The sequence below is a fragment of the Coptis chinensis genome, chromosome 2 (assembly GCF_015680905.1).
Source record: "Coptis chinensis isolate HL-2020 chromosome 2, ASM1568090v1, whole genome shotgun sequence".
In the NCBI taxonomy this organism is placed as follows: Eukaryota; Viridiplantae; Streptophyta; class Magnoliopsida; order Ranunculales; family Ranunculaceae; genus Coptis; species Coptis chinensis.
The window spans coordinates 62,500,612-62,572,700 of NC_141457.1; the positions used below are offsets into that span (position 1 = coordinate 62,500,612).

Below are 72,089 nucleotides of genomic sequence, written 5' to 3' on the forward strand. Positions count from 1 at the left end.
GCCTCCAATTGATCCAATCACCACTATTCCAATCATTGTTAATGATTTTCAATAGGCTTTTATTAGGCACTTTGGTATTCATTATCAAGTTCTCCAATCCCTCCTATAGAAATAAAATAGTTCAATTAGAATACGAGAAAAATTTATTTGTCTATGTAGATTATACTGAATGCATCTAGTAAGGCTTGGTTCCACATCTTCAAACCTCCCCGTAAGTGTAAACGCTAATGGATCTCTAGTTGGTGATGTGGTTGGGGCTTTCGACACCGACAGTAGTGGTGTAACCCACTAGCCGTAAGTCTACTTACATCCCTTCTATTGGGTTATTGGGACATGACATGGTAGAACATGCAAAAAAAACAATATTGATCAAGCAAAAGATGTTTCTTTGAACTAATCATCTACTTTAAGTAAAAAAACTAAGCATATGATTAAAAAAGGTGGAAAAAAGTTCTATTAGCCTCAGCTCCCAGTCTTAAAAGAAGTGCAATACCCAACAATTATGAGGGTAGATGTCTTATAAGATTATGAATGTCATAACTGTAATTCTGTTTGTGTCAAGCTACCATAATCAAGTAAGTAAGTCCCAGCAGACCATATTTTTAACTCGAAGCAGTGCTATGAGTGTACCCGTAAATCCTAATGACACGGTTGCTATTGATCAATGAACCCTCTGATATTCTCTTTTCAGATTTCACATATTCTCGATAGCATATTCTAAGGAGAATGAGAACATAACAAAGATGAATCCCAAGAGAAGCATGCTTGAGTAGAACATAAAACGTGATAGCTTATATAAAAGAGAATTTGATTTTAAAAAGGATGGTGCTCGAAGTGTTAATGTTACAAGTACATGCTACTTGGGTCGAAAATTAGATGGGCATAAATCATAGATGAACTTCAACAGATTTTCACTAAATAAAGTACATAAATAACTTTAATCTTAAAAAAGAAATCAAAGAACAAAATAAAAAGAAATCGAAAGTAAAGCTCCTGGATATGTCTAAAAAAAGACTTACCTTTGTAGAAAGTTGTTAAAAGTTCAAAGATTCCAAAACGAGCACCGACACCAGAAATCCTTCCAAATGTTGACGACATAAAACCACTATATAATCCTACAAAAATAATAATGAGTGAAAATTTTAGAACACAAAATCACTAAACTATCCAACGGTTTATACTTAGGATGTTGTTGCAGTTAAAATCCAATAAATTGTTTTCCTAAGACCCTTGTCTTAACACAAATGACAACACCACCAAAGAACAAAATTTAAAGGGCATGGCTACCTAAGCTTTTTTCCCCATATTTGCAGAATCATACCAACCTTTTCCAAATTCCAATTCTTTAAATTTATTGCACAATCTAATTTCCTAGCCACCACGTCACGCAGAGTCTAATGTGCCTCATGATCAAGCACAGCATAATAGTCGGTTATTCCTTTATAATCATAGGCTCATAGCTAACTAGCGTGGTTTTTCCATCAAACGCTTACCCTCTAGCTGTTATCTTTCATGAAACTCCATTTGAATCTAGATTAAATTGTTTGGGCAAGTCACATGAGTTCACAACAACAGTCTCGGAGGGACCCTGCCCGTGTCATTCTTGATCAGTCAATCCTCTTTAACATATCTTGATGTGTCGAACAATAAGTTCCTATATGTGCCTTGCGAAATCAGTAGCATGCTCGGCCTAACCTTTGTTACCTTTCCTGGCAATCCATGTTCAGTGAACGACTCTTCCCCTGTTGTGCAAAATATCTCTCGATCTCCAGTTGATCGAGCCTATATCTGGGGCATTGCATTTGGTGCAACATTCAGCTTTCTGTTTTTACTCTTTGGTATCCTCAAGTGGAGAATAGTACTAAAAGAAGCTAAAGCTCTTGCTCTATGCAAGTCTAAACCTGCAACCACAGTTGAATTATCTTCCAAAGATGATGAAATGCTGATTAAGAAGCCAAAGGAGCCACTGAGCATCAATATTGCAACATTTGAGCACTCTCTGCTACGATTGTGCCCTGCTGATGTGTTTGTGGCAACTGAAAATTTCAGCAAGACTCACATTATTGGCGAAGGTGGATTCGGCACTTTCTACAAGGGGTTGTTGCCTGAGGGCCGGATGATTGCTGTAAAACGACTTAACAGTGGGCACTTCCAGGGGGACCGGGATTTTTTGGCCGAAATGGAGACTATTGGAAAGGTCAAGCATTTGAACCTTGTTCAATTGCTTGGTTATTGTGTCTATGGGGATGAGAGATTTTTGGTATACGAATACAAGGAGAATGGGAGCCTTGACATGTGGTTGAGGAGCCGGGCAGATCTGATTGAAGCTCTAGACCGGCGGTCGCTTCAAGATATGTCTAGGATCAGCCCGGGGCTTGCTTTTCTGCATCATGGATTTGTACCACACATCATTCACGGGGACATCAAGTCTAACAATATCTTGTTGGATGGCAGCTTGAGCCCAAGTGTCGACTTTGGCCTTGCACGCATTATCGGTGCATGTGAGAGTCACGTTAGCACCGTTCTTCTTTGGAACTTTCGGTATATACCTCCCGAAATGAGGACGCACTATGATTGCCAAGGGTGATGTTTAAAGCTTTGGTATAAATAGGACTGAACCAAAACAAAATAAGCAACACAAAGACAATAATAACAATTTCCACGGTTATATAAGACAGATGTGCTCCCATGAGAGAATTCACTGAAAGTTATATAACAGTGCATGAGAGAATTCATTGAAAGTAGCCTCTCTCGAGCAAAGGAAATTAAATCCTGCTTTCAGACAGGGAGATATTCAGGTACGATGCTTGATACCCCATCAACTTTGAGAAGAGGTTAAGAGCTACTTTAATCGATATATTATGCTTGATGTAGGTTTCGTTCTCGAGGAGATAATTACGAGGGATGAAGGTAAAACAAATCTGGCGTGTCTTGATCTTTTTAATGAGTTAGAGTAGGGCACCCTCGAACGCCAACTAAGCCATGTCATGTGACTTTTCTTTTTTTCATTGAGCTTACTTGTCATACATTTTCATGGCCTCCCCTTGATGAAACCACAGGCAAATTAAATATAACGCAACAAGTGTATATATCAGAGTGTTTTTCTTTTAAGTTTTTACAAAGTACACGTCAAATGGCTGCAAATCGTCATAAGTTCTGTACGGGTCTAAGTGGAGAACCACTCATCCATTCAAGCAATGGAGTTAATAAACATATCAGATGGCATGATTTGGTTGTGTATTGTGGGTGCCCTGTTGAAGTAAATAATATGTTTATCTTGTTCGAATTGAATATACAAGTGAAGAACCTGACTAAACGTAATTGCGGGAGTTCCACATCAAAGTGGGGCGATGTTGTTTTCATCCCTCCCGGTTTTGATGTTTCGGTGATCTAGCCCAAAGGAGAAGCTTACTTGCTAGTGGATAGGCATTGACATTCTTGTACTAATCTACCGTAGTATTGTAGGCATTGGTGAACTCTCTCCCTCGTCAAGCTTTTCGGTTATCATGAAGCGGACATTTGTTTTTTATTTTCCTCATACCGGTGAAACGTAAATGATAATCGATTAGTAGTAAAGAGTGGATTTTTTTTATACTAGCTATGTCTTATATATCTAATCGTCGATGTTTTGTGTTATTTTGCTTTTCAAGAGCATGCAATTTTATATTTCGGAAGGCATCACAATGATTAAGTGAAAGATTAATTAAACAAATGGTTGAATTCTAAAAAACAAAGAATGGTAGTTATAAGTTGAGCATTTATGTGCGACACGGATTCAAATGCTCTCCACTAGTCCACTAGAGTTGCGAGATAATTGTTTTGCCACCTCCTCCGTCTCACTTTGTTTAGGTTTAGGGATAATTGATTTTCGACCTTGATTCAAGAAACCTGCTCCAATTCTTTTTATAGAAAATCAACTCATCTTAAGTCACTTTTTGTGTACTAGTCATCCTTAAAAGTTAAAAACAACCCGACAAATCAAGTTAAACTAGTTTTTCGACTTTGAAGTAAATCATCTGCAAGATCTCCGACCATGTATTTATATTATAAGACAGTAGCAGAAAGCTTGGCACGTCTTCCAAAGATAGAAGAATGAAGAAAAGCATTGCATAATCTCAAATTACATGAAGCCAGATATTATGAAAAAGGACACCCCATTTGTAAGCAAATAAGTGTTTCAGATAGCCCAGGAGAAAAATATGTCAAGCACTATGATACAGAAAACAAGAGAAAGTATACAACACACGAAATCATTAAGCACAAGAAAAGTTTTTGAGTAAGAAAAATATACCGCGATCGGACATGTCACAATGCGACTTTGTAATCTGAATCACCTCTGCCAAGCTCTTACGGAAACCCATACACTATATATTTTTCGCCCCAAGTTTGGCTTCAACAAATTTTCAGGAACTTTTGTAGCAAGATATCTGAGAATACCGGACTTGGACAAGAGTTTTGAGAGTGTCGAGTGGATGAGTGAGAGCAGAGCCAAGTGCAAATGAAACCTGCAGCGGCGATGGCATGGGTTCGCGAACTATGTTAAAATCAGCATGATACTTCAGTAGGTTTGTCTTTTTGAAGTTTACGCCTCTCACTTTCACTGGATGGTTGGTTAAAAAGTTTTTATTTGGGGAAGATAGAGGAGAGATTCTTTGGAGAGATTGGAGGCGAAGATAGAGGAAGATGAGAAAAGAGGGGGTGTTATTTGGGGAAGATAGAGGAGAGATTGGCCGGAGGAGAGATTGGAGGCGAAGATAGAGGAAGATGAGAAAATAGGGGGGGGGGGGGGGGGGTAAGACAAAAATGAAGTGTTATTTGGGGGTACGGTCAGACACAGGAGAGAGTGACACGTAGCAAGTTGTTTTTTGGATGATTTTAGAAAAGCGACCTCAAGAATTCGCTACGCTCACGGATTATGGATAATATGAAAATCCAAACAGATTGAAACAATTTGACATTGGTCAACTCGGTTAATTAACGGTCAACTAATAGAAGTGGTATTATTTCCTAATTTTTTTGAAATTTAGTACTATTTTCTAATATCTGTCTAAAAAGTGGTACTAAAATCTAAAAAACTTTTTTTTTTCCTTCCTATTATGCCTTCTCCTTCTCTTTTTGCCACTACAATCAACAATTCATTTGTTCATACTTTATACTACCACCCATTTTACCTCTCTTATTCACCAATCATCAATGCCAAACACCCATGTGGCCATATGTAACATACCTCCATCTAAACATATATTGAAAGAAGCACAAAAGTTTTACCAGCATGCATTAGTATGTGAGTGATGATGGAAACATGAAAACCGTAGAAAACATACAAATATTTAATTATATTTCACAATGAAACCATGCCCATACACTATCATCACCTAATCACTTAATTAATAATATATTTTCAAATACCACAAAAAAGAGTAACAACCAAAGTAAATAAAATATAAATATAGATACAATATTACTTAAGAAAACTAGAAATTCACAGGTTTAACTTTGCTTTCCACAATGACAATAAACATCGAAGCGGGATTCTCTCAAGGGTGCTTTATCCTACAATTTCCCAGCTTCTACATAATTTTGTCCATCTTACGTTATCTCTCCTAACGCAATTGCACTTAAAACTTCTTATAACATTTAGAACTAATAACAATAAATCTGCATCTAACTGTCCATGTGTGTGTAGGTGGCATACAAGATAAGATGATTTCATTTCTATCAATTTGCAAACGATACCATGTAACACAATTGAATGGCTGGTCAGACATCAGCTAAAGAAAATTAGAGCTTCATTTAATAAGAAAAATGAAGCATGAAAAAAGTTTTGCTCTAAAGAAGCTAAGGGGCTTCAACTAGTGTTAGTAGCGAGAAAAATGGGGTTTCAGTAGGTGTAAAAGTGCATGCTTGAGACTTGCAAGTGTCTTTCGTCATACTTATACTTATACCATCTGATAAAAACAATAATACCAACGACATAATAACATAAAATAACAAGAGAAACACAACAAATGACAAACAAAGGATAAGTAAAGTTAAACCATTTTATACCTTGTCTTGGAGAAGCAGTGAGAAAGATTCAGCCTTTCCTTGAAGAAAATTCTAACGGAAGAAAAACCTATTAAATCAAAACAACACAAACTTGTTAAACTGAAAACTAAAAATAAAAGTTTCAAGCTTTGAAAACTCAAATAAGAAAAACAAGCAAACCCCATAACAAAATCGATCACCTCAGTTTAACTGAGAGTGTAGCTTAAATTTCGTAGAACTCTTCGAATACAAAACCCCACAGCATAAATTCCTGACAAAACAAATTTTAAGTAACAATCTCAGTGATAGAAACTTAATTTCATTGAAAAAAATAAAAAACCTACGAGAAAGAGAAATAAGAGAGGGTACCTTTTTTTTGGCAGAAACAAATTAGTGAGAGAAAGAAGGAACCGTATTTGGGTAAAGCTAAAAATTTGAGGGGGAAACTCAAAATTGGTTTTTTTTTTGTGCGAAATTGTTTCTAGGTGTTGAAAGCAGTTGGCCTCGACGGCGCGAAATAGACTGATGAAGACTGACGAAGTTTTATCGACTGATTCTTGTCTAGTAATAGGAATTAGCCGTGGTTTTTTTTATATACAGTTAAAAGCTGTCCTATTCTAGGTCGTCATGTCTGTCTTAAACCCACCATTTTGACGTAGTGAAGACTTTTTATAAAAAACAAAATAAGCCTTCTTATTCTTGAACTTGATCAAGCCTCCAAGAATCTTGAACTTGATTAACTCTTTGCATCGTTACATTAACTTGCCATATTACTAGTTTTAACCTTCTTATTCTTCAATTGGTCATTTGAATTGGTTATTAAGTGATTTTTTTTATTAGTGAAATGAGAATTGTAGAAATGGGGGTGGTGGAGTAGGTATTCTTTTACCACAAATTTGCTAGAAATGTTCTTATTTTTTCTTCGGTAAATGGTCCTATATTACAGTAAGTTTTTTAGCTCCCTTTATTACGCTCGATAGTTCAATTGATTGAGTGACAAAGAAGAAGAAGAAGTGGTGGCAGACTGGTGGGTTGAGGTGGAAGATGAGGACATAATAGGAAGAGAAATAATTGAGGACAGTACCAATCTTTTAACTATTTTTGGTTTTGTTGGATGGACATGTGTCATGCCTCTATTGGGCTGGAAGCCAACTAAGCATTACCAAAATTGCAGCAAAAATAAACTCAAGCCACAAGGTTCTTTGTTTCCACACTCTCAACCACGTGTACCATCATTTTTTGGTGGAGAGGGTGTTTTAGTTATTTTTAAGGTGGAGTTATGTCCAAAAAGATTAAAAAAATATAACTCCACGACTCCACGTGTCCAATCTAGACAAAGCAGACGAAAAAATAACTTTCAAGATCACTGTTTTTATAGGACTAGGTAGATTTTAGGACAGGTATACCCTTATGCGGAATAAAAAGGGTGGTAAAAAGTCATGCATGTTTACATGTTTACGACGTGACACTAATTAAAAATATAGCCTGACCCTACCAAAACGACTCAGCTTATGTAGTGTGAACAATCACTATTCATACCTTATAAAACAGGTTTAGCTTATTAGGAAAAACACCTCCATGAGGTTGCAGATTCCCTACCACATAGCAATTAGAAACACAGAGCAACCACGAGCATTCTCAGTATTTAGAAAGATAGAGCAAAAATCTATTTGATAGAAAGTCGGATATGTTTGATAGTATGAAACCTTTAACCATACAGGGCACCAAGCTAGCTTCCACTTGTATCTCCTGGCCAGTATAGGACAAATTCTGACTAAAAGGCAAATGGGGTGTATCTATAGTCGGCTTTGCCGCTTCACAGCTCCACAAATTTTTTTTTTTTTTTTTTAATCTAAAAGAAGTTTTGCAAAGTGCACTCTCAGTCCTTTGTACGATAGTGCCCCTTCTCCTAGTGAAAACGCATATTGGAGTATTTGCTCATATCTCAATATGAGCTATGAACAATTATCAATATAATATATGATCAGTAAGAAAATTTATTGGAGTATGAATAATTTGTATCTCAACATGAGCTATGAACAAATATTGTTCATACTTCAACATAATGTACGATTAGTGAGAACACATATTGGGGTATGAATAATCACTATTCATACATCAACATAGTGTATGGGGTATGTTAATCTATTTAGAGTATGAACAATAACTGTTAATACCAAAACGATATAAATAGTACTAAAATTGGAAAACATTTATTTAAATCTTGAGCATTTGTCCTTACATGTTATTTTCACTCAAAAATTGTCTTTGTGACTGATTTGGAAAAAGGGCTTTCCTTGACAGTAATTTCCTGTGTTGCAGTGACCACTCTTTGTGTTAATAATAAACAGTCCCATCCAAATTTCGGGACTGGAACATTTTATTTACCGCCCCAAATGGTTGGAAAAATCAACGTCTTATTCTTCATGCAAAAACCATCTTCTCATCAGCTACGTCCTATTTTCTCCAAAAACATACAAAAAACACTCTCAACAATCAACAAAACAGAACCAACCCAAGCAATCTTAAACTTAATAGAAAAGGGAAACTTCACACCCACGTTTCACACATATTCAAAACTCTTAACACAATGCACTGCCACTAAGTCACTAAACCAAGGCATGCAAGTCCATGCCCACGTTATAAAATCAGGTTACTTAAACGACACTAGTTTGCGTAATCATTTGATAACTTTTTATGGGAAGTGTCAGGCTTTTTCTTATGCTCATTACTTGTTTGATGATATTACTGAACTAGATTCTGTTTCTTGGTCTTCTATTATATCTGGGTATGTTTCGAATGGGTATGGTGAAGAAGGGGTTTTGGAGTTTGTTGAAATGCATAGGTTGGGTGTTGAGTGTAATCAGTTTGCGTTTTCTAGTGTTCTTAAAGCGTGTTCTATTGTTAAGGATTTGAGGACAGGGAGACAGATTCATGGGGTTGTGGTGAATAGTGGGTATATTTCAGATGTGTTTGTTGCGAATACTTTGGTTGTTATGTATGCCAAATGTGGTGAGTTATTGGATTCGCGGAGATTTTTTGATGAGATTGTTGAGAGGAATGTTGTTTCGTGGAATGCATTGTTTTCTAGTTATGTGCAGAATGAGTGTTGTGGAGAAGCTGTGTGTTTGTTTGGTGAAATGGTTTTGAGTGGAATTAAGCCTAATGAGTTTAGTTTATCGAGTATATTGAATGCCTGTACGGGTGCTAAGGATTATGGACAAGGGAGAAGAGTACATGCATTTTTGATAAGACTTGGGTATGATTCGGATCCGTTCTCGGCCAATGCACTTGTTGACATGTATGCTAAATTAGGTGATCTTGAATCGGCAATTTCAGTTTTTGAGAAGATTGCTCACCCTGATAACGTTTCTTGGAATGCCATAATTGCTGGATGTGTCTCTCATGAGTACCACGACTTGGCATTGGAACTGTTGGTTGACATGAGAGGGTCGGGACTCATTCCAAATATGTTCACTTTATCAAGCATTCTTAAAGCTTGCGCTGCTCTGGAGGTGAAAGACTTGGGTAGACAGATACACTCCAGTTTGCTCAAAATGAACAATAAGTTTGACTTGTTTGTGAGCGTTGGGCTCATTGATATGTATGCCAAATGCAATCTCATAGAAGATGCCAAACTTGTTTTCAATTCAATTCCAAAGCCGGATTTAATTGCGTGGAATGCTATGATCTCAGGATATTGCCAAAAAGGGGATGATAAAGAAACTGTATCCCTCTTTTTTGAGATGCATAAGGAAGGACCTGGTTTCAACCAAACCACTTTATCGACAGTTCTTAAATCCATTGCTTGCTTACAGATCAAGGACATGGGTAAACAAATTCATGCCCTATCCGTGAAGTCGGGTTTTGAATTCGATAGTTATGTTGTAAACAGCCTCATTGATGCCTATGGGAAATGTAGCCTTGTAGAGGACGCGACAAGGATTTTCAAAGAATGCCCCTATGGGGATGTTGTGTCTTTCACATCTTTGGTTACAGCTTATGTTCAGTGTGGGAAGGGCGATGAAGCCCTGAAGCTATTTCCGCTTTTTTTGAGTGCCGGCCTCAAGCTAGATCAGTTTGCTTGTAGTAGCCTTGTGAATGCTTGTGCTAATATATCTGCCTACGAACAAGGGAAGCAAATTCACGTTCATGTCTTAAAGTTAGGTTTTATGTTTGACGTATTTGCCGGGAATGCACTTGTAAACATGTATGCGAAATGCGGAAGTATAGAGGATGCAGACCGTGCCTTCTCTAAGATACCAGAGAAAGGAATTGTGTCATGGTCTGCAATGATTGGAGGATTTGCTCAGCATGGATATGGGAAGGAAGCCCTACGTTTGTTCAGTCAGATGGTAAAAGATGGTGTGCCTCCAAACCATATTACATTAGTTAGTGTTCTTTGTGCATGTAATCATGCTGGTATGGTAACCGAGGCCAAAGAATATTTTGAATCAATGGAAGAACTTTACGGTATCAAACCAACTGAAGAACATTATGCCTGCATGATCGATATCCTTGGGCGTTCAGGGAGACTGGAGGAGGCAGTGAAGCTATTAGACGAGATGCCATTTAAAGCAAATGCTGCAGTCTGGGGAGCCCTTCTTGGTGCCTCTAAAATCCATAAGAATGTCGAGCTTGGTAGACGTGCTGCAGAGATGCTTTTTGTTCTCGAACCAGAGAAATCAGGAACTCATGTTCTTCTTGCAAACACATATGCAGCTGTGGGGCAGTGGGGAGATGTTGCTGAGGTGAGAAAGCTAATGAGAAGCAGTAAAGTGAAGAAGGAGCCTGGAATGAGTTGGGTCGAGGTTAAAGACAAAGTACACACCTTTATAGTAGGGGATAAGAACCATTCTAGAACAGAGGAGATATATGCAAAGCTCGATGAGCTGAGTGATCCATTGGATAAGGCTGGATATGTGCCAATGGTAGAGACTGACCTCCATGATGTGGAAGAAAGTGAAAAGCAGATGCTTCTGTACCAGCATAGTGAGAAGCTTGCAGTGGCCTTTGGGTTGATTGCTACACCAGCAGGGACTCCCATTAGGGTGAAAAAGAATCTTCGAGTATGTGTGGATTGCCATACATTTTTCAAATTTGTTTGTAAGATTGTTTCAAGGGAAATCATTGTCAGAGACATCAACCGGTTCCATCATTTCAGAGATGGGGCGTGTTCTTGTGGGGATTATTGGTAATATATCTGGAGGATGATTTCATTTCTTGGATGCTTCAAACCTCAGCCACTACAGTACCCTGTTGATATCATTATAGAAAGCTTTTGTAAGGGCTATTTACAAGAGCTATCAATTGGGTTGCTTCATGTCAGAGATGGATCAATGCAGTAATATTAACTTGTAATATTTAAGTAACACCAGAATCACACAACATAAGGATGAAGAAAGAGAGAAAGAGCAAAGGTGGTAGCCATTCACCTCAAAAGCAGTTTCCTGCAATCAACTGTAGCAATTCTTCTTGTTTCCTAGTAAATGTTATTGGCACCACTACTTTGAATGCTCTCAGTTTCTCAAGAAATCTCTCATCAGAAACTAGTTTCTCAAATTGTAAGCAACCTAAATTCACAACACCTTATTCCTTATTTCTTAGTTATGTATTTTCTCTTCTTTAAGTCAGTTCACTTTCTTTCCGTCTGTACATCGTTTTTGTTGTTGTTGTTGTTGTTGTTTTAATGTTCTATATGTTGAAGAAAAGGTAAAATTAAATGATTTTTTTTGGTTTTTTTAGGTGGTTTATCAATGAAGTGGTTCAGAATTAGTAGGTCTGTTGTTTGTGAAGTCACTCCAAACGAAAATACTGATGCAGCTGCTAGGAGAGCTAGACAAGCTGGGAAGACGCAACTTCACGACAAAACAAAAAAATCCGAGCTGAAAACCAGAGTGAAGAAGGTACCGGGTACCCCTTGAATTCATATTCATGGTTTTAATTTGACATTGGCTCTTTTCTTCCTGCCTAGCTAAATCACGTTATTATTAGTAAGAAAGCGACCTTAGAAAATTTTACATCCATCAGATTGATCTGAGTTGCTTTATTTGGGTTAAAACTCTCAATTGTTTGAATGTAACATTCGATAATGGGTCTTGGACCAAGTTATTGTTCTTTAACTGATGTAAGTTACACACCCAAAAAAAAAACCAATATTCTTTATGTTTACATCAATGTGGTCCCACATATCAAATGTTGTTTCCTGGCCTAAGACCTCAAAAACACCTTCCCCATGATCGAAATGAAGATTTGGAACAACTTTGAGCGGGATGACGACTGATATGGTGTCCATGCTCGCTCTTAACTTCAACTTGATTGGAAAGATGCTGCAACTAGACGACTGATATGCTGCAACATTGTTTGAAGCATATTTACTCTGTTATCGTTCACTTGTATGCATGCCAATTCTTCTGTCTTAAAAATCAGCACCAATAACTTCTCTGACAGTTTTTTTAAAAAGTTATGTCTCGTACGTACTTGACTCCAACTTCAATGCAGCCATAATCCGAAGGTCTATTGCCTTAGTCAACTCCTATCAGTAGTCCTCTTTATAGCTGCATTGAAGTTGGAGTCAAGTACGCACGAGACATACAATTTGAAAAACTTGTCAACCAAACCGAAGTTCTTGGTGTTGATATGGATAATCAAATGAAAGTAAGACAAAAGAATTGGCTAGCATAAAATTTCAGTGATGAACTGATAAAAAAAGCTAGTATTGATGCTGCAACATCTTTCTATATCAGGTTGAAGTTAAGAACGAGCATGGGCAACAGATCCACTGCCATCCCATTAGAGGTTGTTCCAATCTTCATTCCATTAATTAACGAGGTGTTTCTATCATAAACAAAAGATTGAGGTGTTAGGCTAGGAGAAAAAATATTTATATATGAGACTACGTTGAAGTAAACATTAAGAATATTGGCTTTCTTGTGTTACTTATCCGTAGAGCCTCATGTAAAAATTTAGTGTTTTTCTATTACTATGAACAAAATAATTCCAGTTTGAGGTTAGCGTTTGGAATTTTCTATTTCCTAGTATACGTTTTGTTGATGACCAGTGGCATAGTAGGTGCTCAGGCACCCGGCCTATAGAATGCCTCAGTGCACCTTTGAGGCGCCATCAAATATCATGCGTCCATGCCTTCAGAACAATGTCTGAGTATCCTCACAAAGACCACGGCTTGGACATAAATCTACTTACCTATGAAACATCAGAAAAACAATTTCTTATAAGAATAATAAGAGATCAATGGATCGATCTCCTGATATGTGTGTTAGGGTGGAGGTTAACCAAGTTTTTGTGAGTTGGCAGGAGTGCAGGACTGAATCAAGGCAGTTAAACACAAAAAGGAAAAATCAGGCTTTAGGGTAGTACCTTATTTCTTTCCAATTCCCTTGCTCCCCCCACCCCACCCCTGCAGAAAAGTATTTGGTGCATGGAAAGTTCCTTTCTATCCGTTTGTTTTATATATGTTTACTTCATTAATCTCTCTTTTAGTTTGGCTTCATTATAAGAACAATAATAGCTATTACTTCTTCAAAATATTCTAACAGTTTGACTCACTCTGACACCAACATAACTTGTTCAAATGTATATTAGTTGATGAAAGGAGGTGATGCTGATTGGAGTAAGGATGCCCTAGCTCCTTAAGATATTACAGCATTTCCACAGGTCCTCCAACTAGGATTGTATGATGTGGTCCAGTAGTCTTGCTTCTGTTTCATTTGCCTGCCTAAATTGGTATTGATAGTTATGAAGTGACTAATGGTCTGTGTAACTCTGGTTACTTATTTCAGGTGCTGGAGGCACTAGATGTAGACTAATGATGCACAAACTGAAGAAGTCCTTTGAATTGCAAAATTGATTGCTGAGGCATACTTGGCCATCGACAAGGCAGTGGAAGAGGGAGCAGTACACAGGAATAATGGAGTTAACATAAAGTCCACGTTGCCTGGAGAAAGAAGGTTTTGGAGATTCACCATAGCTGGTAGAGTGGACCTCTGCATCCTCTTGAAGTGCCTACATAACCATATTTTGAATGGGCGTTTGTTTTCAATTTTAACTTTTGCTCTGCAAGTTCGTTGTGATATATTCTGCTGCTGTTGTGGATAAAGTGTTGGTTCGAAATGTATCCACAAACAGGTATATATGGACATTAGGTAACCAGAGAATTGACCACATCCGTCTAAAGATAACTCAATTTGTAAGCAATCTTAAGGGCTTAAACTAGGAAAACAATAGCCTGCTTAATCTACCTCTAAGCAACATGCAATTTCTTGATAACTTGTTTATTTCAACTGGATCACAAAAGCAGGCGAAGTAGTTTGAGGAGGTGGTTCATTCAAATCAATGGTTAAACCACGTTTCACATTTCCAAAAACAAACTCGCCTGCAGGTACCTCTGGATCATTAGGCTTCTTCACGCCCTCGCATCTTTTATGTAAAAAACTAAACCGTTTAAAGAAGAACCATTCCATCTATCTTGGAATAAGAGGATTATGATCTAAAGGGAGATTAGTTGGTGGTGGTGGTAGGAGTGGGAGTGGAAAATTAAGTTTCGATATTGGAACTCTAAATGATCTCGCGGCTCTATCATAAGTTAGAGCAGCTTGTTCAGGTGTACCAAATGTTCCCAAGTAAACTCTACATTTCTTCCGTGGATCACCTATTTCAGTTGTATGTTTGTCACTCCTCTAGTCTATACTTCCTTTCTGTTGAAGACGCCATAATAACTGAGAAAGACCAAATAATAATCGAAGAGAATGTGTATGAATCATTTTTTTTAAAATGGGTCCTCAGCACAGCAGTGAGATTTCGCCTGGGGAAACTTTTTGAAGATTGCCAGCCTTGAAGAAGATGTTCTGTATCCTCAGTCGTCAGGAGTTATCATGTGTTATTTTGGGGCGAGTGAACGTTCTTGTGAAAGCTTTTGAAGGTGGAGAAAGTTGAGTTTCGTTTGAAGACTTCAAGTATCATACTATCATGAGATTTGGTACTAGAAAGTTGGTTTCTCATTGGAGAAGTTTTCATTTGCAATCGAACACTATTATTAGGGGAAGAGTTCCATGGTGTAGAGGCATCACTCGGAAGTCGGATAATTTATCATAGTGCCCTCTTGAATATGTACAGAGAATAAAGAAAAAGGAAAGCTCTAAACCTCGCTCTCTCTCCCTCTCTTTTCGGGGATGCTCGGTTTAAAGTTCTGACCTTTCTCCCGGTTCTAGTCTAGTTTTTACAAGTGAATGGCAGGAGAAACAATCCTTTCTTACTTACTATCATGGAACATGATCTAACTCTTTCTATCTCTTCTCCCGGCGGTTAAAATAACCATTGGGAATCTTGTAGCTTTTGGGAAGGTGTTTACCCCCAACTGGATAGACCGAGAAGAGATTATGCGACGTCAATGGGGTTTGGGGTATGAAACAAGATTTGGCTAAAGGGATACTGAAAATTGCTTTCGAGAATGAGGCAGATCTACAGTTTGTACTTGAACATGGTCCTTGGGCAGTTGAGGGGTTTATTTTAGCCATCATGGCCTGGAAACCAAATACGCCTATCGAAGGTTACGATTTTTCGTCAGTAAATATGTGGATCCAGATCCATGGCTTACCACCGGAAAGATGCACCTTAGAAGATATACATGCTATTGGTAAAAATTTTGGTGGTGCAAAAAAAGTTGAGGCCTTTGGAGGACTGAATATCTTTCGCTAGGATTCAAGTAGATCTCAAGCTGCACTGTGCTCTATTAGACAAAGCAGATTTGGAGTTTGAGGAAGGAGGTAGGTGCTGTATTCTCTTTAAGTATGAGCACCTCCCTCTTTTCTGCTATTTCTGCGGATTCATCGGCCATGATTCAAAAGTTTGCAAAGCTCTAAATCAACAACTGGGTCTGAAATTCCAAGGCAGTGGTAAGGGGTCAAAACCTTTGTTCAAGTTCACCAATGGACTTAGGGAAAATGTGGTGGACGAATCATACGCTAGTCCTATTAAGCAGTTTTCTGGGGGATTCAGGCATGAATCCATAACGGATGGTCATCGGCGTCGGAATTCTCTGAATATGGGAACACAAGTAAGAACCAACAGTCTAAAATGGATGAGTACAAAAATTTGAACCTGGTGTACATTGATGGTGGGGTCAAGCATCAGGCTCCAACAGATATCTTGGCTGGGTGTAGTGGTTATAATTTGGTCCTAATGCCCTCAACCCGCCCCGACCTGGCCCAAAATTGCATGTTGGAACAAACGCTCAAAAGTTGACCCTCACAGATTTGAGAGGCGGCCTAGGTGGATTTGAGAGGCGGCCTAGGTTGTGAAGCATGAGCCTGGCTTTCATTAAGCCCTCACCTATTATTTCTCATACGTTTTCTTGTTATTTTACATTATATATTTATGTATTATATTCTAATTATCTAAGTTGTATAAAAAAAAAAATCGGTAAATTAGTTTGCATTATAGGATAGATTAGAACATAACATAACATAACATATGCGTTTTTTGTAATTGATTGAGTGATAAGAATATAAGTCATACATAAAAGCAAATCCCAAAATGTAAAGGTTTTAAGAATATTATCTCTTCCACCATCTCTATAAAATGTAAAGGTTTTAAGAATATTATCTCTTCCACCATCTCTATATCTTTTTATTATTTTTTATATATTTAGTTAAAATTGATATACATAATCAAAGTATGATAAAAATAAATAAAAAATCACCAAAAAAAAAGTCAACTAGTAAAGTATAATTAGATCAGGCCTGACCCTGCTCTCATTTGGCCTAAAAAATGAGGGTCGAGGGGCAGGTTAAGGGCTTGAGTTTTCATGCTTGACCCTATTCGACTCGGCCCTCAATACAAAATAGGGGCGGGCTGACCCGACCCTCAATCATGAAGACTTTTATAGTTTAAGGGTCAGGCTAGCCCGACCCGACCCTTTTATCACCCCTAGCTGGGTGGGGTTAGTGGGTGTGAAAATTCTCCACAACAGCCAATAGGGATCCAGCCCACGATATGTCCAACGGATGCAGATCACATGATGTTGGATTTGGGACAGGCTAGTAAGGAAACTAATCCATGAAATGAGCTAGTTATTACATCCCAGGCCAGACCAAGTTATGTGGATCTTGGGCTTTTGAGACCTAGCATCACGAACCTATTTTTTAACATGGCAATCCACCAGGGCCCATCACAGAAATATAAGAGTCATACGACGCATACCTCTTTCCGAAGCATGTTCAACTCCTGGATTAATAATCAAACTAGCTATGGGCAGAATAGTCTTTTTGGAGTGCAAAATATGGCATTGGTGGATGTGAACGGCTCCTCTGTCCCGAGGCAACAACTCTGTTTTCAAAACTTTACTCCCTCAAGTCATTTCCCTACGTTGGTTGTTCCAACTGAGGCTTCAATACCATCGATAGAAAAAAGGAAGTTTGTAACGTTTTTCAATCTAGATAACGAAATTCTGAGCATCATGGTTAAAAGAAATGAGGTGATCGAAAGACCTCCAATGTCCATACCCGCTAGGAGATGGTGTACCAGTTGAGGAGAATAAGAGGTGGAAGAGAAGGAACAATAAGATTAGGAATGAACCACTTGTACGAAAAACTTTGCTTGAAGGTTGGGTAAGAAAGAAAAACCAAACTGAATAGGAAAAAGTGACGGTGATAGATTATGGAAAATCTGATAAGGATTTCAAAAGTCTGGCCTTTACAGGGAAGATAAGTACTATAAATGAAACCAGAGTCCAAAATTTTATAGTGTACAACTTGCTTACTAGTGATGAAGAGAGTGAACCAGATAAAGATCTTGGGGACAGTAAAGCATGGGAAGAGGATAATACTAGGGAAGCACATAGTTCTCTTTTGCATCAGGAGGAGGAAGAAGAGGACCTGGAGATATGTGAAGATTGTGCATTAGATAACTTTATGTGTGAAGCGGTCCAAACAACAAAAGTAGTGGAGATATAGACTGGTGAAGGTACAAGTCAAGGCAGACAAAAAGGAAGCTTCAAGATGGCTATATATGACTGGGAGGATGACATGGACTCCCCCAGTAGTGGGCAAAAGGATGAGCGACATGTTACACAGTCGAGCTTCATTATGCATATTTCAGAAGCAGAAGAAGATGCATGGAATGACAGTGGAAAAAAAAGAAAGGTCTCTGTGATTGGACAAGACAAGGGTAGGATGGAGCTTGTGGATGAAGAGGTTGGACCAAACAAGAAGAGCAAGACAGGGTTCTGGTGGCTGTCCCAATACAACCACCTCCTCATCAATGATGTCATGGAATTGTCGTGGATTAGGAACCACCGTGACAATTCGGAATCTAACGGACCTCATCCGGCAACATGAAGCAGATGTGATTTGCATTTCTGAAACTTAAGTACAGGAGAGTAGTATTAGGACTATTAGTAAGAGACTAAAGTTTGATGGCTGTTTTTTAGTCCCTGCAGTGGGTCTTTGTGGAAGCTTGGCTATACTCTGGAAGGAAGGAGTTTACCTATAAATAATTGGAGCAACATCAAATCAAATCATAGGTAAATTAAATAATTTTCATTCAGAAACGCCTTGGTTTTTCTCTTTTGTGTATGAGGAACCTTGTGCCCATCTTAGGCATAGAGTTTGGACTGAAGTGCGTGAGACTACCCCCTTTATTCATGGCCCCTGGTTGTTGCTGGGGGATTTCAATGCTATTACCTCTTTAGATGAGAAAATTGGGGGAAGATCTCTTTTTAGTAAGAGCATGATAGAGTTTAATACTTTGATCAATGATCTTGCGCTTGTGGACCTTGGTTACAAAGGTCCCAAATTCACATCGAACAATAATAGGAAGCTGCATGATAATATCTTGGAGAGACTAGATAGAGCCTTAGCTTCTCCAGACTGGTTAACTATGTTTCCTAACATCTATGTAAATAACTTAGTTAATGCTACTTCTGATCACCTTTCTTTATTCATTAATTTCAAAGTTAATCATGAGCATGTTGTCAGACCTTTCCGGTTCTTTAATATGTGGCTCAAGGACCCCTCTTGTAAGCCTATTATAGATGATGCTTGGAATGTTGTTTGTCATGATCTTCCTGACCAGAATGTCATCAATAAACAACATAATATTGTGGCTGCTTTGAAAAAATGGAATAAAATGTATTTGCCAATGTTTTTTTTATAAGATTAAGAGCACCCAAAAAGCTCTGGACAAGATGCTTAAACATCTTACCCCCAATAATTTGATCAAGGCTACTGCCTTGAAAGCTGAACTGTTGGGCTGGTATGAAAAGGAACATGATCTTTGGAAACAGAAGTCCAGTATCCACTACATTAAAGAAGATAGTAGAAATACCAAGTTCTTTCATATGTCTACCTTATATAAGAGAAGGAAGAATACTATTGATAAGATTAAGGATAACCATGGAGGTTGGAAATCTGGTAGGAAAGATGTGGGGCTAGCCATAAATGAATATTTTGGAGAGATTTTCACTTCTGAGGATCCTGAGGAGAACTTGGAGATACTAAACCTCTTTGAACCTTGTATCACTGACAGAGAAAATGATCTCCTTACAACCATTCCATCAAGAACTGACATATGGAAGGTGGTTAGGAAGATGGCTGCTTTAAAAGCCCTGGGCCTGATGGGTTCCAGGGATGTTTTTATCATGACTGCTGGGATGTGGTAGGTCCTAATATCTCACACTTTGTGGAAGCTTTCTTCAGAGATGGTTCCTTGCACTCTAGTATGAATGAAACTTTCATAGCCCTGATTCCCAAAATATCCAATCCTGATCACATGTCTAAGTTCAGGCCTATTAGCTTATGCAACTTCAGTTACAAGATAATATCTAAAATCTTAGCCAACATACTCAAGCAACACATAAACAAGATAGTGTCTCCTTTTCAAGGAGCCTTTATCAAAGGCAGAAGCATTGGGGATAATATTGGTCTTACTGCTGAGATTTTCCATCATATGAAGCATATGAAAACCAAATATGGGTTCATTGCTCTTAAAATGGACATGGCTAAGGCTTATGACAGGGTGGAATGGTCCTTAGTGGACCATAGTTTTGAAAGGTTGGGTTTTAGTAACAAGTGGAGAGGGCTAATCTTACAATGTCTATCCACTGTTACTTTTAGAGTGTTGTTGAATGGATCCCCCTTGGAAAGTATCACTCCTCAGAGAGGTCTCAGACAAAAAGACCCTCTCCCCCCTACCTGTTCATTCTTGCCTCTGAATGCCTTTCTAGAATGATAGGCAAAGCAGAATAGGGGGGGAGAGGTATATGGAATGAAGCTGAGGAGGAACTCACCATCTATCTCTCATCTCTTGTATGCTGATAATCTCATCATCTTTGCCAAGGCTAGCTTGATAGAGAGTAGTAAGCTGAAACACATCTTGGAAGACTATTGCAATATCTCTGGTCAAAAGATTAACTTTGACAAGTCTAGCTTGTTCTGCAGCAAAAATGTCAATCACAGACATAAGATGATCCTCAAAAGATTCTGGAAGATGAAACTTTTTAAGTCTAATGAGAAATACCTAGGTGTCCCTATTATGATATCCAAAAGGAAATCTGAGAACTTTGATTACTTGATGAACAGTGTGCATGAGAAAATTAAGGGCTGGAGAGCTAAGCTCCTATCCCAAGCTGGGAGAACTACTTTGGTGAAGTCAGTATTACAAGCCACCCCCATTTATGCTATGTCATATTACAAGTTGCCCATCTCAACTTGTGAGAAGATGGACAAAGTTTGTAGGTACTTTTAGTGGCATGGTACAACTGAAAGCAAAAGCTTCCACACCATTGGGTGGGAAAACATATGCAAACCTAAATCTATTGGAGGCCTTGGATTCAGGTAGGCTGAGGATATAAATGTAGCTATGTTGGCTAAGTTGGCATGGAAAGCTATTGTTGATACAAACTCTCTTTATGGACCCCCTCCCCCCCCCAAATTGGGCTTCTTTCTTTTGGAAAGGAGTACATAAGGCTTACTCAACCATGTCCAAGTGGCTTATCTAGATTGTTGGGAATGGAGAGAACACATCTGTTTTATATCACCCATGGATTATGCTTAATAACAAGCTTGCTACTCTTCTAGATTATGTTCATTTCTCTATGGAACTAGATACCTTGAGGGTGTCTGATCTCTTTTTAGAGGACAAATCTGGGTGGAATAACAATAAGATTGATAGTTTGTTCTCTACCATTATTAGCAGAACTATTAAACAGCTACCTATTAGACCTGATGGGGTTAGCCATGACCTTATCACTTGGAGCCCAAATAAGACTGGAAAGTTCACTGTCAGATCAACCTACAACATGCTGCATATTGATGAGTGGCAAGTCCATGCTTCCTCTTACAATGCTAAAACTGTGAAAAGCATCTGGCAAGCTCATGTTAGTGCCAGAACTCAGCTGTTTCTGTGGAAACTTTATATGGGAATCCTACCTACATGGGACTTGATTAGGCAAATAATAGGTGGGAGAGATTATCTTTGTCCTCTGTGCTATGAGGTAAGAGAATCCTCTACACCTTTTTTTCAAATGCCATTGGATGAGAATGACTTGGCTGATCTCCTCTCTGGGCATCAGAACAGATCATAATCATATGTATGATGTAAGAAATTGGCTTGATGAATTTATGATGGACAACAAAAGCCCTGACCAGGGGCTAGCAGAGAAGTGCCTCTATGCATGCATTCTTCTTTACAGGGAGTGGGATCTAAGGAATAACATCAAATTTGATGGGAAAAGAGCTGACAGAGGAAGTCTGCTAAGGGGAACTAACATGATTTGGCAGAGAGATGTCTCCAAGCATACAATTCAGGGGTGGGGGAAAGGGAGTTGCAACCCAATTCCTCTCCCCCCACTAGGTATCTTTTCTCTCCCAGTTTCCTGTCATTTATAATGATTGTATAATAATGAGATGTGATGCTGCTTTTCACAGGGAGGAAAGGTCACCTAGAGCTGTAGTGATTGTTTGGGACAATAATAGAAATCCAGTAGAAGCTGCCTATTGAAGATTCAAGGCAAGGGATTATGAAGAACCAGAACTAGTTGCAGTTGAAGTGGCAGTTGGGCTGGCACAGAGCAAGGCCTATGACCACATTTTGGTAGAAGGTGACTGCCAGGAATGTGATCAAGACATTACAATCCCCAGACGAGGAATTTTGTGTAAATTGGAGTCTGAAACCTATCATTGATAACATTTTGAGGATAGGTAGAAGTCCGATTTCTTGTAATTTTAACTGGGTAAGTAGGGTGAACAATGTGGAAACCCATGAATTGGCACAATGGGCTCTCCATAACCAAAACATGGGCTCTCTACCTACTTGTGTTGTAAATATGAACCTTGTACCTGCTCCTAGTTGATCTAATATATCATATGTTTGCAGGAAAAGAAAAGAAAATAAGTAAGTAAGACATCTTACGACAGTTTAATAATCATCAGTGTACTATGCCAGCATCCCAGGATCAAGACGAGTAAAAATAAGCAAGTACAGCGCTCATACGCTACAATTAAATACTCGAAGCTAAATGAATGAAGAATATAATAAAACACAGTAACTCGTAAAAAAAGCCTAGACACTGTTCTCTCTTAACATATTCAATGATTTCTCCCTGAAGATGAAGACAATTACCCAACCTTCAAATGATTGCTAAGTGGTTACAGAAAGTCCAATGCAGTTTGAATCACAATGCACCAACCAAAAATACTAGAAGGTGGCAAGGCATAGTTTCTAATGCTCAGCAGTAGAATAATGATTACACATATCCATCCAGATTGATTGCTTGCAATGAGGTATAATGGCTTAGTGATCCAAAGATGATGTTGTAAGAAATGAGAAAAGGTTAATACTATAGAGCTGTTGCAGAAGGATTAAAGGCAATAAGTAACCTCGGCTGCAGATTCGCTGGTCAGGAAATAGATCCATGTGATGAATTTTAGGATTGGACGACAACTTCATTGGTCTTGCACTTCTCTCCTTCACATTACAATGTGCGGTGGAACAGATGGAGAATATACAATGGTAGCAGCACGAGAGATACACGTACCACAAGTAGTCAATCGACAGCATAAACACAAATCAAGAAGATGCTCTGCATCCACATTAGGTCGGAGAACAAAATTTGTACACCAGCTCTGATGCTGAACAAAATTGAAAGACTTGCAGGAGCCAAGCCTTGGTGAGGATAATTTTCTGGAATGTGTTATCCTAGGTTGCTTCCCTGCATTGTGCAAAAGCATTCAGATCTTCAATAGCAAGACATACATTATCTACTGAAAGCTTGTGCTGTGAAATTAAGATTGAAGCAAATTTCAAAAGATCACACTGCAGCAATAATCTATTTCAAAACTAGACTATGGCTGTTATGGCACAAAAATTGCTTCAGTTGGACATGCAAGGCAGAAATTCTGACAGAAATCTCCCCATTAAAACTGCATATCGTACCGGGGTTTCTCCTGGGTGCACATGCTAGACTTTTGCCATGTGTGACTCTGCTAGCGAAGAATTAAGGTCTTCTCTGGATTGTGATCTCCTGCTTTGAAGTGTCATCTGACCTCTATTGGGAGCCCAGAAGGAACCCTTACCATTGTTTTCAATATGCATCTGTCCTAAGCTATCTGAGGAAGAACTATGTGAAACACTTCCAAACGGCAGGTGTAAGGAAGACTCCATGAGCTGGATGCTGCTGCCTCCGAACTCATGTCCCATGAATGATCTGTGCTGGGAGGCACCAATTGTAGGACTCAGTGGCATCTTCTCTCCTAAAATGAGAGAGATAAAGAGTAGTGTTAGTACAACAAATTGTACAACAAATTAACTATGCTTTAAACAAGAGAACCTTAAGGGCATGACCAAGAACAAATATTTGACAAAAACAATGGAAAGTATACGCAACATTCTGGATTAGCTTATCAAAAAGAAAAAGGGAAAACAGATATTTGACAAAAAGCAGACCTGCATTCTGGATTAGCTGACCTGCACTTAAGTTCCCAACCTGGGATTTGATCTAACAATATCTATAGAAACTACTACGTAAACTCCCCCGGCTATAGGGAACCTTTGTTCCCTTCTTTGCCTTTTCTGCTGGATTACAGCTTTCCACAAAACCAGAACCATAGATTCATTAAGCAGCATAAATAGTCTCACACTCTCAGTCAACGTCTATATGCCATGGAGAAAGGAAACAGTAAACCTGTTTCTTCAAGGGGCCCACCTCGTCGAGCTTTAGGACAGATTCTTGGGCTCACTTATATTTACAAGTCTATGTAACAAGAGCGGTTTATGACACTTATATACCAAGTACAGTCAGATAAACTTGAGAGTAGTCCAAATTATTTTATATACAAATCAAGAAGAAAAAAAGAATTATTGAATGTCACCAATCACATAACATACCGGAATTGATAGGGCTCCAACGTCTTAAATTAAAAGGAGATGGAATGTTAAGAACCGAAGTAGCGGTAGCACTGTTACTCCTAAAAACGGGAAGATAAGGTCTACGGAAAAATCTTGGCATCCATTTGCCAACCCATGATAAGGCACAAAATAGAAAGGTCAGTGACATGAACACAGTAATAAAGAGAACTGTTGGATTCATCTTCAGTTGGAATATTCTATAGCTGTGGATATCCATCCCAATTGACAATGCACCCCCAGCTTCCAATAGTGCAACCCCAAGTGTCCAAGTAATACTACCAGAACCTATAACCACCTGACCATCTGTAACGTGCAAGCCCTCTCTCAATAATGACACAATATATGGAGCCCTAAAGCAATACTGTTCGATATAAGGCTGGGGGGAAACGCTGTTCTTCGCACTCTCCCATTGTTTTTCACAGAATTCCTGACCCTTTTGCAACACATCTTCAAGTGTGGCTTCAGAGCTCAAATTGAAGAACTGGAACACCACAAAGAAACCAGACATAGCATAGAATTGTCCACGAGGGCGTGGCAAAGTAGCACTAAGAGCACAAGGTTGAACCTCACAGTCGATTCCTGCACTCGAGTTTGACCATTCAGACAAGTTTACAGTTACTTTTGCAAGTGCACTACATTCTTCCCAGTGTGGAGTCCCAAGTAACTCGATGGTTATTCCAGGTTTTGCGCTTTTACCCATATTTACCAAAGGGCTCCCTACTTCTTGTTTCAGGGAGGCACAATGAGAACAACTGTATTTTTCTCTGTATCCTGACTGCAAGCAAGGATGCTTAAGCTTTACTTTGCCATTAATTAGATCTGCACTAGTTATTCTCGGAAGCCTCTTAAGAAGATGAACCACAGACTTGTCAAATGCATCATTCAAACCATAGCCTGACAATGAATAGGCACTGAGATGATGATTTACGGATCCAATACTCAAATTTAAACTTGTTTCATCCTGCAAGAGTTCCTTGGTTTCAAAAGTAACTTGCAATGATGAACCACCCAAGTCAAGTGCACCAAATGTTGCTTTTTCTGGTGTAGACCCAAGCATCCTCAGTTGATAATTAAGCGCTACCCATCCATAATAAGCTTCCTCCATCCCAGTGATGATTTTAACCCATTCTCGCCTGCACACAAATGATGAATTCTTCAACACAGACCATGCATTGTCTAGAAGCCATTCTGAATGAGAAGGTTGAAGCCGGCGAACTCCAGCGGTGGCATAAAGGAAGAGAGAAGTCTTCTTATGAGCTTTCTTAGGAATTTTCTCCTCTGCCCACTGAAGAAGTGGTCTAATAACTGTCCTCAATCCAGATACATTGTGCACCAGTTTATCAAACCCAGGTTCCATTTCCATCCGATGGTAAGCACGGCCAGTCTGTGAGCTAGATGGTCCTTCAATTCCCTTGGGCAATGATGTCAATACAATGGGTAGTGTTCCAACTTTCTTGTGATCGATCGATGACTCGTATACATAAACCCGAGTGCCTGTGCTTCCACAATCAAGCACTACATAGTATTGGAATGCTTCTTGACTCAAATGATTGCTTAAATATCTAAAACATAAAAATGTCAACAAAAATAATAAGACAAGAAACAGAGCACAAAGAGTTCCTCTAATCCATTTCTTCCGTAATATTGGACTCATTTTCTCCTTTGAGAAACTTGAACCGCCATTTTCTCTCTCAAGGGAACGATGTATTGGCTGGCTTGCACTCTGGTCAGTTCCAAGCTCAAAATCATCCTTTTCTGGATCAAACCCACGATAGGATGAGAAATCTTGGAGAGAGGAGGAGAAGCGCATGTACTTTTTCTTTCCAGGATAGGCTAGACCATGGATATCATTGGGACCTTCAGTCGAAAATGATCCAGACGATACAGATGGTCCAGTTTGAGCATGAGGGGAAGTCATACGACTAGTTGCTGCTGAAAGAATGTCAGATACTCTATTGAACGCCATCAAAGTGAAGTTCTCACCAGTTGTTCATTAATTAATCAGGGTTCGTGGTATTCAGCCCATTGAGCAGCAGAGTCCTAAGTGAAAAATTGATAACATCCATCTTAGAAACAAGAGTGTCGAAATCCAATGCATGCTGCAATTTTTTTTAAATAAACACAACAACAACAATATATTACAAAAAGAGAAAAGGCCATTGTATTATCATGATTATTATATATTAAACATCCATCTTGGAATCGAATAACTCACATATATATAGCAATATTGGATCTAAGATTAAAAAAAAGAAGGGGCTTTACCGTAATTTCCAGCAGTGCAATTGAGTTTAGTGATGAATCTTGGGAGCATCTCTTGAAATAACCTTCGGTTGTCCAGTTGGAGTTCGATCAGCAAACAACATTTGTTTTCGACTTTTCGTAACACTGTTGTACTTGTACTCATTGTTGGGCTCTAACTGTCACTCGTAATAACTAATGTTTAGTTCTAATACCCATTCACTTTTCCAAAGCCCAATAACAAAACCCATATCCACTACTAACCTAGGAAAATCCAAACAAAATTTAATAAAAACATAAGGATCCGTCCATCACAAAAATCTATTGTTTATGATGAATCTTTTTTTTGTCAATTAATATTAGCAAGTGTACTAGTCCCTGCTTATTCTGATAGTGGTCATTAGTTGAAATAATGAATCTGGAGTTGATATGCCAACTTCCTAATCTAAATTATTGCCACATGCATGATTACCGAAATGCTACGTACCAGAGTGTCACTAGTTGTTGAAATAGTAGTGGTATAGCCTTATAATCTATAAATAAATATTTGCCATAGTGTAATTACCCAAATGCAAACATTTCCTTCTATAACATATTTTACTATTAGCGAGCAACAATATCGATGGTTGGAAGGTCAGTTGGAGTTGGGAAGCGGATGACGATATTATCTGGGGCATGCAACGGTTGGAATCGCTGCTACAAGTACCACACTACTGGTGATCTGCCTCACTACTAAAGATTTTCCCAAATATGCAATAGCGATAGGGGCGATATGCGTTCTAAGTCTTCTAACTATACTTGAATTAGATCGGTCAGAAAGATCATTTACCCGACCTCAAATTTGTAAATTAAATCTTTAAAAGTCAGCTTTCACAGAATGAGGGAGCCGCAAGGCGATAAAAAAGGGCATAGATTTTGTGGATTCAATCTCATTCTCAGTATATTATCTCACTGTTGTTCTAACACGCACATGATTCGGGACCATCAGGATTTTGGAGGACTAATCACACAAAAATGAAGAAACCTTTCTGCTTGCAGGCTTTAAAACACTTCTGGACCCACTAATAGCCTACTTCAATGTACGTGTCAATAAGTATGGTAGAGCTAACTCTCGGCTACCCAACACAATCTTTTTTCCAGAGAAACATCCAATATATGACTATATCACCCATACATGCAGCACTGTTGATGTGTACCCAGTACCCTCCAAACCCTGACTTCTATAATGTTTACCTCAGGATGCTCTGGGTGGGACTGTTGCTTTAGTTAGGACCTGCTTGCAGACAAGTTGCTACCTAGATATTTTAAACCGAAATCCTAGATTATCAAATTCCAAACCAAAGGAAAAGGAAACATTCAAAATTTTGCCTCAGACCTCAACTTGTACCAAGATTAGGTTACCCTCAGTGAAACCACAAGGGGCAATATGAATGCAGTGAAACCACAAGGGGCAATATGAATGCAGTGAAACCACAAGGGGCAATATACATGCAGCTGGGCTAATCTGTTGAGATCAAACAAACACTCTTATTTGTGTTATACAAATCATCAAAACTGCAAGCAATCAAACCAGCGAAATCAATTTTTCCATGAATGAACGAAGTTTAGTAAAAGGGTTTGCACAATCCAAAAGGAATCGTATGGTCAAACAGGAAAATGGTACATATAATTATGATCAATGTACATGAGATCGACAGCTCTATAAGTCTGCGCATTGACAAGACCAACAGTACTGCTGAAAAAGAGCTAAAACTGCATGATCTTACAGGGGAGGCTAGAACTTCTAGCACTATATGTGGCTACCTTGATATACCAACCATTCTCCAGTCATGCTTCTTACGCCTGCATCTGTGATGAACTTTTTGCTCTGAGAAAGTGCCATCTCCAACGATCTCCATGTTACAATCTGTATCTGAAAAGAGGAAAACGTGAGTCACAATCAGTCATGTTTGCGGCTGAAAAAGCATAAATTGGTGAAAGATACAAGATCTACACCACCATCGTCAAATTATAATAATTTTCAGAAGTTAAAATTAATCTATGAAAAGAGAAGATCACCATCTATTGTTGTTTAACAATTAACAATGTGTAGGATATAATATTCCATCAGGTCCTAACACTGAAGTTCCACCTATACTGACAGTCATCGCAAGGGACAAAGGGCTACCTCATATGAACAAACATACATCTATGTACATGTTTTACAAATACTGCATAGCTACGTAATCCAATCTTAGGGGATACCCTTAAACCATTGATATCATGACCACCATAAAAACACTTTTTCAATATAACTCAAACTGTCAAACTGTTTAGTACTTATGAGTTTAATACACATATTTATTTAGTACCTAAAGAATTTAATACCAAAATTTTATCAACTATACCTTAGGTAACCTCATAGTCATTTACACTAGAAGAAATCAACCCATCACTTCCCTACGTCAACATGCAATACACTGACAGATACACAATAACCAATTCTAATGGATATAAAAACCAAAATTAAATCTTCTGGTGACAAGCACCAGCTCTATACCACATACTTGGTAACTCCTTTTTCCTAGATCTGTGCTTTACTCTTCTTGAGAGGGAAGAATGGAGTGGCCGGTTATTGGTTTCCTTCTCAAAATATCTGTCATGATACAACACAATGCAGATACGTTGAACATATCAAGCCGTTCTATGTGCCTACACCACTCCCCATCAAAATTAATGTTCAAGACACGTTAGCACGCCTTAGTGACATGTTAATGTGCTCTTAGACCATGTAACCAACTCTCCAGGCTAGTTCTTAAACACAAGGGCTTTCCTCTTGACATAAAGTACAACAGGCCTCTTAAACACAGAAAGCTAAGTTTTGTTTTTAGAATTTGGTATTCACTAGTCAAAACTGAACTCATCAAGAATTGATAATTTCATTATAACGAAGAAAACAATTTGGGATCAAGATATGTGCCGTTTTAAAATTTAAAAAGCTATAAAAGTATAAATGCTTATCTCTCAGCACTCTTCACTACAAATGCAAATTAGCCTCCTACTTTGCTTTTCCTTCCCAATGTTGAGTGCCTGCACATCACTGTGGAGAAATTGTCCCCATTTCTTGTGCATTCACCTTTATCACTCAACCTCAATTGTAAGGTATCTTTCACCTAAACTTTTGCTATCCTTCGAATCTATCGTAATTTATTTTCAGACCCTCAAAGCATATACTAAGTAACCAATTGAAGGCACTCAAAAGTAAGGGTAAATGTACACAAACATGATGAGATAAAATCATGTTTGAGAACGTAAAATGACATGCTAATCAGGAGCTTCCCAGGTCCAAGGAAACAAAAGGAAAATAATTTCATAGCTCCATCAACCAAGATAATATTCTACTTATCTACACTGAGAACAGATTAATTCATGTGTTTAATGGACATGTCCAAAAAGGTTTAACACCAGGATCGGTCTTCGACCCAACATTCTAAATCATTTTTGAATCCCACAAATAACAATTCTTTACTAAGAGGGAATGTCAATGCAACAAATGAAAACTTTCGGAAGTAAATAACCCACAAGGCATGACAAAAATCAGGAATAACAATGTGCACAAAAACCAAATAAAAGTCTCTTCTTTTACTATTTGAAGCATCCTTCACAAGGTGTACCTTGAGAACTACCATCAGGCTGTTGTCTAAAACTAATTAAATTTGAAAACTCCATATTCCATAACAAATGTACATCAGTACATCACATTTTTATGTTTCCTATGCATCTGAATCCAAGTCATGAAGAATAACTATACACAAATGAGACAACTACATTTCCCAGTAAATTAAATCTAAATAAAAATTAGTTACCTCCAATTCTTTCTCCCCAAACATCATCTTCCTCCTCATCAAACTCATCCCCGTATCCAAACTCCGCATCCCCTCTATACCCCGGCTCACTCCCATACCCAGACTCATTCCCTCCAACATCCACACCTCCAATTTGCCAAAGCCCAGACCCCAAACTCTCCTTCTCACCACTCTCCCTCCCCTCTTTCCTCGAATTCTTTGCCTCACTCACATCTGACGACCAACTCACATCCCCATTAACAAACAATTCCCCACTAGAATCCGTCCCAGCGGCAATAGGAAAATCCGAACACGTGGCATACGCCCCTGAGGCGCCAATAGAACACCTTCTAGTCCCACTCTTATCACTACTTCTACCCGAAACCGACCTAGACCCTCTCCGTCTCCTTTTCCTAGCTACCCACTTAAACTTGTCCTTGTTATTAACTAAATTTTTCTCCCCATCTTCAATTAAGTTCAATCTGGACATGTCAATTGTATCAATAGAAAAACTTCTATCGAAAAGACACGGTCTTTTGGTATTGTGAGCACCATTGGGTGTGGGTGTTGAAGTGGAAGAGTTGTAATAAGGTTTTGAGGTGTGATCTGAGGAGTCGAGGGTTTTTGTTAAGGTTTGGAGTTGTTGTTGAAATGGTTTCCAAGTGTGAAGTTGGTATGTACATGATTCAAGGGTATGTCTGGAATTTAATGTTTTGTTTGTCATGGTTTTGGGAATTTTAAGGTTTTCTTCATGTTAATTTTTTTAAGGAAGAAGGATGGTGAAAAAAGTTTGATGTAGCGGATCATCAGCTGGAGTCAACTGTTTAGTTCGGAATTTTGACACACCTAGATTCTTGGAATCACAACTGGCAAATGGGGGTGATAATTCAGCAAAAACTAAATTAACTGAAATGTCACAATCTCTGGTAAATTAGCTGAAATATCACAACTTTTTGGAGATTTGGCATAATCACAGTAAATTAACTGAAATATATATCGTTGAAAGAGCCCGCCGATAGTATAAGGGGCGGATCCAGGCCCAACTTTTCCGTCAAAAAAATCTATATATATATATAGAAAAGCTCGTGCACATTCTCTCTCCTCACCATATCAGTGTATTTTGCACTTTGATCAATATGATTGGTTCATAAAAAATTGGATGGAATAATAATTAGTCACACCTCCCTAGATTTGTTTAAATCTCCTTTGTTTATTCTCAAATTATATTCACCTCCCTATCTCATAGAAATTTTGCCCAATTTCAAAACAATAATATTAAAAGCACCGAAATTTTTGGAAAAAACAAAAAACCCTACGCATCCTACATCTCACTTTTATCTTCTTCCCTACCAAGCCAGAGTTCTATCCAAATAAAAATAAAAATAAAAAACTAAAGCTTTAAAACCACCCAATTACAACGAAGAAAAAGACACCAATGCCGTTCCAGGCAGTTCAATCAATTACACATTTTTATAATCTTCAATTTCAGTGGTTGTATGTTACAATTTAAGTTTGAAGGTTGTCCTTATCATACTTAACATGTTTGCACTTCTGTAAAATGTTAGTGCATAAGTGTGGAAGATACAAAGTGGTAATTAAATTTATGTATTTTGGATTTTAAACAACAGAGAATGTGCTGCGGACGGTTTACTTCAGTTGGAAGGGTAGCACCGGTGCAACCCTTTAAAACCCATCAATCAAATGTGTCCCTCTGCCTGTCTGTTGGGTTTGTTTAAGGCTCAGTTTCACATTTTGAGAGAGGATTATGAAGAACAGGCATGAATGGAAACGTATTCTGTAAGTGTCAACTAAACTTACTTTTATACAATGTTCCATCAATTTCATTATGTATGCAGAAATATTGTTAGAGATTCAAGACCGAAAGTTAGCCATTGTTTGTATTTGTTCCAAAAACCATCACCATTCAGATTCCCAAAACCCAATGATGAGGAGGAGAAAGCAAGTTTCACAGTAGATTACCTCATAAATAAGTGTGGGTTAATCTTAGAATCACTCTCAAAGCTTCCAAAAAGTTGTTATCAAGAAATCCACAATTACTAAACCTAACTTTGTTCGTCTCTCTTCAAATCCTATGGTTTCATTGATGCCCACATCTCAAAACTCATTGCCTACCACCCTCGACTCCTTCTAGCCTCTCCCCGAAAAAAAAAACGAAACCCAAGCTTGAATGTTACAAGAACATTGGCATTTCAGACCCAATCTGGGTAAACTCCTATCCACGGACTCAAATTTGTTGACATCAAGCTTACAGAAGAGAATTGTCCCATCTGTCGATTTCCTTAAGAGCCTCGCACCCACAGATGATAGATTCACCATCATTCTTAGTCGGGTTGCTCGGGTGCTCTATAATATAGAAAGGGTATTGGGACCGAACATCGCCATCCTGCGATACCATGGTGTCCCTAAGTCCAATATCTCAATGTCCTTGATGACAAGCCCTCGAGCTTTGTGTAATAAATCTGCCCGTTTTCATGAATTGTTGTTAGAGATAAAGAAAATGGGATTTAGCCCCTCCACTAAATTTTTCCTGAAAAGCCTAAGTATTCGTTTGCAAATGAGTTTTTGAGAACCATTTGAAAATTCTGGTGGCATATCTAGGTATATGAGTGACGAAAAGTCACTAATTTCAAAAGTTGTGTATTATGTTAACGAAACAGTTTTTCAAGTCCAAATCACCATTTAAAAGCTAAATGAGATCGAGACATGGTATTTCTCCCCTTTCCCGCCAGAAAACAATGATCGACTCTCTAAAGTTGTATTTCTGTGAATTTTTTCTCAATTTCATGAAGCGCCCTTTAAAGTTTGGTAGGTTTTGTGATTTTCAACCACGGTTTGCTTGAAATGATATAGTGTGTGGATCTCTAAAACTTAAAGCAGGTTCGTTACATGAAGAACAAGGTGTATGGCCAGAATATGTGTTGTTTGGCAAAATTGTTTCTTGATCACAAGACTCTTTATTATGATGTTGATTTGTTTCTCCTTAATGTTTTATGTGAATGTGATGAGCGAGGATGCCACATAGTTGGATAATTTTCCAAGGTAATACATTGTGTTTTAAGTTAGTCGCCTGCTAAATAAATGAAAAAATATACAAACCGAGGCCCTGCCAGATGTTTATCTTTATTTTATTTTCCCAGGTGTTTGCAGTATATATAATCTCAGTACATGATTTGATGAAAAATAGGTTGAACAAGCTACTAGAGAAGCAATGTATATACTTAAGATGATCTAACTCTTATTATTTTTTTGATCTCTTTATAAATGTTATAGTTGTTTTTGTTTTGGTAATGATGCTTCAATATGTGGTGATGATAAACAGAAACAACAAGGGATAAAACCTTTATCAATTGTTAATACTGTGTTAGGTACCTCACAGGCTCACACCCCTGAATTCATCCACAGATAATACCAAATCGAAAACCTATCCGCTATAGTTTCATTTAGTGGTTATTGAGTTCGCGGAACACAAACTGAACCTTAATAACAAAAATTGGTATATTGAAGTAGGTTTAGCTTTGGTTTCTGTTTGTTTGGTTGAAATTGGTGTTTTTTTGTTTGATTTCAGTGTTAGAGATTCTATTTTTTTTGTGCTGGAATTCCTAACGTTTGCTCAATCTCTTGCACCAATATCGGATGCAGTGACTTGCTTCCACTTCTCTCCTTCTTCAATCGCTCTATTGCAAGGTATGCTTTTCTTGCAATAGTTTTTTTTTTTCCAATCGCTCAACTGTTTTTATATGATTTTTCATGAAAGTATTACCCCACTGTTGTTCCTATGTTCAGCAACAAACTGACGTGAAAGTCGCGTCGATGTCGACCGATGTTTAGTTTGTTGAGCACCAACCTGTGGGGTGGTTATTTCGGATGCAGATACACTATTCTGGTCAATCTGTCGTAGAGCATTCACCAGGATGTCATATTCCTCATTATCAACATCTGCAACAGTTGCACATACTTGCAAGTATGATTTTAATCCGATGTTCTAATTACAACCACCCACAGTAAAATCAGATTCTATCTCCTTCACGATCGATGCATCCGATGCTAGCTTATGATAAGGCATCATGACTCCATTGTGGACTATTAGATTTTGATGCATCATGTAAAACTTTTCACTTTGAAAATAAAATGTGTGTTTATTTTGTGAACTATTTACAAGTTCTTAACTCCAAGCGTGGGAAACATCTTTCTGCAGCCTGATAGACTAGATGAAATGGAAGGAGTAGAAGCCGCTGGTGGAAGAGTCATAAATTGGAATGGTTATAGAGTACTAGGAGTGCTTGCTACTTCTCGATCCATAGGTATGTCCAATGATTTATCCTTTAAGAAATGGAATTAGTCTTACTTCCTGCTGTTTATGCTATCTTCTGAACGTAACTAAGATCTAAATATGATGAATGTAGGCGATCAGTACCTTAAATTGTATGTGATTTCTGTACCAGAGATCAGCATAACAGAGCATACGGAGAAAGACGAGTTTGTCATATTAGCAAGCGACGGTTTATGGGATGCTATGTAAAATGAGATGGCTTGCCAGGTTGTAAGGCGTTGTCTAAATAGTCAAATTGGGAGAACATTTGCAAATTCCACCAAGGAAAGTGATGCTGCTGAAGCAGCAGTCCTGGCTAAGTAGGTCTCTTTAAATAGATGAGAATACGTCCAAGAAGATCACTAATTTCATTCACATACGCATAGCAGCAGACTTCAATTCTGAAGAACCATTGCCTACACAACAAAATTAAACAGGCTCATTGTTCCGCATCCAGTGCAGCTAATCTATGGGCCCATACATCGTGAGCTCCCCTGTTAGAGATATGCCAGGGCCTAGAATGTATACCGCAGAGGCACAGAGTTGCTACAAAATGTTCAATTAAGATTTCAGTAACTTCCTATCACCACGAGACCAGACCAAAAATTAATATGCATACCATTGAGTAGTTAATCATGTATATGCTTTCACCCCCTCATGAAGGCAAACATAGGTAGATATGGGTTGCTCGGACAAAACCTGTTATTGCCGAGATAACAAAGGTTCAGTTTGCTCATCTCAATGTTCGTCAAAACATATGTTATTTTCTATGGGCATCGAGAAAATTAAAGTGTATGATATATCTGTGCCCATGAAAAACTTGATCAAGATTACCTTCTCTTATAGTCAATATATCAATTCTAAAATCTATAAAAGAATGTATGGTTTACGTCCATTGCTCATTTAAAATTTATTTTTACAAGTGTATATAGTTACTAACTTACTATAGTTGCTCTATACCCAATGAAAATTATATATAGACCAAGAAGTAGCCTCCTTTTGGAATACAATAACTTCTAGCTAATTGAAAAAAAAAAAAATCTAATTTAAGATATATACAAATCACTTAATAATTGAGCCTCCTACGAAATCATGCCTTATCTCCTATCTATATACAAATCATGTAGTAATTGAACGACTCCTAAAAAAAAAAAAAATGCTAAATAATTATAAATACCTCCCTAGATTTGCTTAATCTCCCTAATCTACTATTCATTTATACATATTCAACCAAAACACCTCCTTACCGTCTCTATACTCAACCAAAACCTGTACATTGTTCACCAAATCAGGTACTCTTCTTACTGTTTATATTATGTTTGATTTGATTTTTTTTTTTGCTTGGAGATGGGGACTTAGAAATGCCACAATACCGTCCTACTACCATCGCTCCAAAATCAAAACCGTAGTTTCACAATTTTGAAGGAGATTAAACACAAAGCATGCTCTGCTAAATTAGAAATCGCTCTACTATTTTCCAAACTGCGTTCATCATTATCAAATCGCAATCCAATAGTTTGTACTTGAATTTTGATTCTAATTGGTACCAAGATTGTTACAATATTGATAATCGGATTAAAAGTGAACCACAATCGAACAACTCAAACATTTTCTAACAGGAAGATTTTAGTTTTCAGAGAGAAACAAGAGACACTCTTTGTTCTTTGAATGTATCCCATTACTGATTGTGATATGCCATCAAGGGTAGATAGTAGGACTAAAGCCTCTTTGCCATTATTTTGTTGCTTTGGGTCAGATATAACATAGCCTGTTCAACATGTACAAACATACAAAACTAATAGATAATGCTTTTATTGATAGCTATTATATTTGTTTTAGTAAATTTTAGTAGTTCTTATAATAATTTTATGTCTTATGCAACTTACAGTTCTAATATGGTTGCAAGAGGGACAACAAAGCGTACTACAAATAGTGTCAAAGCAGCACATAATACAACTAAACCTAGAGCTGCAAGAAGATCAAGAACAAGGGTGTGTTTGTTATGATGGAAAGGAAAGGAAATACTATGGAAAGGAAAGGAAAATAAAAGTGGTCCACCTTTTCCATAGTTTTTAAGGCGTTTGTTTACCCATGGAAAGGAAATGGGCTTTTCCATATGGAAACAAATGGAAAAGGTTTTGTGTCTTTAGCTAACCCCTGAAATTTTTGTGGAAAGGAAAGGAAAGGAAATAGATAAATAAGAACTTACTACTAATACACTCCACTCAACAATACAATTATTCCTTTCCATAGCTTTTGCAAACAAACATGATTATTCCTTTCCCTAGTTTTTACTTTCCTTTCCCCAGTTTACCAAACACATACCATTTAAAATTATTTCCTTTCCATTCCATTCCATTCCATTCCATAGTGGACCACCCATTTTATTTCCTTTCCTTTCCATGAGTTAAAATTTAACAAACACACACCAAATGTATTTGACCCTGAAAATTGTTCGGCAAAAAAACCAATTCTTAGTACTCCAGTACTAAGTAAAGAAGAATGTAAATTTAATCGATCTAATCGGATGTCTTCTTTAGCAAAAAAGAGGAATAGACCTCTAGGTGTTGGTGATTTGCAAAATTAGCTAAAGAAGGATTTAATGAAAGAAATTCCAATTTAAAAAAAAAACAGACCTCAAGAGAAAAAGAAACTGTTTTGATTCGCTCAGAGATGATGATTACTATTCACAAATCAATGGATGTGAATCAGATGGTGATGAAGATAGCAATTCATATGAAGACATGATGCTTAGAGAAAGTGAACATACAAGTAAGAATCTAAATATATGTTATTTTGATACTTAGAATGTAAAAATTTTAACTGTGTTATTTTGTTATTTTTTCACACAGAAAATTTTCAAGAAGCATGGAATTTTGGAGAACCAAACTGTGTGTGTTCGTTTTGTGGAGCAATATTATGGTATGAAGAAAGGGTTGGGCGAACAAGACAAACCAAAAAACCAAAGTTTGGAATATGTTGCCTACATGGAAAAGTTCAACTTCCTGTTCTGGCTGATGCACCTCCATTCCTAAACCAACTACTAGATTATGAAAATGGTACAAGATCAGCAAATTATAGAGAAAATATATGGGCGTATAACTCGATGTTTGCTTTCACATCAACTGGAGGAGTGGTTGATAAAAAAATAAACAACGGAAAGAGGCCATATGTTTATAAGATTAGTGGGCAGAATCATCACAAAATTGGAACCTTGCTACCAATTCCAGGTTAGCCTTTTAAATTTGGTCAGTTATACATGTATACAACAAATAAAGTGCAAAATATTATATTGTTTTAGTATGTATAATTTTCTTTAATGAACAATGGAGAAAATAATTTGACATTTGATTTTTCTTAATAATTTTGTCATTACATGTACTTTACGTGTTTATTTTGTTTTTCTTCTTTATGCCAGGTCAGATTCCTAAATTTGGCCAATTATACGTATATGATACAGCCAATGAAATGCAAAACAGATTGAACTCTTTTAGTAAAAAGATTGAAAAGAAAAAAAAACCGTTGGATCCAAACATTATAGCGGGACTCATTGAAATGTTAAATGAAAACAAATGAAATAGCTAAGAGTTCTGAGAATGGCGGAGATAGATTTACAAAATCTGAAATCGCTGATGTTAGTATAAGACCCCATTAGTACAAGACAGACTGACGGAAGAGTATACAACTTGCCAACTTCTAATGAGGTAGCTGGTCTCATTGTTGGTAATGGAGATGAATCTCAAGGTCACCGTGACGTTGTTGTTGACAAGAAAGGATACAACTTGAAGAGAATCGATGATACTTTTCCAAGTTTTATGTCAATGTAATACCCTCTCTTATTTCCTGATGGAGCTGATGGGTATAGGCTTGAAATCAAATACAGAAATGGTAGTAAAGTTGGTAATAGACAACATGTTACCATGAGAGAGTATTATGCTTTTAGAATGCAAATGAGAGCAAATGAAGGACTAACAATATTTATAGGTGGTCGATTGAAGCAACAATTTTGGGTTGATGCATACACTGCTGCTGAGGAAATGAGGCTTTCGTGGGTTAGAAATAACCAACATACGATTCGTGTTGAACTATACCAACCAAGGGTTGGTTGATGCTGTTGTTTATGGGGACACTAAACCTGCATCTGTTGGTAGGCGATTAGTTTTACCATCGTCTTTTACAAGTAAGTTAAATTAAATCCCAAATACTCACTTGCAACCTTTGAAAATGAATATATAATGACAAATGATTAGTTTTACCATCATCTATAGGTGGTCCAAGATATATGGTTCAAAATTATTAGGATGCCATAGCCATTTCCAGATGGGCTGGAACTCCTGATATTTTCACCACATTTACTTGCAACCCCAAGTGGCCTGAAATTCAAATTGCATTGGACAAGGTTTCTAAGGGACTAAAACCTGTGTTTATAAGATCAATAACAATTTTATTGTTCAACTTTCGATGTTGATTATGACCGCTTTTTTTTTTTTTGAAATAAGTTGTTGATTATATTTGATTGTTGGAATTTTTGGTTGAATATGATTTGGAGTCACTGCAGTTATCTTCTTCATCGCCATAGATCGAGATCACACGGCATATGCAATCGGTGGCATGGGTAATCTCCATTTTGTCATTGTTTGTGTTTCTCTTTATATACACTTAAGTTGCAGTGTTAAGTGTATAAAATGTTGACTAATCTCTAGATTTTTTTTTAAAATAAAAAATATAAATCGACGAAAGGTCGAATATGAGGATTCTCTACTCATATAATCTTTTTCTTAACCACGTGTGTATGGAAACATTGTGTCACGAATCTGATTATCTAATATGTAGATGATGATCATCTATTTGCTTTGATATATTATATGAATATAATGTTAATTATTAAGTGTGTCCATGCATATGCATCTAATTGTTACTAACACTCCCTTTTTTTTTTACAATATAATGTAACACTATAATGGGATGCTTCTGCATGAAATAAGAATTTTGTTATCTGATGAATATATTTGTAACTCAAATTGTAAGTGTTGATTCCTATTGTTCGTTATCGTGGTTGCAGAATTTTTTGGAGCGGTTCAAACTGATGGAAATCATATTTGCAATCCTACCAGGCCATTACAAATGTAAGCATTCTACATTTATCGTGTATAATAAATGAAATATCGGTATATGGTTTTTATGAACCTTCTTACAAATGGTTTCACCTTCTATATCCGAAGTGAGTATTGACAAAACCATATTTTGAAGTGGTTCAATATTTTGGATGCTACTTGACTTAATTACCCAAGTAAATTAAAGATAAAACACAACCGAAGTCATTTGTTAGGTTTAATGGTTTTACTTCTTGAGAGTGAAATTAACTTATGACCGTTGTAACTCAAATTCACAATGTTTTAGTTAACCCACTTAGCCAAAGGTGTTGTAGTTGTAAGAAGGGGATCCTTATATAGGGTGCTTTTATAGTATGTTACACAATTTGATAAAATTGTGATAATCATGACCAGTCTTATCAAATAAAAAAATGTAAAAAGAGTCTCTTCGATATAAGCTTCATTTTCAGGCAAGTTTTGTTCTTATGAATTTATTGTTTCTCATGGTTTTGATCTATGTGTCAATTGAATTGATTTAATTGTTTAATTAAAAAAATCAATTTTAATGTTAGTTTAATTACTGCTTACCCTTCCTTAATCATGCACATCATGTAAGTGAGATGAAGAACGTCCACTAGCAGGATTGAATGGGAGATAGATGTTATGCTTCCAAAAAGAGAGCACATAATGGAATATTGGATTCTCACACTTCATCTCCATGAGGATTTTAAACTTTGTACTACGTGACTTCAAATAAGCCTCTTAATTCACTTTGTGGATAATCTCAAGCAAGATCCATTTATAAAGTTCTTGGGATAAAGAATACTATATACATACCGGATATTCTCAAATATCATCGGAATAAACTATTTAAGTTGTGAAGGACCTGAGGTAGTTAAGGAATACATGTGGAGTTTAAACCGAACTCTTAATTGAAGCTTATTGATAAGCTAGATATGGTTATGGGTTAGTAAATTGCTTACTGACGTGAACATATTTATTATCAAAATATTTATAGGAATGTCGCGTGGTATGTCAGGCTCTGTGGAGAATTAACACATGCATAACATTGTAAAGGCTATCGTATATAGATCACTATAGCATCTCAGCAAAATGGCCATCCAAACATTGTTTGATTAAGGTACATAAAAATGGCATTAGTATTCTTTCCTTCACTTTTTCTTTTTGGTTTAGGCCACATTCCTCATATTTGTCTTTGACGGACTTCAAATATAAGTCCATTAGTGGAGTTCTTGAATTCTTTGGGAAAATGGATCTTTGAACAATCTTGATTTATTAAGGTACTATTCATATTGAATGTCATTATGATCTTAAAATTTTTTATATGAACTAATCATGCTTCAGTATCACTTGCATCATCATTGTTAACTGTTAAAGGCTCTACACTGTCTACCCTTTTCTCAATGTTCTCATGGCGTGCCAAGTCCTTTCTGGACCTATTGTGTGTCAATTCATACCATTCACTAATTAAATTCTTTGGTGATGCGGGAAGATTCAATTCACTTCAGGGGGAACATTGAGAAGTGTGGAGCAAGGTTGCATATTGATTTTTAGAGCAATGAATTCAACAACCATAGCATAAGAGTGATATATAGGGCGGCCTTTAGATATTTGTTTTATACTATGTTGGCGTTTAGTATGTTTGTTTTTCTTTCTGAACTACAATAACTACTATCACAACATAGCTCATTGCACAAAACTACGTGCACCTTTCAGTTGAAGCAATGCAGTGCAACGTTCGACAAGTGCCCATGCCATCGGGCAAGTTCTTTGGTTGTCTGCAAAGTTCAAACATAAAAGAAGAGTTGGTCTTTACATATACTTGAAACCTTCAGGTGAGTAATTCATTTTTAATAGGCTAAATGTGACTTTCTTTAAATATTAATTTGCATGTCCGTAGGTCAATGAGATTGGAGAACTATACGTCTTTGATACCAATTTAAGTGATTATATATACATTTTTTCCCCCAATAATTAGTGATTATATATGACTTTCTCATATTTTTATTTTATGATTCCATAGGTATGGTATTCCTTTTTGTATATCTATTGATCGGAGGAAATATTTTCCTTTTGTAGTAAATTGCTTATGTTTTAAGTGATTTGATCATCTCAACTTTTCAATCTACAGTTGAACTTGAGATTTTTCGCTAATGACACTGTGCACAGTCAACATGTCAATAAATCATGAGCGAAAGATATTTTTTACACACAGGAGGGTCAAAGAGATGAGTATTGTACCAGGAACTCAAAACAATGGAGATAGGACTTAATATCTATGTGGGTAGCAAAGCATCAATAAAGTCTCTGTCTGTTCAAACACTTTTAAGAAAATTCAAAATCTCAAAGGGCTTAAAGGACGCACCATGGCATTGCAGAAACTTGCTTGCAGCCATAAAAATATCTACAGGGATCAAACTCTCAACTGCAACTATGTGTGCCAAGAAGTAAATAGTGCACCCGATGTAATGGCTAGCTTATCTCATTCCATAAAGGTTCTCATGTATGTACTACTCTTCCACTAGATAAAAGTCTAATTGATATTGTAACAAACAAGTTTATCGAATGATTTACATAAGGTTTTAATGCAGACGAGGGTTTGCCTAAGCCTATTATCTTTGTTTTTTTTTTCTTCCTGTTTTAGTTAGTTGGTATAAAATTGGATAATACAAAATGAGATGTATATAATTGATTAGCACATATCCAATTGGAGAAAGCCGAAAGGGCTATATAATAATCAACATAGATGACAACTTGATCAAGGTAGATGACTATATTTGAAGTCATTGGACTTCAATGTACTTGCAAAAAATTGCTTTTAGTGTTATTAATCTTAATTGTTGGTTTAGGTTTTCATTTCCTACTTTTATTGAAAGTGTATGGCATTCTGTTGTAGTTAGAGAAGTTTGCACCTGTAAATCATCTCTTACTTTTCACAAATATGTGAAAGTATATCAAATTTTTAACTCTCTCGGATCATTTCATTGAGCGTGGCCTAAGCTTCGTGCACTGACTTCATAATGAAACTTATGTTGAGTAAGTAGATATTGACTCAAGATTTTTAGAGTTCATGCAAGTCATGTATAGACTGTAAATTGTTTATGATTTCGTGAATAAATGAAATTTTTATTAAAGGAAAAGTATATAATCTACTGATTAATGGCTAATGTATCATGTTTATAGCTTAACTACAAATACTTGCAAGTCTTTTAACAAATACTTGCAAAAAATTATTTCATTTAATGGCACCCGTTCAGTAAATTCCAAGAGAACCTATAAAACAATAAATAAATAAAAATACATATAAGACATGGGAAAAAACTTTACTAAAATTTGACAAAAAGACCTTCAAACAAAACATTCTTCAAATGTAAAGATATCTCTAATAACTAGAAACAATTAGTATATCAAAAACACTAAGAATATGATATGATTTAAATATCCAAGTACACTACAGCTATATGGTATACAAACTTTCACTCAATGAAGAAAGCATAGGATGTTTAAGTAGCCGTTTCTTATCTACAAAACCTTCATGATCAATTCCCAATTTACCCACCAACAACCTATAAGTTTCAGCATTGGATTTCTTTTTCGTGACAGATGAAAAAAAGAAAGCTTCACATACACATTCTATGTACAGCAGCAAGTTTATCATGAACTTGGCAACGAATAACTAATGATAAGATCTTCGTTTTATGAGCACCACAAATGTCTATAAAATCCAGGGTTTTCATTTCCAAAAACATGATCAAGCCTTGAGCACAAAAGACATGGAATTTTCAATTGACAGAAATGAGCAAATTTTGTTACCAAGTATGAGAACACAACATTAATTAATAGTAGAAAAATAAACAACTACTTAAGGACACCAGCAGATAAACCAGCCATAAACCCCTCATAATACGTCAATACTTTGACAGATTTAACTCTTCGCATAGCCATTCCCAGCGCAAATGCTTTAGAAATCAATCAAGAGATAAAAAAAACTTATAAATTTACCCACCAACAACTTATAAATTTTAGCATTGGATTTCTTTTCCGTGACAGATGAAAAACCTTACTTTACACATTACGTGTACATCAGTAAGCTTATCATGAACTTGGCAACAAACTAACGATAGAAAATTATGACACTATAAAAAACGAGAGCGAGTTCAAAGGATATTGGGAAAAATAAAAGTACATTTAAGAGCGACTGAATTTACTTCATCGCTAAAGTCAACTGAAGATAGATACTCGAGAGATAGGTTAACCCATTTCCTTTCTTAAAAAAATGAGAGTGAGAATACACGTGTGGAAATTAGACATACAAGTAGTGAAAGTGAGACCACGTGCTAATTAAGTATACTAATGGGCTAAGAAGTAAGCCAACATTTATCATAAAATCCATTAAAAAAAATGAAAATTAAAAGACAGCCCAAAATTTGGATATCTTAATACACTATAAGGCCTATTGATAAAAAAAAAAAAAAAAAAAAAAAAAATTTAGTCTTACAAATTATTGGCGCTGGAAACTTCGATCAATTAATTTACTTTCCGAGTTTTAATATAGTTTGGAAATAAGATTTTTGATCCAAAATATATATATAAACGGTCCCCGTTCGTTGAACGGGTCCAAAAATCTAGTAATAATAAATAACTATATTTTGGATCTGGGCATACGCCTGGAATATATTAAATATTTTGTGCACTGAAAAGACTTTACAAAATGTCTCACACAAATTTTTGAATCAAAAAATATTTTTATTAAAAATTAACCGAAATACGTTAATGAGTAGCGATTATGGTGCATAAGTACTTGGAAACTAATAGATCAAATTGAGATAGCCTCTTCACTTTGTGGTTTAGGAGATTAATCCATAATTTTCAAATGAAATTACCTTAAACTCGATTTAGCTTGTATAATAGTTTTTTTAGATTTATGGTGATTTAGCGACAAATTTTCGAATCAGAATATATTTTTATTGAAAATAAACTGAAATACGTTAATGAATAACGATTATAGTGCACAAGTACTTGGAAACTAAGGGATCAAATTGAGATAGCCTCTTCACTTTGTTGTTTATGATATTAATCCGTAATTTTTAAATGGAATTATCTTAAACTTGATCTAGCTTGTATAATAGTTTTCTTAGATTTATGGTGATTTAGCAGTAAATCATCACCGCTTATGTACTAATGTGTACAAATCACTAAAATATCTATCAAATCACTAAAACGGATTGATTGTTTCCATATCCTCAAAAAATACACTACTCCTACTTGAAAAGATTTATCACATAAACATGTTCTACGATGAATTGATGAATGCAAAAAAAATTCTCTTTCAAGAAAATGCGTTCACCTACTTAGAATACTCCCCTAAGTATTTTCTTTTTTTCTAGGTGATTATTTGTATACATGCAAAATATACTTATTCAATTCTAACATGAATAACAAAGAATATCATGTCGTTCTATATCTTTCGTCAATGAGAACATGTCAAAGTGTTAACGTAAGATTGAGTGGGTAAAATGAGTAATGACCATTAGTTTTCCGATTTGAGCAATCTAATAATCAAATGGATGGAAGAAGAGTGTGCCTTTCAAATAACATTCCCTTTCCAAACTTGAAGCTTCTAACACATACCTTGAACTTACAATAAAATACTCAAATATTCTATCTTATTTCACATTTTTCCTAATTTCTTATAGTAGATTTATTTATTCTCAATGTTTTTGCAAACACATTGCAAAACAAAGTTCGGATGAAGAAATAGTACCACAAAGTTCTTCCAATATTGCACTAATGTTGAAAGGGTTAAGTTTGATGGTATCAATAAAGTGCCACAAAAATAAGTATAACAATAATCCACACAAACACTTTTCACTCTTTTGGACCAAATAATTATCATCCATCAATTATCAGTAGAACACTCGTAAGAATTTTTAAACTTCGATATATTTTACTCCAAAATTATTAAAATTCCTACAGCCAAAAAATATTTAGGTGGCTCTCTTTAGAATCAAAATTTGTTGCGTATCGAATAAAGGTTGTTGAGCTATTATATTGCAACTTCAACTGTAGTTCCATCGCTTTGAAATGCTTATCACAATGCAAATTCAATAATAGATTTCTTATTCAATACCAAGAGTGGCTCATATAGGACATCATATTATTATACAACTTGGCAAGATCCTACTCCATGATGATATCTCACATAATCCTTAGAGAATGTGGGGAACCGTCGGAAGCTAATTTTACACCCTATAATAAGTTATTAACTGAAGAATTAATATGTTGTGTTTTTGAGGTCGCGTTAAGGATATATTCGAAATAAATCGGTGTTTTATCATAGACACTAAAAGTGTATGATATGATTTGTAATAGGGAATTAGCTTATACAAATCACCTATTTTTTAGCAATTTTTTTTATTTGATCAAATATATAAGAATTGGAACACTAAAAGTGTTTGATTTGTAATAGAAAATTACCTTCTACAAATCACCTATTTTTTAGCAATTTTTTTTATTCCATCAAATATATAAGAATTGGAAATACACTCAAACTCTCCAAATATAAGAATTAGAAATACATTCAAACTCTCCAAAGAGGTTCCATGTACGTAGAATTGTAGGCTATTAGAAAAGACTATATTTCATATTAGAGTGCCACATAGGAGAGAGAAAATATTATCTCTCATATTAGAGTGCCATATAGGAGAGAGAAAAATCTATTTTAGAGGTTTTTGCTTTAGTATATAGATAGTAGATTCACCCACCCCAAAAAAAAATGTTAGTAGTGTGTGTTAGTAGTAGCAACCCCCCTTGAGTGGCAATCTTGGATCTGTCCCTGTGTCACGGACATGACTCGAAGCATGTGCTGACAGAGTCCGTGCGGCGTATATGATCGTGCAGCTCGACCATGCACAAGCCTGATAAACATTCGGTGCTCGAGTAACTCACGGATAGTCAAAATTGAGGGTTATCCCATTTTCCCAGGTTCTAGTAGTAACAATCCTATTTGATGGCGTAACTCACCATGAACGGTGAATGGAATAAGACCACTACCGTTGAATATTCGGTCATCCGGTTGACAACCTATTAAAACATACATAATGAATAATTCTACTTTAACAATCTATTCCTCATTAGGTTTCATAATCACTCTCTCTACTTAAAGTATTAGCCTAATGTCATTGAAATAACTACAAGAACATGATTAAAAGAATATATTATGCTATTTGGATGAAAAAAGGTGGGAGCTTTATTGATGGTGGAATAATGGTGGCTACCAAACCCTAATTTTCTAACCCTAAAAATTAAACTAAAGTTGGATAATACAATCGATACTTAGAGATGAAGTTAACCACTACTTTTATATGGAACAAGTAGGGTTTTATATGGCTTGGTTGAAATTCCATCATAGCTTGAGCTCATGGCCTAAAATATTTCACTAGGTCCAATAATTAAGGTCCAAATTTATAGCGTTTTACTTTTGCACTATTTTTCATTAACTTGTAGTCTTGTACTACTCCAAATGGGTTGAGGCCTAGACGGTTAGAAAGCTATTTTCGAGCCGGTTATGTTGATATAAAATGAGTCTCAATCAGAGCTTTGAGTCTAAAGATATGACTGTTTGAAGTTATGTTGACTTTTCAACAATTTTCTATCCGGGTTGACTTTCACTTGACTTCTTTGACTTGGGTTTTTCTTCATAAATATTAGCCTTTCTCCATAGTTTTCATCTAGCAATCAATTTAGCTTATTTTCATGCACAATTGACATCATTTCAACACTTATTCATCAATTCTGAAACCTGAAATACACAAAAATAAGTAAATAGTTATAAATTCACATTATTATAAACATAATTGGCCAAAATAAAATATTATTAAAGGGTTTAAACTACAATTTTAGGTGTTTATCAATTAACAATCGTACTCCTCATCTGTTGACACCTCTTTCCCCTTCTTGACCCATCTCTTTCTTGCAACTTCTTCAATTAGATTGATATTCAATTATCTTACAAAGCACCTTATCCGTCACATGCTCGAGGTTTACATTTGTTATCACTCATTGTTAGTTATTCTCTAATTGTGTGTGTGTGTGTGTGTGTGTGTTTTTTTTTTTTTTTTGAGAAACCAATTTAATCAATTTTGGAAATGAAATAAGCACCCTATTTATAGGTAAGTGTGGAATTTGAGCCGAGTGGCTCGAAGCTCGATTCATCTAGCCCGGCTCGAACTAATTCAATTCATTTAATAAATGAGCCAAACTTGAGCTTATATTATAGCTCGTATAACAAACGAGCTTGATGAAGCTCGACTCGATAAGCGAATTACTCGGGCTCGGCTTGGCTCGGGCTCGTTTATATTTTATATGAGCCAAGCTTGAGCTTTTTTCAAAGCTCACTTAATAAACGAGCTGAGCTTGAGAATGGTGAAGCTCGGCTTGATTAGCTCGAATCCCACCCTTATTTATAGAGGAAAACTTGAATAAATTTTGGGTGCGATCCGTGTGAGAGTGGGTTACGTTTGAACATTCACCTATGGAGTGAGACACGGATCAATGACGTGGAATGGTTAAAGGTTTTGATTAGGGCTATTAAAAAAAAACCGAGGAACCAAAAAAATGAACCGAACCAGGTGAAATTAGCGGTTTTTGACTTTTTCGATTCGGTTTCCAGTTCTCAAAAGGCAAAATCGACTAGTTAGGCCTGATTTTCAGTTTGGGGATTCGGTTAACTAATATAAACCGAACCAAATTGGGTGCTAGATATATATAAAAATTTTAGAGTTTTTTTTATTACTATTTTTTTGGGGGCTAAATAGTTCATGTTACAATACTTGAATACTTGTTTCTTGTGATTGACGTTATAACTTGTCAGCAAGCCTAAATTGACATCAATACTATTCAACATATTTTGATCCGTAGGTCCATATAGGCTTCGATTTGAAGCAGAAGGCCCAAATGGCAAAATCCAAACTGATAACCGAACCGAATCGAACTGAACATTCGGTTCGATTTCATCTTGGTTAAATTCAATTCAGTTTAGACGTTTAGAAAACCGAGTATATCGGTTCGATCTACGATTTCTGTAAGAACCGGACCGAAAACATCCCTACTTTTGATTGAATGAAAAAATAGTGGAGATGCGGATTGATATGATGGTTAAAGTTTTTGCAAAAAATAACTCTATCATAAATGGTTGCTACCACTTAACTCTCAGTTGTTAATCTTTTCTATTTATTTATGAATAAACTATTAATACCATAACTTTATATTTAACTTTATACATACTAGTTTGATTTTCTGGTTATTCTAAAATTTATCTTGATAAAAACCCATTAACTATAACTGTGGTAGCTTTAATAACCCCGTTAATAGGGGGAGGGATCTCATTGATTTAATTTAGAAGTGTGATTTCCCTAGAGTATGAATTTCCATTTTAATGGATGATTTAATTTAGGAATGTTATATTTTCCGTTTTCAATAGGAGAAGAATTCTCGTTTAAATGAGTATAGATAGATGTATGGATAATCCAATTTGCCCCGTCAACTCCTAAGTTTTCGGCCTAACTACTCACCAATGAAATTTCAAATTATATGGAATTTCGAGTTTTTGGATAATGGTTAAGAATACGCCCATGTTTCTCTAGCTCTACTTGCAAATATTGCACCCTTTAATGAATTTAACTTATAGTAAATAAATAAAAATGTGCCGTTTTAATAAAGTATTGGTAGGATTCGTTCTTCAGGTTTTGCATCTGGACCACAATTCCGTTAAAGATTCTTTTAGAATTCACTTTTATTTGGAAGATGGATATGGCAAATTCGCATATTAAAGATTTCGTTCATCATATTGATCAATCTTTATATATATATAATAGCAGTCCCTTTTCCTGCTCTCTGAGGGTGTCCACGTAGGCTAATTTTAAGTACCCTTTTTACTCACGAGAAATCAGGATGGATTAAGAAAAAAGTGGAGAAAAAACTGGCCGAACCACTTAAAAAGTCTGCAAAACCCACCGTAATGCATGATTCCAAATCTGGAGACTAAATATAGGAAATAAAACTTTCACAGTGAACAAAATACTAAACCCTAACAAAACAAATTCCTCTATTCTTCACAAAAAAACCCACCCCAACTTTTCTATCGTCCACTTTTCTTGGAGGGCTTGATGATCTAATTTTTTTTTTTTTTTTTTTTTGGATAGGAAACTTGATGATAAAGGTCTTCAACCAACAATTGTGACGTTTATTGTTGGGGATGAATGGGTTTCGTACGGGGATGCCAGAAGATGGCGAGAGACGTACTACTAATAAGCTGGATTGCATCATGCCTAACTCAACCACCTACGATTCTCTTATAAAGCAGCCTGAAGTTTTTGTACAATTCTCTTATAAAGCAGCCTAAAGTTTTTGTAGAACTCACGAGTGTTACGATGCAAAAGGCTTGACTTGGAATCGGGTTTCTTGCTAATAGGGGTTCCTCCTCCCTTTTCTGCCTTATGATCCGAGAACCATATTGGTGAGTTTGCTCTTATTTCAATCATGTGTGTTTTCTTTAAGTCATCATACTATCTAAATTCAGTGTCGTGAGTTCTCCAAAGTTGAGTGTTCTACTAATTTCTACTTGATATTTTACCAAATCTATGATTACCACCAGCGACCGAATCGGAGTAAATTAGCATCAACTCAAATATAGTCACCAGAAATCGAGAAAAAAAGAAGAAGAAGGAAACAATGAATCGGCAGAAAAAAAAAAAAGGGAAATAACAAAACTGCTGTAGAGGTCTCCCACTCAGAATGGAAGGTTAACTCTAACCTCAACCGCTCTTCGAACCTGGTAAGAGAAACTCTAAAAGAGTTTTTGTTTTTGTTTTGTTTTGTTTATTTTTCACCGTGCAGTAAAATTCATTCGTACCGGAAGTTCGATCAACTTTTCTAAATTCGAGGATAGCTCACTCTCTATCTCTGCAACGGAGCTTCAAATCAGCTACTCTTCTTCTTCGCTCGGCTTTGCTTTCTCCGTCTTCCAAATCATTCTTAGCCGATGCTTTAGTCCCCGAGTATAGCCGCGGCGATATCGGCTGCGTTTCTGGAATCCCTGATGAACATCTTCGTAGAAAGGTATCCCAAGATCTCCTTTCATCCACCAATTGATATTTCGATGCTCACTCAAGTTTGGTTTACAAATTATATATCTATCGGGTTGTCATTTTCTCGCTAGCCCGAATCAAGCGTCACAACAAGGTTCTCGAAAACTTGGCAAGTGGAAAATCAATTTTTTGTCAACCCAGAAGTATGTTCTATTGTTTTCCTTCATCTAGAATTAGTCGATTTTATCAAGATTTATTCTTCTCATTCTATCTGCTTTTATCTTTGTAGATGGCAAAATCCATTGATGGGCTGGACATCCACAGGGGACCCATATGCCAATGTTGGTGATTCAGCACTTGATTTTGACAGTGAAGAATCTGCCAAGGCATTTGCTAACAATCATGAATGGGATTATGTGGTATTGTGTTCAAACTTTTAGGATTACATATTTTGCATTATGAGCGTGATTGGTTAACGTTATTAGAGGGTCTGACAAATGCTCTTACTATTTCTGTCCAATGTAACAAGGCAACTACATATTGAACGCAGACGGGCCACAGCCAAATGCAGGAAATGGCCATGAAGGACTGATAAAAGTTCATTTTACATGTGGCTGAACTAGAAAGGGTGTACTCTTTCAAGAGCTTAAGCAATTGCAGTAACAATGTGTGGGTTTGCAAGTACTTTGGATTTAAGAAGGTGCGGCTTAATTCCAATTCTGTGGGAAATTATTGTGGCATAAGAGCTCTTGGTATAGCCTGAATATACAATCTCCCTTACCCTCTTCATGGCATAGGACCTTTTACAGTAAATCATTCAATAGTGTTACTATAAAAGAGTCACCAACTGAATCGGCCGACTTCTTCAAGAGCCAAGGCTGCGAGGTAGCCGCAAAGGCTCTATAGAAAGATGGTTTTCAGAAGATCTAACACTGAGCAAAACTAACCTTCGATGATGCAGACTTATCTCTTCAGAATCCACATCCTGAATCCCCGTAGAAGCAGAGGAATCTGGATCTATCCGATTGCTTCATATGAATCATACAAAGCGGTGAGGCATCCAAACGGAGAATAGGATAGTGCACTCCTTTTTCCAGAAGGAAGAACGAGGCCTTTTCAGCCCGACTTCGATGAAGAGGGATTTATATAGTGTCTCAAAAGTAAAAGCTCAGGTAGCTTTCCGACAGCCCGACCATTTGTTAATTAACGGTGGGGCTTTCAATCGTTATATCAAAGTGAGAATAGTGGTGCGACCGCATCCGATGACCGCAATGTTTAAGTGATCCTTGAACCGCGTGCTCGTGACATTTGATAGGCAAGATGTGAGAAACAAAATTGATTTATAGTTTACTATTTTTGCATTCATTCATATTGCGGGGTTTCTCTATCCCATATACCGCTCATTTGTGTGTGGCTGCGGTGCATTGAGTCTTTTTTCCCGATTTCTCTCGGGATAAGTATGCTCCAAATTTGACATCCTCACTATGACGGTGAGGTTTTCCTAGATTTTTAAGATATTTCTTTTGAACCCAATATATAGTTGCTTATTGTTTCACTCTTTGTGGAAACAGTTTCTAAGGTCGTCGGAACATGTTGTTCTTGGTCTCATACTAGCTGCCTCCCATTGCCAGACTTTCTCATTGATCCATGGTTACTCTGCACCTTTGGAGGCTTACATGCATTTAGAGCACCATGAAGATGTTGGAGTTGGTTAGTACCCTATTAGCTATGAAAGTTAAAGCTTTTGCTACCAGATAAAATTTGGAAGTACCAATATTAACTGTTTCCGACCAAATATATGTTTTGCAGCTTCCGTGGTATGTGTTGGAAGTGTGTGGCATCGCTTTCCATCATCTTTTTTCGTTCCGGAGTATGTGGGTGAAGTTTGATGGCTAGATGATGAGTTCAGGGGGCTCCTTCCTTTGCCTTTCAATGCTACCTTGGGTGGGTCTGCTGCAGCACCACCTTATTTTAACAATAAGAACATAGCTTCTGATGAGCAATATGTAAACGCTTATCTCAACCAATTCAATTTCTTATAGTATTGTGCTCAAGGTAACATATCATCTATCCTTATTAAACTTTATCAACAGCTTAGGGAGCAAATTTTAAGGTTCTAATCATTCGGATTTATTCAATAAGGTAAATTATTCTATTATTCTATTATTGGTTTCCTTATTTTTTGAATTATGTTTGTTATAAACTCCTTTGAAGCAAATCTGTTATTTTGCTATTGTATTGTGAATTATAATCTAGATTTTGATCTTGGGGTATCTTTGAATTTTTTAGATTTTGACGTTTGATTTGATCAAAGGAAGGACTTGCCATGCATTATACAATAATTACATCTTAATAGAGAGCAATATCATCCTATCACTAAAATAGAGAGTTCATTCCATCTAATTCACACTCTGTGTACAAATGAATGAACAATCTTTCTCTTCTATTGATTTTTTTTTTTTGTTTTCATCTAAGGCTTCATATTCTTCAAGTTAAAGTTCAAATTATTCATTCAATTTACTTTGACGTCTACCTACTACTTATTTCAAATTTTGTCTTCTTTGATACCCATTTTGAAGTATGCTTTCAAAAGGTGCGAGGATGTAAACGTTGAACTACATACACTGGATTCATTGATAAAGCTCAAGTTGATTAGTATGTATGTATACCAATAGTGTCAATAACAGTGAACACTCATCGATTCTAGAAGTGGCGTTTCTCTATGGGCAATAGGACACGGAAAAATTTGCATGAATCCTTTTAACTTAGAATTGCACCAATTTTACCAAATGCAATTAGAAATACTTCTACAAATATTTTTTGATCGATCAAGAAAATAAAGTAAAACCCATCTTCACCGAGAAACAGCATATCGATACCGAAGGTTTGAAGAGAAGTTTGGTGCTTATGTCACCAAGAGGATCATTTTTTTTTGTCTTTCAATTAATTATGTTATATTTATTTGATATTGTTGTAATCACTTGAATTAAAATTTGGAACAAGTAGAGTATGTAATGCTCTGTCTCATAATATCCTACTTTGATCAAAGTCTTGCTACCAAGAATGGCACTAAGTGGTGTGGTTATTTATTGTGCAAGTTATTGTAAAGGTTTGAAACCTTCCAACAATCAATATAGACGGTCACCACACTTTTAAGAATGGGATACTGAATTCAGATGCTTTGAATAAACTGTGGGTTTGCTTTATAATACAATTTTTTTTTGTATCTCTTTTAGTTTTGCTTGATGTGTGAGAATGCTCGCAGGAGAGCATGACCTTACGTCATCCCATGATGGATTTGTAAAAATGTGAGTAATGACTATATTTACAGCTTTTGTGAATTTTATGCTCAAATTTTTTTTAGGTCACGCAGGGATAGTTTTTAGCGTTTGGTTTTTGGTTTCATCAGTGGGCTATATTGAAAGACAGTCTAACTAAATGGAATCTCTACCTTGCAGTGTTAGAAGGTACTTTCCCTATGACTATATTTGACTCTCACGGTTTATATATCTGTATTTTGTTATATTGAATTAAAATCTTAAAATGCATTTATCTGACCCGAATTATTTCAAATGCTATTTTTCATTACTTGAAACTAATTATATGCACTGATGTCGGAAATCATGTGGAATGATTGTTTTTGACTGTTGGTCAGTGGTCATGGTTTATACTACACACGTCAGCAGAAATCGGAATGTTTCCTATATATTTTCTCAACCAAAAACAAGGCCGGCCCCTATTTGTAAACCCTTCGTTGTCTCCATTAAAGCCTCAATCGCTCTCACTCTCCGATAATCAATTTATCAGCTAATATATTGAAAAAGCTAAGGATTCATTTACATTTGCTTATGAGGTCCAAGATTTTTTGACTGGAAACTTTGGGATATTTATTAAACCATATCAAACTCTGCTTTGAAATGTGAAAGTTTACTGAACCAACCAAAATATATAGGAAAATAAAGGACCTTTACACACTCCCAGATTCTTTTTCTTTTTTTTCCTTTCCCTTGACTTTTTTCCAAGTCACCTCCAAAATGCTTCAAAGTAGATTCTGAAGACACGTAAACTTCATGATTTAGGTTTTCATATATAAAATAAAAAATTGTACTTTTCATAAATATGTAGTAGATTAAGTTGACATATTCTCTAATTTTCTTTTTGTTGCTTCTGCAGTTATTAGTGGACACACAACTATTCTCTGCTCTATCAGACTCCCGTCTATCCTTCTATGAACACGAGCAGTTCTAACTTAAACACACCTTATTTATATTGGCCTGGAAAGTTTTAAGGTAAACCTGATTGGTTTTGACTAGAATAACCGAATAAGCTATTTCAAGGTCCGTGTCAGTCCGGTCGTCTAAGATGAGTCAATAAATAATGGGAGGTTGATCATTGACACCGTTAGGATTGAGGAGTACATGTTGTCTCTATACAATATCAGTAGCAACGATCTCATGAACCGCAATTCTGAGGCTGCTGATCGAACAGGGGACGATGTGCATCTGCAGAAGTCCCAAATGGTTTTTGTACCATAAGTAATACAAATGATTAGGCTCCCAACCCTCTGCCTCCTTTACTTTTAGCCTTCATAATTTATATAAATGTACCAAGTTTGTAGCCCCTCCTCTTTTTGGCAGTTGATTACAAGTCCTTTGTTATAAGAAACTATATCTTTTAATTCAATTATCATACATCATCAAATAAGGACTAATTTATTGCCTTGGAAAAGCATACAAGGATTATTCAGGATGTGTATTTTGTGCATTGCATACAGATGATCATAATGCTAAATTTATTGACTTCCAACATTTTTGTTTGTTGCAAATGTAACTGCATACCCAGTCCAAGTGTTACATGCCAGTAGATTTGTTCTCAGTTCCCTTGAAAATAAAGTGATCATTTGGTGATGCCAACTTGGTTTCTCCAAATAAATGATGACATCTGTATGGATTTCTGACTTTCGGTACAGCGACACAAGACCAAGGCCTTACCAAATTTGTGTAAGGCACTTGGATGTGTGTGGCTCGAAAGCTTGGGATCATAATGTAAATTTAATCAGTAGTTGCTATACAGCAAGAAACCATTACTGAAGGCTTGATCATAATTTATTCATAGTGTAGCCCAGTATCATTCTCTCATAACTAGATTGAAGCAACACTACGTGAGAGCTATTTCAACTTAATATTACTTTAGCATCTCTTTCTCCTACCTTATATACTGTCAATTCAATTGTTCTACAACGCTTGATTGGATATTGATAAGGGAATACTAGCCTATTAAACAGAAGACATAAATGTGTACACTAATTAGAAACCTAAAAACTAACCCAAACTAACAGACCAGCAAATTTGAAAGTTGAAGCCAAAATTCGACGTCAAGCACAAATATTGGTTTAAGGTGAAAATATTAGCAATTGAAAGAAAACAGTTCGTCACTAATTGGTGTACACTACGAAGTTACAACTTCAAATACAAAGAAAAAACATCCGACTTTATAGGGGAAGCATTCAGTGAAGGTAAACTATACCATCGCGAAATAAACATGCAGAAGATGATATCAACCAAAACTATAAATCATATATAGAAGCAACCATTCATATAATTTCGGACAACCGGAGGTAGCCAGTACATATCTACACAACTGTCATATTTTAATGAAATAACTTTAGTTACTACAATTCACTTTATGCTCAGTGCAAGTGATATATATAGTTAAACAGGGAAAAACATATGACTAGGCTATCACATTCCATCTCTCTATTTAGCACTATTTTCCAAGAACACAGGGTCAGGTCAGTATTTGAACACCTTACAGACCATCAACCACAGTATAACAATGACCATAAGGACAACCCTCCCACCACCATAACCTCCGGAAGAGTGGAAAAGTGGCAGTGTTGCACTATGATTGGATATCAATAAGGGAATACTACCCTATTAAACATAAGACATTAATGTGTACACTAATTAGAAACCTAAAAACCCAAACTAACATACGAGCAAATTTTAAAGTTGAAGCCAGAAAAATGATTAATGCAACAACTTTTTAGTTATTACCTACAATATCTAGGAAAGCTAAGACCTAATAAACTAAGATACTTCTAAGGTAGCTTTACCAATAAAAGAGACTTAGTCACCACAGTCGGTGTAGGTGGTGGCCCAAAATAGGAACTTTTGCCCACGTTCAACGGCTTCACTATCGGAGGTGTCTTAGATACTAGAGGCAGTGTTGCACTATGATTACTCTAGGGATCCCTTAAACTAACATAGTCCGGTCCAAGATTTTAGATTATTCCAGAAGACAACACAACATATGAAGTATGTAACTTGGTCCTGGGCATCTCTAGAAATTATGAATATAGGTAGACTAGCCATCTCTTTTTAGAACTATCTATATTGGTTCAGTAATAAGCCTAAACATACACAACATATGTTGTAGGTTGATAAGGCTAGCGAACTAAGAAGCAAGGATGAAAATTTCATAAATGAATGTCAGATACAATAGGATGAGTATTGTCAGAAGATTGGGTACACTGGAGGATACACCTAAAGCTTGCCCACGTTCGACGGCTTCACTATTTAAAGTGATGTAAAAATACTAGAGGTAGTGGACACAACTTCAATAAAGGATGTTTTGGCACATATATTGTGGCTTCACCACGGGAGGCTTCATGGGCACATGGGGTGGTGTCACTATAGCGTACTTCAGTACATGCATGAGGCAACATGACGATGATGATGGGTTGCTTTGGCACATAGAGTTCATGTCAGAATGAAGGGAAAGAGCAACATAAAAAATAAAAACAGGATCATATATTAATTAAACTATAAACAAAGCAAACAATATATGTGATAAAACAAAATTACCTATTAACAACTTCTTCTTCATCTTTTTTTAGTCTTCACATTCCGACCACTACAGCTTCCTTCATCATAAAGTTCTTCAATGCTTTTTGTTTTAAAATGATGAAGTTCATCCTTTCTAATAACTTCAACCAAAAAATTCACACACTACAGAAAACTGATTCAATCAAAATCCTTATCATAATAATTTTGATTGTTCTCCACTCGAACTTTTTTGGAAAACAACATTATAGCAGGAAAGCCAACACAATCGCTTTAAGAAAAAAAAAATAGTAACATTATAACTAAAATTATTCAAATTATAAAATTAGATTTAAAAAAAAAAACATACTCTTTCAATTGGCTTCTCATATTTAGAACCAACTTTTGAGTTCCACTATTTATATATCGATTACTGTCACCACGTTTTAATCAGATATTCAAAATAATCAAACACATAAATCATTTCTCTGTTATCAAAAGCATACTTATTTGCCAGCCAGATATCTTTTGGATAGTTAAAAAACATCATAAATTTACAAGCACAATCCCTACAAAACAAAAAAATTGAGACAAATACATTACTAAAAAATAAAAATTTACTTCAGTATAAACTTTGATAAAAATAAACAGATAAAAAAAATAAAATAAAAATTACTCTTCCATTGAGAAAAATATTCCAAGAATACCTATAAAACAATAAAAAAAAATACATAAAATCAACTTACTCTTCATTCTATACATATGCATTTATATTAATCAAGCATAACTAGAGAGATAAACTTATTGCCATAACCAAATATACTACTCTATCAGAAATGGAATGATAATTACGTGTATGACTTTTTGTAGTACAATATATGTTGTAAAAGTTTAGACTGATTATGAATACTATATTTTAAGCAATTATAGTTCAATGCATGCGTAATCCAGGTTAACCCATGGCCAAAAAGACATACATTTGGAATCATGAAACCAACTATACGTCTATATGTCTGCTGCTAGAATTAGAAATGAATTTCAGCTAACATGCATGCTTAATAAAGAAGAATATCAGTAAGCCCATGTGAGACTAAATGCTTGATATATACACCATAACAATAAGTTAATTAAATTTGCATTTTTAGCTATTTTTGGCGCGGTTTATCCAAAACAGCGTAGTTTGGTGTTGAATTTTTGATGTCTGGGCTAAAGTTGTTTGGTGTTTGTTTGGTAAAAAAATTTGGTGTTTTTCAAATCTTACCATTAAAGATGCTCTCCGGCAGGTGTTAAGAATACCATTCTGAGATGGAAGAGTTTAAAACTTTAAATAATTGAATCTGAGGTTGAGGGTCCTAAACATAAACAAAAGTACTTCATGGGTTAGTATGATGTTAGAAAAGATTGTTTCCATTGCAACGACCATAATTTTGTAGTAATTCCCACACAGTCTCAGGGGAATTGATATTCTTAACAAAGAATAGAGAATATACATATTTTGGAGCTTAATAGGTTACAAGGGGCAATTTAACGCTCCCGGCCACATAAGTGGAACTTTTAACATTGATTCGGTTGATTACCATTTAAAATTATATTCGTATGATTGGGAATGCCTAGCTATTCAACTAGGTGCAATATGATCTTCGTCTAATTTGGCATTCTCAAACAAACTTCGATCAAACGCCTATTATTAAAAAAAACAAAAAAAAGTATAAGGGATTCTTTATTTTTATGGTGAGTGGGGTTTTCATGTTGCAAGATCAATATAATATTTATATCTCATAACTCGGCATAGTTGCAAATATTTTCTAAAATAATATATAATATATAACGGCACCCGTTCATAGGACGGGTTCGAAAACTAGTGATAGAGATGGCAATAGCCAAAACCCCAAAATCGATTTCTCATAGTCGGGGACACTATTGTTAGTATCTTGTCCGATTGTCCTGGTCTAGAAAAACTTCATCTATCCCAATGCAAGGAACTGCGTGTTTTAAAAAATTATGGGCCGTGGAGCACCTAACTATATTAGATTGCCTTAATTTAAAGAAAATAAAGATTAATGCCGAAAATCTTACCAGATTCCAGTACTTTGGAAACTGGGTAAATGTTCCTCAACTTTCCAACGTAATTATCCGAACTGAGCCCGAAAACTCTTGGAAAGCTTTCAAGTGATTTTCCCCATCTGGAGTCTTTGGATTGATGCTGTCAGATGTACCTATTGAGGTATATTTAATTTGATTTGGTTCTTGTACCTAAATTTACTTACTCTTGGGATAGGTGTCTCTAAGGGAAACTAATTTTCTTTTGTAATTACCGGGGAAAAGAAGATTTCCAAACAGCTTCAAGTTGGTTTTGCTGGTTGAAACGCGTGGAGAAACTAACATTATGGTGGGGATTCATCCCTTTGCTCTAGGCATCTCCTTACTTACGAAGGCTCGAGCTTCATTTTGATTGTTGTTTTTCTATAGTACTCAATTAATTAAAATAAAATATGAATATAGTGGATTGATATTTATTGTTTCGACCCCCACATACGTGGCAAACGTCCATTAGTAGGGGTATCCATTTTATTCGTTTGTCGGCGGGGCTAAAGCCCAATTCAGATACCATGGATCAATGTACGGGCCCATTAACTCATGTGTCTAAGGATGAACCTTAGCCACATGGATTGCCACTAATAATGCGTTGATTTATGTCCGATTCATTTCTTATCAAAGAGATAGTTATCAGTTGACAGTTATACTCTATCACAATTACTCAAGATACAAGATTACTTGAGCTACAAGGACTCTCTACTCTACCTCTATAAATACAAAACTATTTTTCATAAGGAACTACGTAGAAACTTGATCCCTAGAGAATATATCTTGGGTACGTAGGCAGCCATTATTTGGTTCAGTTTCATCTCCCCCAACATCAAATTCCTCTGTTTCTTAGTGTGTTCTTTACCATTATTGCTCTCGTTGTGTTGAAGCAGTTTACTGCCGAAACATAATTGGCGCCGTCTGTGGGGAATTTAGAATTCATTATCACGTGAAACAATCAAGATGGTAAGCACAAGAAGCAGACCAAATAGTCAACATATTCCTCCTGCTAATAGGAATCGCAACCCTCGAAATTCAAATCGGCCAATGCAAGAACCGTTGAACAATCAAGTTGCTCCTAGTGGTAGGATCAATTCTCAACATCCAACCGTAGCAGCGCCACCGCCACCGCCACCACCACCTCCGCTACCACCCCTCATAATATAGTTGAGCGTGAGTTACGACGAGTCAAAAATTTAAAAGAGGAACTTGAGAAGGAAGCTGGCAAAGAGGCAAAGGCCGGTGGACGAGGCTGCAAATTCAACAACATCAGGCGACCACGAAGGGACCAGGCCATTCCAGTGTATGGGACCGTCTTGAAGATCCACTTCATCGTCCTCAACAACGTGTTATTTCTCAAACATAATCAACCAGTGCACACTCTAAGAGTAATGACCCTATTACCCGTACTTATGGGGAGAATCGGATTGGCAGGGATAACTACTACCCTAGACATGTCCGATCTCAAATGGAAGATTTACCTCTGAGAAGCAATTTCAGGGAAGACCGCCATCCAAGATATGTCTGACATGACTGGGAAGGCGGGCATCCCAGACAAGAGCAACAAAACATGGAGAAGTGGTATAATTATACCGACCACCCGGCCAAGGGTGACTACCGGCCTAGACAGGCTGGTTACAGGGATAGACAAAGACAATCACCGGTCGGAGCTGATCGTCGCGTCGCCAAAGATCTCTAACTCCAATAAGAGATAATGGAAGGTATCCTTCTCCCACATGGGCACGACCGGGGCCCGGTTATTCGAGCCAAGATACTTTAACTCTAACAGAACAACAGTTGAAAGAGTTGATTGCAAAAAAACTTAACGATAGAGAGTCAAGGGATGTAAGAATGAAAAACTTCCTATAAAAAGAATGAAAAACTTGACAGTCAATGATGGCGTACTTGATAAGTTTTCGCTCGACATTCAAGAAACTTACCACCATCCCGACTTCAAACAACCCGATTATGAACTTTATGATGAGTCGGAAGGAGATCCTGGCTTGCATGTTCTATCGTTCAAAAATAAGTTGGTGTTATGGGGTGGAGATGATCCGCTCATGTGTAAGCTTTTTCCATCAACTCTAAAGGGAGAAGCATTACGCTGGTTTAGTGAGTTGCCTTCAAAATCAATTCACCAATACAATGAACTAGAAAATCAGTTTGTTAATCGTTTCTGCCACAATTGCAAGATGCCAAAGGATGTCGACTCACTTTTGAACATCAAGCAACAAAAGTTACGTACTTTTGTTACTAGGTTCCGGAAAGCAGCAGCACCGCCGCCGCCGCTATCGCAAACGGCGGTACAAACGCCTCCGAAAGAAGGCGCGGAAAAGAAAGTATAAGGAAAAACTTCATCCCAGTTGGACCGACTGACGGGGAAGGCCGACCTCGCAGATTTCGCGGAAAATAGCCATCCTAGACAGTCTGTCGGGCGGGGAAAAAAAGTCCGCGGAAGAAAGTATAAGGAAAACCTTCATCCTAGACCGGACCGACGGCGGGGAAGGCCGACCTCGCAGATTTGAGAAAAAGCGCCATCCCGCACCGGTCCGAGTCCGACCGGCGGGGATGAAGGTGTCCTGAAGCAACTAGAGGGAAGACCACAATCCCGGACAAACTACCGACCTAGATAGGTTGGTTACCGCATAAAAAAAAGACAATCTCCGGTTTGGACCCGAAAGTGTGTACCGCCTAAAATCTCTAACTCTTGTAAGAGGTAATGGCAGGTGTCATCTTCCACATAGGCTCGACTGGGGGGATCTGTCTGTTTAAATCTTTTGGGTGAAATGGATTTCACTCTTCAATATAATTTTTTCCGATCTGCTGGGAAAAATAATGGAGGCTTATATCAATTATATAGTCGTTAAATCAAAGGATACTGAGACTTTAAAAAAGGGTGGCAACTTGGAACATTGATTGTGAGATGGCATTGCAACAAGCTGAAGAAATACTTGGCGATCCTCCTATATTGACAAGTCCTTCAACGGGTCAACCTAGTGGCATATAGGCAGCTACAACTCAATTTGTTAGTCTTTGTTCTTTTCATTGATGATGGTAGACTCGTCTTTTTTTTATCAGAATCAAGTAGATTAGCCGAATGGAAAAGTTATCTTATTGCATATAGCATTGTCTTTGAAAGTCGTACTACTGAAAAAGGACATGCTATGGCTTCTTTGGTAGCTGGTTTTCCGATTGATTATTCTCCTATTGACGATTTTTTGCGCCAGGAAGAATCTATGGAAGACATTCTGCCGCCAATAACTGGGGGTGACGAAGACCAACTTGAAAACGCAATTCCTAAACCCATTGACCTATATATTGTTTACTCAGATGGCTCCCATAGTAAATCTGGGTCGGGAATTGGATGTGTTTTTGTTAAACCCGGCGGAGAAAAGATTGGGAAATCTGTGCGACTTGGCTTCGCCGCTTCACTTGGCTTCGCCGCTTCAAATAACGAAGCCGAGTATGAGGATGCCATTTGTTCCTTGAGAACAGCTTTGACACTGGGGGCGCGAAAGCTCCAGTTATACACGGATTCTCATCTTGTTGCAAATCAGTTTGGTAGGTCTTTTGAAGCAAGAGATGAGTGTATGGCGGCTTATCTTAGTTTGATACATAGTCTGCTCGACAATTTGATAGCATCTCTATCACTCAAAGACCCCGAAATGACTTACGTCATGCAGATTCATTGACTTATCTCTCCACCGCCGTTAGAAGCGAAGGGTCAAGACACATCACTTTTTGTAGTCATCTTTTCGTCAGTCTAAGTTTGAACGTTTTTACGCTCGCTTAGTTCATTACTATCATTACAAAAAAATCTGGCGAAGTTACCACGTTTAACCGTCGGTTTAAGTTTGAACGCGTTTTCGCCGCTTAGTTCATTACTATCATTACTGAAAAAATCGGCCAAAGTTACCACATTTAGCTTTGTCGGTCTAAGTTTGAACGCTTTTTACGCCACGCTTAGCCATTACTATCGCTCGACAAAATCGTGAAGTTACCACATTTAGCTTTGTCGGTCTAAGTTTGAACACTTTTACGTTAAACTTATTCATTACTATCGCTCACGACAAAATCGGCGAAGTTACTACGTTTAACCGGCTAGTCTAAGTTTGAACGTTTTTACGCTCGCTTAGTCCATTACTATCGTTCCGACAAAATCTGACGAGGTTACCACGTTTAGATTCGTCAGCCTAAGTTTGAACGCTTTTATGCTCGTTTAGCCTAATTTTGCAAAGTTAAGGGGGCGTTTTTCTCTACATGGGGGCGTCTCTTTCTATTTCATTTCAACTACATAAATCAACAACATTGTCAGTTTTCCACATGTATGTTATCTGTCACAAAAACAACATTCAATAGCAAACACATACTTTTATTTTTCATCACAAGAAGTTTTAGCTCTATGGTATTACATTCACACAATTACCTAATCCATTGTCTCAGTCAATTATCTTACGATTAAGCCGAGTAAATCTTCGTTTTCTTCTTGAAATCTGCATTAAACCCGCTTAGCACTTTCGGTTAACTATCTTCCGCATTCATTATTTTTTTTCTAAGGCATTGTCGATCTTTCTATGAAAAATTTTCGGCGAAAATTTTTCGTCGGCTTCATTAATTTTTCTAAAGGCGCGGCCGTGCGGTCTTTCTAATTAAAATTTTCCGGCGAAAATTTTTTTAAATTCAGTATCATTATTTTTTTTATTTTTTTTTCTATGGCATTGTGTCGATCTTTCTCTGAAAATTTTTTGCTAATTATTTTTTCTATGGCATTGTGCGATATTTCTCGAAAAATTTTCCGGCGAAAATTTTTTTCGTGGCTTCATTAATTTTTCTAAAGGCCGCGTGCGATCTTTCTAATTAAAATTTTCCAAAGCGAAAATTTTAAAATTAATGTCATTATTTTTTTTTCTATGGCATTGTGCCGATCTTTCTACGAAAAATTTTCCGAGCGAAAATTTTCGTCAATGTCATTATTTTTTTTTCTATGGCATTGTGCCGATCTTTCTCTGAAAAATTTTCCGAGCAAAAATTTTCGTCAGCTTCATTATTTTTTCTAAGGCATTGTGCCGATCTTTCTACGAAAAATTTTTCAAGCGAAAATTTTCGTCAGCTTCATTATTTTTTCTAAGGCACTGTGCCGATCTTTCTACGAAAAATTTTCCGAGTGAAAATTTTCGTCAATGTCATTATTTTTTTTTATGGCATTGTGCCGATCTTTCTCCTAAAAATTTGCCGAGCGAAAATTTTCGTCATTATCATTATTTTTTCTAAGGTATTTTGCCGATCTTTCTACGAGAAATTTACCAACTGAATTTTTTTGATAGCTTCATTATTTTTTCTAAGGCATTAAGCCGAACTTTCTGAGCAAAACTTTCCGAGGCTCGTACAACTGTTGTTTCTCCGTGCGGCAAAAATTCGCATTACGTTAACTTTCTAAGCGAAAACTTTATTCAGCTTCTTTATTATTATTTTTTCTACGGCATTGTGATCTTTCCGTTCGAAACTTTTCGTCAATATCTTTTACTCGTAATTCCGCCGTTTCAACCTGTGACGCAAATACAAATTTTTTTAGTTAGTCTTTCGGACTTAACCAAAATTTGAAGCTAACCTGGAAAAAATAAAATCTTATCGACATACTGTTTCATCTTTGTCAAATTTTTTGCCACCGCTTTGACATATTCTCCACACTTTTCTCTGTTTTCTTCGTCTTCTTCGACAGACCAAATTTAAGTTTTATCGAAACTCAATAATTTAAGCTTAATATCCTAGCCGATCCAATTTGAAGCTTCTCGATCCTGAGCTAGATTATGCCGTGACCTCGTGTAGTCGTTATATCGTCACCTTCTTTCCACCTCACCGTATCTCACGATCGTCATCCGTTTTTCTTCTCGATTATCTTTAAGCCCGTATAATCACGATTAAGCCCGTATCGTTCATCTCCTCAAATTTAAAAAAAAAAAAAAAAAATGATTGGTAAAAACCGGGTTAAGCTTTATCCAAAAGGGTGCATTGGGGCCATATTAAAGAAAAACAGTGCGGTGCCCTTCCTTTTACTGGGCGATGCAATCGTATCATGTTTTCTTATTTCCGTTTTTGAATTAAAGGCGTGGAGTATCGCCATCTCGGCATGTCTTCCACAGACTCATGAAGAAAACCGGCGTTAAGTCTTTTTTGGTTGCCACCATATGTTGACATTCCTAAGGACAAAATTCAACAGTTCAAAGGGCATCGCGTAACAAGTAAAAAATAATAATAAATAAAGAAAAAGCGGCGGTGATATCTTTGCGCCAAGTTTGTTTCCCACAACCATCGAAATCCAAGATGAGCTGAAAAGTGGCGGTTTGATGGAAGCGGCTGATTTTTTTTATACGGGTCTTGATCTAAAGAGGGACACCACTTTGCAACCAAACTCACCGAGTTCAAGACTTGTGATCCAACCCACGAAAATCAGCACCGCCATGCCATATTTGATCGTTTTTTATTGTTCAGAGATCTCAAATTTGGATCACGTGAGTACCTCGTTCACGCAAAGCTTCATGGCGAGAGCACGTCGTTATGAGGCAAGCACAGCGCTCTGCCACCAAAGGCCCTGTTGCTTTGCCGGCCAGCCCTGAGTCTAACCGGAGACCGCCGCTAGTTTGTATATAAACAGAGTTTGCTGGAGATAGAACGTACCTACTAGTCTACGCGAAGACGAAACACCGCGTTCTAGAGCGGCAGTACTACGACAAGCTTTCTGCGACTTCAGGGAGTCTTGACCTCGTCTGTTTGATAAGCGCCCCTACTGCGCCAGCACTTATATAGGGTCGAGCTGTTTTTCAGTTCTGATGGGATTTAATCAAACTTCATCCGTCATCTTAATTCTTATCTCTTCCATATTCTTATCACAATCCGAACACTTTGAGTCCGATTCCTGTTTAACTTCCTTTTATTACTATTGTTACTATATTGCCCCTATGTTTAATTTCAACGGTCCAATAGTATCGATATTCCGCTGGCACGCATCGTCGTCGACATCACTTTCGCATTGTTACGTAATGCGTTCGGTACAGTGTTCGGCACTCAATTTCACTTGCCACACATACTCAAGACAGCAGACATCATGAAAGACGAAGATACGATATATTCGGAAAGATAACGCGCTTTTGATTTTTTTACTAGCGAGCTTGAAGCCCTCTCAAGACTTCGTAACCCACACCTTGTTTCTCTACTAGTTTGCTCCTATGAAAACAGCAACCTTTGTTTCGTCTGCTAGTACTGTTTTACTCCTAGATCTAGTTTGGTCTACAGATACGATTTTATACTATTTCGTCGATAAGTTTTACGGGGTGGATTATTATCTAACCTGGATTCTTATCTAGTTCGGGGTTAAATACAGTTTTAGTCGCCCAAGTATTCACTTTCGACTCCAACTTGTATTTTTATTCCTTTTTCTTCATATTCTTACTAAACTGCCCCTACATTTAATTTTCAACGGTATAATCCGAGTATCGCTATTCCGTTGGCACGCTTCATCGCATTCAAATTTCATAAGTATCACGTGGCGCTAAATTAAATTACATTTTAGCCAATCAATTTCTTTTGCAATTTTATTTATGTGCATCTTTTATTTTTTTTCGTACATTTTCGCCATCTTTTCTTTAACTATGTCATTGCGTCCGCCTACATTTATTTGACATTATTTCGTTTCCGATAATTCCGCACGAAATTTTTCCGCCCGATCCATTTTCCTATCGTTTACGTTCACCGCGACACTTTGTTATATGTTTAGCTTACTATTTTCATTATTCCATTTTTTTTGCTTTTTCTTCTCTTCTTTGCCATGTGAACTTTGTTCGCATGACAAAGAGGGGGCGGTGTTTCGACCCCAACATACGTGGCAAATGTCCATTAGTAGGAGTCTCCATTTTATTCGTTTAATCGACAGGGCTAAAGCCCAATTCGCAATACCATGGATCAATGTACAGGCCCATTAACTCATGTGTCTAAGGCTGAACCTTAGCCACATGGCTTGCCACTAATGTACGTTGATTTATGTCCAGATTCATTTCTTATCAAAGAGATAGTTATCAGTTGACAGTTATACTCTATCACAATTACTCAAGATACAAGATTACTTGAGCTACAAGGACTCTCTACTCTACCTCTATAAATACCAAACTATTTTTCATAAGGAACTACGTGGAAACTTGATCCCTAGAGAATATATCTTGGGTACGTAGGCAGCCATTATTTGGTTCAGTTTCATCTCCCCCAACATCAAATTCCTCTGTTTCTTAGTGTGTTCTTTACCATTATTGCTCTCGTTGTGTTGAAGCAGTTTACTGCCGAAACATTTATGAAATGAATTTGTACTTGAAAATGCTAAATATTAGTGTATGTATAGTAGTTATGAAATGATATATATCAATATTATTTTATATTTATTTGCATGAATTTAATTAGTGCATAGTACTTATTAACGTTGTATAATGAAAAAGAGATATAAAGAAAAAAAAATGCATGCCTAGTGATTAGCCGTTATTTTTAAGCTGTATATATATTAGGAGTTATAACGGACAATTTTGTTGGTTGTTTTAGTTTGAATGGTGACATGAATAAATTAAAGATTTTCGGATGATTACAATATATGTATTAGATGTTGGTTTTAAGATAGGTTTTTGGAAGTTTTTTTTTCTCGAAAATAAGCTAGGGTTAAATGACCCCCCCCACGTATTACCAATAAAAAACTATAATCTAACATACATCTTCCCAGAAGCGTCTTCCTCCACTATTACAGTTAATTGATAATCTAATGGAGGAGTTAAGAAATTACAAAAATTACATTTTGTCTCACAAAGGCCCGCCAGGTAGTCAGTTGCCCTATTGCATTCCCTGAATACATGGGAGATAGACACAAAATCAAACGCCTCCTTAATCTTATGAATGGCCTGGACGAGATCCTCCACAAAACCAGGGAGGTTTTTCAAGTTTGTTAATAGCTTAGATAGCTCTCATAGAGTCTGAATCGACTTGAACTTGCTTAAACAAATTGTTTTCACAAAGTCTCAGTCCGACATACTTCTATGGCCTTCAGCTCTTGGAATATGACTGACTCCATTCCTCCACTTCCATTAAATCCTGCTATCACTCCACCTTGTTCATCTTGGATAATACCTCCATGCCCGACCCCTTTAGGTGCCACTGAACCATCTGTGTTCAATTTAACATTTCTTACCTTAGGCTTGTTCTAAGAAGCTTGTTTTTGAACTGGCATGTTCAGCCGAGTCTGCACTCCAATGGATGTGAGCAGCATCCTCATGTCCCCAAAATTAGTCATCTTTGGTAGAATCGACTGCATATATGTCTTAAGTTCCCTACACAATCTGCGAAAAACCACTGCCACTGATTTGGATTGATTTCGGAATCTCCTTGCATTTCGCTCCTTCCAAATTGCATCGACCACAACACAAATATAGACTTTGTACACTTCGTAGATCGGTCATGTTTTTCTGCATAGCCTGATGATTGACAACCATTCTCAGTTTGCATTACGAGCGTCAGTCGATATATGAAGCAGTTGCTTGATGTGTAGCAGCAGCTCCTTGGAGTATGCGCACTCGAAAAAAAGATGCTTGGAGAATTCCCTGCTACTGCTGCAAAGACAACAAGACGAGTGGTTGAGAATCTTTTTTTGGACCAATCTATCATGTGTAGGCAGGCTGTTAGACCATAGCTGCCAACACGAAAATGAGTGCTTGGGTATCACCCATTTGCCCTACACTACCCTGCTCCATCTTACTTTGGTTCCCGACGATCTCAATGCCATGTAGGCACTTTTGGATGTAAATTGTCCCGACCGATGTGGCAGCCAAATGACTAGGTCACTTTCCAAATTTCTATTAATGCCGATCTCGAATAAGCTTTTTCAAGCTTGGGTTATGAGTGTTGTGAATCAAGCCGACCATTCTCCATTATTGATGATGTAGCTAACTTTGGAATCGATGGGGAATTGCCATTTTGCTATTGCTAGAGGATTTTCAATGAGAGGAGCCGAACCATACCAAATGTCATGCCAGAATAATGTGCTTTCTCCATTTGCTATACTATACCTTATAAACTTCCTGGCCTCTGTCCTTGCTTGAAGCACATGTCTCCATGACCAGGAGCAATCTCTCGGGATTGGCATAGTCCAAAAGAACTTGTCTTTAATATGATTCTTCCAGGTCCACTGCACCACACATTATTTTCCTTCGATGCAATTTTGTGTACCAGACCACAATATGCTCATCGATTCCAAACTTGCAAGTTTATGATACCAAGTCCGACTTCTTCTTTGATTTTGCTGATGGTGCTAAAAACTAGCATGATGGACTGCTATTTTCATATCCGCTCCACTCCACAGAAATCTAGCACAAATCTTTTCTATATTCTCCAAGCAAGTTTTGGGCAGAATGAAGGTTCTGGACCAGTAAGAGTGAAAAGACATAAGCACTGAGTCAATAAGTTGCAGTCTACCGGCATGTGACAAAAATATTGACTTCCAATTGGTGATTCTGGACGTGACTTTCTCAATGAGAGGTTGACATTCCCGAATGCCCAGTCTAGCCAAAATGAGTGGTAGACCCAGGTATCTCACTGGTGGAATCACAAGTTACACTCCAAGAATCTGAGCTAGAGAACTGCCATCTAGTTGATTTAAGGCCCCTGTCAACAACGAAGTTTTAAGAAAGTTCATTTGTAACCCTGTGGCCTGGCCAAACTCTTCTAAAACTTCCTTGAGAGCTGCAATAGAATTTGTGTCTCCCTTACACAATATCAAAACATCATCTGCAAATGCTAGGTGTGACAGCTGGCTTTTTTTTGCATTTAGAGTGGTATTTGATCCTCTTGGAGGCCATTCTATCCTTCAGTAAACATGCCAGAATCTCCATCACCAGAACAAATAAGTAAGGAGAAAGCAGATCTTCTTGTCTCAACCCTCTGGCACCAGGAAAGAATCCTTCAGGGGAACCATTGACAAGGATGGAATATAATGGTGAAGTTATGCACATCTCTATCCATTTTCTCAACTGCTCTAGAAATTTGAAAGTGATAAGCATGGCTTTAACTGCTTCCCAACTCACCATATCATAAGCTTTTTTGATGTCAAGCTTAATGGAGCATCTCGGAGTCCCATGTTTCCTGTCATAGCCTCGAAGTAATTCATGTGAGAGTAAAATATTATCTTGAATCATTCTACCAAGGATGAAAGTCGATTGGTTAGAAAAAACAAGATCACCAATCACTATCTTGAGTCTATTAGTAATGACTTTAGAGATACACTTATAAACAGTGTTACATAGAGCAATGGGTCGAAAGTTTTCTACTTTAGACGGATTCTGTATCTTTGGAATAAGACAAAGAAAGGTAGAATTAACTCCTCTAGGCATCTTGCAAGTATGGGAAACATTTGTAATAGCGTTCATAAAATCCATACCTACAATCCCCCAACAACTTTTGAAAAAGAATGGATTGAATCCATTATGACCAGGAGCAGAACTGTCCTTCATAGAAAAAAGGGCATCTTTGATCTCGTTCTCAGAAATGTCCACCTCTAGAAACACCTGAGTACTTTGTATCACCCCTTTGACTTGCAAGGAATTGAAAAATTCATCGTCACTAATGGGCTCAGACGGAGTGCCAATGAGCCTCTTGTAGTACTGTAGAAACATCTCTGTAACATGACTCTGGCCAGATACTGCATTTCCATAATCATAAAAAATACTCCATATCCCTCCTCTCGCTTTCCTTTCTTTAATGAGATTGAAAAATAAAGCTGTGCATTTGTCTCCACCCATCATCCATTCCTCGTTGCATTTCTGCTGGATCTCTGCTTCCTCATCTTTGACCAATTCTGTATACTTGTCTAGTGCCACTCTCTCCTTTTCCCACAAGAAAGGATCATGCGGGAAATCTTGTAGAAGCACTTGAACTTTGCAAAGAACTTTCAACTTGACCATGTAAATCAGTAAATTTATTCTTAGCCCACGACTTTATTCTTTTCTTGAGCAGCTTCAGTTTTTCCATCAAAACATACATTGGATTCGAGTAGATATTTGTGTTCTAAGACTGTTGTAACATGTCCTGAAACTTAGTTTTAGCTTCCCAAAAGTTCT

General features: G+C 36.9%; 4 protein-coding genes, 2 long non-coding RNA genes and 1 pseudogene across 11 annotated transcripts; 5 read left to right on the forward strand and 2 right to left on the reverse strand.

Annotated features, from left to right (window-relative positions):
• Nucleotides 1-1,681: 1,681 nt before the first annotated feature.
• On the forward strand, nt 1,682-2,587 carry LOC147517044 (leucine-rich repeat receptor protein kinase MSP1-like). Its single transcript, XM_086593457.1, has one exon. It carries the CDS (start codon nt 1,682-1,684, stop codon nt 2,585-2,587), a length of 906 nt encoding a protein of 301 aa, XP_086449583.1.
• Nucleotides 2,588-8,287: 5,700 nt separating this feature from the next.
• LOC147517045 (pentatricopeptide repeat-containing protein At4g14850 pseudogene) lies at nt 8,288-14,313 on the forward strand (annotated as a pseudogene). Its single transcript, XR_015211323.1, has 3 exons — nt 8,288-11,591; nt 11,773-11,933; nt 13,827-14,313. The product of XR_015211323.1 is annotated as a pentatricopeptide repeat-containing protein At4g14850 pseudogene (transcript).
• A 4,458-nt stretch (nt 14,314-18,771) lies between these two features.
• On the forward strand, nt 18,772-19,702 carry LOC147517046 (uncharacterized). Its single transcript, XM_086593459.1, has 2 exons — nt 18,772-19,092; nt 19,199-19,702. Exons 1-2 carry the CDS (start codon nt 18,772-18,774, stop codon nt 19,700-19,702), a joined length of 825 nt encoding a protein of 274 aa, XP_086449585.1.
• Nucleotides 19,703-22,489: 2,787 nt separating this feature from the next.
• Nucleotides 22,490-26,852, reverse strand: LOC147517047 (GDA1/CD39 nucleoside phosphatase family protein). 2 transcript variants are annotated; one of them, XM_086589465.1, is made up of 4 exons: nt 26,713-26,852; nt 24,427-26,546; nt 23,476-23,792; nt 22,490-23,251 (listed from the first exon to the last, which is right to left on the reverse strand). In XM_086589465.1, the coding sequence occupies exons 2-3, from the start codon at nt 26,411-26,413 to the stop codon at nt 23,500-23,502; spliced, it is 2,280 nt and encodes a 759-aa protein (XP_086445591.1). In that variant the 5' UTR covers nt 26,414-26,546; nt 26,713-26,852; the 3' UTR covers nt 22,490-23,251; nt 23,476-23,499. The 2 variants fall into 2 exon arrangements, with proteins under 2 accessions (XP_086445591.1, XP_086445590.1); XM_086589464.1 differs by having other exon boundaries at nt 24,427-26,487; nt 26,713-26,850.
• A 1,403-nt stretch (nt 26,853-28,255) lies between these two features.
• Nucleotides 28,256-31,372, reverse strand: LOC147517048 (LYR motif protein). Its single transcript, XM_086589466.1, has 2 exons — nt 30,534-31,372; nt 28,256-28,600 (listed from the first exon to the last, which is right to left on the reverse strand). The coding sequence occupies exons 1-2, from the start codon at nt 31,234-31,236 to the stop codon at nt 28,488-28,490; spliced, it is 816 nt and encodes a 271-aa protein (XP_086445592.1). The 5' UTR covers nt 31,237-31,372; the 3' UTR covers nt 28,256-28,487.
• Nucleotides 31,373-51,157: 19,785 nt separating this feature from the next.
• LOC147517049 (uncharacterized) lies at nt 51,158-51,894 on the forward strand. The gene is made up of 3 exons (XR_015213788.1): nt 51,158-51,246; nt 51,333-51,462; nt 51,573-51,894. It is a non-coding gene; the product is annotated as an uncharacterized LOC147517049 (long non-coding RNA).
• A 737-nt stretch (nt 51,895-52,631) lies between these two features.
• LOC147517050 (uncharacterized) lies at nt 52,632-55,851 on the forward strand. Of its 4 annotated transcripts, XR_015213790.1 has the most exons (6): nt 52,632-52,753; nt 52,853-53,049; nt 53,137-53,185; nt 54,280-54,351; nt 54,453-54,510; nt 55,217-55,851. It is a non-coding gene; the product is annotated as an uncharacterized LOC147517050 (long non-coding RNA). The 4 variants fall into 4 exon arrangements; XR_015213789.1 differs by having other exon boundaries at nt 52,853-53,185; XR_015213792.1 differs by lacking the exon at nt 54,280-54,351 and having other exon boundaries at nt 54,408-54,510.
• The last annotated feature ends 16,238 nt before the right edge of the window (nt 55,852-72,089 follow it).

Coding starts and splice junctions, on each gene's coding strand:
- LOC147517044 (XM_086593457.1), top strand. CDS start 1,682: ATGCTCGGCCTAACCTTTGTTACCTTTCCTGGCAATCCATGTTCAGTG.
- LOC147517046 (XM_086593459.1), top strand. CDS start 18,772: ATGATAGAGTTTAATACTTTGATCAATGATCTTGCGCTTGTGGACCTT. Junction 19,093..19,198: donor TAGATGATGCTTGGAATGTT/GTTTGTCATGAT, acceptor TTTTTTTATAAG/ATTAAGAGCACCCAAAAAGC.
- LOC147517047 (XM_086589465.1), bottom strand. CDS start 26,413: ATGGCGTTCAATAGAGTATCTGACATTCTTTCAGCAGCAACTAGTCGT. Junction 23,793..24,426: donor TTGGAGCCCTATCAATTCCG/GTATGTTATGTG, acceptor CTCTCATTTTAG/GAGAGAAGATGCCACTGAGT.
- LOC147517048 (XM_086589466.1), bottom strand. CDS start 31,236: ATGACAAACAAAACATTAAATTCCAGACATACCCTTGAATCATGTACA. Junction 28,601..30,533: donor TTGGGGAGAAAGAATTGGAG/GTAACTAATTTT, acceptor TCCTCTTTTCAG/ATACAGATTGTAACATGGAG.